The sequence below is a fragment of the Mytilus edulis genome, chromosome 3 (genome assembly GCF_963676685.1).
Source record: "Mytilus edulis chromosome 3, xbMytEdul2.2, whole genome shotgun sequence".
NCBI lineage: Eukaryota > Metazoa > Mollusca > Bivalvia > Mytilida > Mytilidae > Mytilus > Mytilus edulis.
This window is the reverse complement of record NC_092346.1, coordinates 4,948,517-5,020,605: the sequence shown is the minus strand read 5'-3', so window position 1 is coordinate 5,020,605 and position 72,089 is coordinate 4,948,517. Positions and strand designations below refer to the sequence as shown.

The 72,089-nt window shown below is 32.6% G+C and overlaps 5 protein-coding genes and 1 long non-coding RNA gene across 6 annotated transcripts in view; all 6 read left to right on the top strand.

Annotated features, from left to right (window-relative positions):
• Positions 1–30,017: 30,017 nt before the first annotated feature.
• On the top strand, positions 30,018–34,015 carry LOC139514764 (uncharacterized). Its single transcript, XR_011662690.1, has 3 exons — positions 30,018–30,074; positions 31,626–31,725; positions 33,937–34,015. It is a non-coding gene; the product is annotated as an uncharacterized lncRNA (long non-coding RNA).
• Positions 34,016–41,051: 7,036 nt separating this feature from the next.
• Positions 41,052–41,669, top strand: LOC139514616 (uncharacterized). The gene has a single exon (XM_071304038.1). It carries the CDS (start codon positions 41,052–41,054, stop codon positions 41,667–41,669), a length of 618 nt encoding a protein of 205 aa, XP_071160139.1.
• A 27,337-nt stretch (positions 41,670–69,006) lies between these two features.
• On the top strand, positions 69,007–69,408 carry LOC139514479 (ankyrin repeat family A protein 2-like). Its single transcript, XM_071303786.1, has one exon. It carries the CDS (start codon positions 69,007–69,009, stop codon positions 69,406–69,408), a length of 402 nt encoding a protein of 133 aa, XP_071159887.1.
• Positions 69,409–69,462: 54 nt separating this feature from the next.
• LOC139514477 (serine/threonine-protein phosphatase 6 regulatory ankyrin repeat subunit C-like) lies at positions 69,463–69,912 on the top strand. Its single transcript, XM_071303784.1, has one exon. The coding sequence runs from the start codon at positions 69,463–69,465 to the stop codon at positions 69,910–69,912; it is 450 nt and encodes a 149-aa protein (XP_071159885.1).
• A 143-nt stretch (positions 69,913–70,055) lies between these two features.
• On the top strand, positions 70,056–70,931 carry LOC139514476 (putative ankyrin repeat protein RBE_0220). The gene has a single exon (XM_071303783.1). It carries the CDS (start codon positions 70,056–70,058, stop codon positions 70,929–70,931), a length of 876 nt encoding a protein of 291 aa, XP_071159884.1.
• A 19-nt stretch (positions 70,932–70,950) lies between these two features.
• Positions 70,951–72,089, top strand: part of LOC139514475 (ankycorbin-like) — a 2,500-nt gene continuing 1,361 nt past the window's right edge. Inside the window, exon 1 of the mRNA XM_071303782.1 lies at positions 70,951–71,106. Within this exon, the coding sequence (XP_071159883.1) occupies positions 70,951–71,106 (156 nt within the window). The remainder of the gene's footprint in view (positions 71,107–72,089) is intronic.

Here is a 72,089-nt window from a genome sequence, read left to right as displayed (position 1 = left end):
CTGTAATTACCTAATTCAGTGGGGTCTCCTTTTTTAAATATTAAAGAAATTAGGCTTATTTTTTGTGATTTAGATAACATTCCTTTTTTATATCAATAATTAAAGCTTTGAATTGCATAATTCTTTAATTTGTGCCAAAATTCTCTATAAAACTCTACTGAAAGTCCGTCTAGGCCTGGGGATTTATTTAATTTCATTTGAAAAATTGATTTTGTACATTCTTCTGTTGTGAGAAGTCCATTTAGAGAATTGCTTTCCTCTTTACTTAATGATTGTTTAATATTTGTATCCTTAATATATGTGTTTATAAAATTTTTATCTGGTTTAGTGCTAGTGTAAAGTTTTTCATAATATTTCTTTTCTAAATGTAGTATTTCCGATTGTTTTGTAATTATCTCCCCTTTCTCGTTTTTTAAATTGATTATATTTTTTCTTGTTTGTCTACTTTTCTCTAATCCTAGAAAATTTTTTAAATTCTTTTCTCCTTCTTCTATCCATTTTATCCTTAAACGTATCTGTGCACCTTTTGCTTTATAACTATAAAGAGATTCTATCTCACTTTCTAATAAATTGATTTCATTCTTTTCCACTTCACTTAATTTATTATTATCCTTTCTTTCCTGTAATGTTTGAAGTTTTTTTTTCAAAATTTTGAATTTCATTTTTCCTTTGCCTAGATTTATTTTTGCAAAACTGTATTGTTGATACATAGTTTTTATTTTTAAAAAAACACAAATAAAGTAAGATCTATTAATTAATTGGACTGAATAGACAAAACTAATTATTTAGCATTTTAACTTTATGTAGGAAAATTACTAAATTACCAAATCAGAAACAAAAGGAACATTTACCGGATGAATGTTGTGAAGGACCTTATGTTTCTAGGTCTGTCCGATTAGAAGTTCTGAAACAAGCTGTTTTAAAAGCTAATTGTTTACTTACTGCTTTATAAGGTCTGATCTTTACGACTCTATTTCATGATTACTGACAGATAAAAAACATTAAGTATATATAGCATGAAGTTGTGGGGCATACTATGATTCATTGGTCAGTTATAAATAATGTCTGTATGGGGTTTTGATTGCGTGATTTATTAAATAAGAAATCGTTATTTTAAAAAGTTGGCAAAAAAAGTATAAATTTACCCCTAATTTTATAAAACTATCATTTGGTGTTATTTAGAAGCGCTCTTTTTTTTTATCATAATAATTATATGATGTAATGCCATTAAATCCGTCCGTTTTCATTTCAATTTTGTAACTGTTAATTGTATATATCCGTCTGAGTACTGTTTAACTATCATTCAAGTTGAACATATCTATTTAGACTCGTCCAGTTCAGGGGAATTAGGTTTCTGTAAGTGCTTTTTTGTACTATTTTTGCCGGTTTGTAAGTCAGTAAAAGTTCAATGATTAAGTTAATATTGACATTAAAAGACCTCCTCAAAAAAAGGGCTGTTCAGATCCCCGAGCCCGAACTCGGGGATCTGAACACCCCTTTTTGTTCGGAGGTTTTTTAATATCAATATTAACTTATCATTGAACTTTTACTATTACTCTAAGTTTCACAATGAACGGGTTTTGTATTTGTAATTTACAATGACGACTTTAAGGGGAGATGTTCACACGAGTGATAGACTGTGTAAACGGCAAGTTATGTACCAATTATCCAAATAAATATCAAAATAAAAATCATATACAGGATATATAGATTTTTGTCACACCTAAATTACCATTTTAGCAATTATCACGTGGTCGTTCTTCTTTTTTTTTACAAATAATCACTTAAGGTGGTACCCAACACTTTTACTAAAATAAATTTGGCTCGTTTAATTTTTAAAAAATTTTGTCACTTAAACAAAAATTTAAATTTTTTTGAACCAACCGTTTTGTCAGAAAAATTATACTGGTTATATAGCAATTTGACAAACACCAATTTTGATCATTGAGAAGCTTCATATTCCTTTTACAACACAACGTAATTAAAACGGTAAGCTGATTTTACAGAGTTATCTCCCTGTAGTGTTAGGTACCACCTTAAGCCTACCGGTAATTGTAAAGCCTATATCATATGTTAAAATGAAAATGTGTGCTTCTATTCTGCCAAAATCTGCCATGATATTTTAATTCAAAGGAAGAATGTTTTATATACATAAAACAAATGTGTTGTATTTTAATCGATTTGTACATTTTTATGTAAAAGTCTCTCATAACTCTTTTGAGAGTGGCTCTCGGATGTTTTTAAGGTTGTTTTGTACTTTTGATTAAAACTTGATGTCTATATTGTATTCATGTTTGTATTGTACATATAGAGAGATGAGGCTATAATAAAATATTTGATTTGATTTGATGTTGCAAAAAGACTTTTTATTATATTGGCCTTCTTTAACGTTTTAAGCCCTTTAACATTACCATTTTGGTCAATCGCGCTTTAGCGTAATAAACCATCGTACTTTAGCGAACTAACAGCCATCGCACTTTAGCTTGATAAACCATCATACTTTAGCGTAGACCATCGCACTTTAGCGTGACCATCGCACTTTAGGGTACCATCGCACTTTAGAGTCCTACATATATAAATTGGATATTATCAATACCTAGTTTTTATTTTCAATTTGTGGTTTACTTTAAACATTTTTATTTAAAAAATAAGTACATGAAATATAATATTAATACAGTAAATAAAGGCAACAGTAGTATACCGCTGTTCAAAACTCATAAATCCATGGACAAAAAACAAAATCGGGGTAACAAACTAAAATGAGGGAAACACATTAAATATAAGAGGAGAACAACGTCACAACATTAAAATGTAACACACACAGAAACGGACTAAGCTTTAGACAAAATCCTATGAGAATAACAAATATAACATCAAAACCAAATACATGAGTTTGGGATACATTATTACATTTTTACACATTAGGGATTTGTAAACATGTTTCCCTTATTCTATTACGTGTCTATTAAAGAAAAATAACTGCCATTATAAATATGATTTATTTTTATCCTATCTTTCCTACATGTATGTACCAGCGGCGATGTGTGTTTCTATGACTTTTTCAAGACTGTCGCATCCAAATCGCGATCATAACCATAAAAGACGCTATATATTCGAAATCGCTTAAAATCTACCAAATATTGTTGAATTTGTTTAAACATTACGAAATTTCCCTCTTGACTTGAAATAATGATGCCAAACATAAGTGTTGAAACGGACTTGTTTCTATTATACATTTTCGAACAAGAGAAGTAAATGATCACCACTGCTCTCAATTTTTTCGCGAGTACAGTTTTTACTTTCTAAAAGATTTCTCTGAATAAATTATCATTTATATTACTGCAATCTATACACGTGTAGCATGAAGTATTTGTCCTTTCTTCTCCATAAAAAAAATAATTTGGTATTTTACTTCTATTTTGATTATTGTAACGTTTAAATATAGATGGACTCAATCTAAATAGCATTCCAGGATTGAATATCTGATGGAAGAAAAAATTCTGAAAAATTCCTGTTCTACACTTTATATGTTGAGTGTCATTCGTGTGGCTTGTGTCATAGTTATGAATATTAAACAGTTGTTGAGGGATTTTGAATTCCATGTATTCACGTCATATATACTACTAGTAACTATTCTAGCCAGTTCAAGTTATATATGTTCTGATTTATCGGTTCTTTAGTCTGGAACATTGTCCCAAATAATATCTGTATATTCAAATAATGCTCGGATAAAACGTTGGTGGATACTTTTTTTTCAATTTGAATTTTAAAGCACGAAATAAGTTCAATCTTGTTGATATTTTTTTCAATAAATTTTATGACATGAGAATGCCACCAACCATTCGCCGTCACGTAAATTGGTACAATGATTTTGGTTGAAATTTTTTAAACTAACAACCGAATTCATTCAAAATATCGTTTTTCTATCAGCGGAATTAAATATCATTCAAAAAAATCAACTCCTGTCCTATTTTGTTTTTTGAGTTTACACTGTACAATCGTTATCTTCACCTAATCCAAGATTATTTTGTATGGTGGAATCCGACATTGTTATAACCAGAAGTGTTGCTGTGGAGTTCCACGTGCTGTATATTTTCTCGGGTCTCTCGGAGCTTTTCCGCATCTTTATTGTTCAAATGCAAAAATCGCGGGAAATTGTATCACATCAATGACAATGGTATTACTGGGGAGAAACAAATGTTATGTAAATAAAGGATCCTCATAGAAACCAAGAACGCGGTTTTACAATTGAAATAATCTTGAAAAATGTAAAGGGCAGAATTATACAGTGCTTACACAATAAAAGGAAGGACAGCAGTGGATATGTGGAAAGGATTTTTCTTCCGCTAATGGAAAACATCATCTGGAGGGAATGCGTCTGATATTAAAAATAAAATCTACAAAAGTCAAGGTGTCAATTTAACGTGACGGCGACTATTATGAAAAATTAGACCGAGGGTTTTAGGACTTTCTTTTTCCGAAATAATATCATTCATAGAAAGGGTGGGGATGATTGGGTTTTTTTAATAGGCATGACTTTATCAGATGACAATACTAATACTAAAATAAGGCTTGCGCATAGTTATATACTTTAATTCAGTCACGGACCCGTGATATCACGGGTGTGTTCTAGTAGTTACGATACTGGTGTCAGGTCATTAAAGATTGCATATTTTGGCGTTAATATTGATTCACTTATAGGGTCGTTGCATCGGAACTAAACACATTTATTCAAAAACGAGTTGTTGGCAATACGTGTTATGTTCTTCTCATATACATGTATGTTATGATGGTATGATACTAAACCCTAGCGGGAAGGATTGTGCCTGATATTCATATGATGAAGACATAATCTTTCAATCATTTTAATTGAAGTCTGGAGCTGGCATGTCAATTAACTGCTAGTAGTCTGATGTTATTTATGTTTTAGTGTCATTTTGTTTATTTTCTTTGGTTACATCTTCTGTCATCAGACTTGGACTTCTGTTGAACTGAATGTTAAAGTGCGTTTTGTTATGCGTTTCCTTTTCTACATTGGCTAGAGGTATAGGGGAAGGGTTGAGATCTCATAAACATGTTTAACCCCGCCGCATTTTTGCGCCTGTCCCAAGTCAAGAGCCTCTGATTTTTTTGTTAGTCTTGTATTATTTTTAATCTTAGTTTCTTGTGTACAATTTGGAGTTAAGTATGGCTTTTATTCTCACTGAACTAGTAAATATATTTGTTTGGGGACCAGCTGAAAGAAGCCTGTGGGTGCAGGAACTTCTCGCTGCATTGAAGATCTGTTGGTGACCTTCTGTTGTTGTCTGTTCTATGGTCGGGTTGTTTCTCTTTGACACATTCCCCATTTCCATTCTCAATTTTATGTATAACGTATATAAACGAAAATGTAAATATAGAGAATTATAGAGGGACAAAAGTGCTCCGAAATTAAAATAGTAAAAAGGTTATATGCAATTAAGAGATATATACCTATATTACCACGATTACCAATGACGTTTCGCCCTTAAAATATTGATGGCCAACAATTTATTTATATATTACAATATGAAATGACAGGGAGATTCAACAAAATGGGGTCTTTTATCGACTGCTATTTTATGGTATCAATTTTTATGATTATATATCACCCCGTATAACCGCCATACAAATGAATTATGACGTTGACGCGTTCGAAGCGATAATCAGGACAACATTTGGGATGACAAAAATTTCGAATGCCTCTTTAAAACTTATTTGAGTATATATAAATATGTCAATGTGCATGCTAGTTTATTTATTCAATTATACATTTGTTGTTAGTTTTAGATATTGCATAGAACGTTTGATAAAACTGCTAGATGCAAAACACACAGACATGGTGCAATTTCATACGTTTCATGAGATACACCTTTGCGTATTAATACCTTAAGCAATAATAAATAACTATACGTTGAATTACTACGTGCCTTCAAATGTTCCATAGAACTAAGAATAAACGCAAAATCATAGTAAATAAGTTTTCTCTTACTGTATTGTTCGTTCCACCAAATGTGTCGCGTTCGTTGTGCGTTTTTAAATAATCACTGTACTGTTCATTGACAAAAACCGTCACAAATCACTTTCTTGTCAAGGTATTCGAGATGATGTCGGCGACCCTTTTTTCTGTATTTTATCGTAAATTTTTATCCGTTAAATTAGTCAAAGAAGTTGAACTTAAATCACCAGTCACCCAAAGCAATAATAAAGCATAATTGTAGTGTTTAACCAGCGTGCATCTGATAGGAATGTTTCTATTGAAAATTGGGACTATTGAAACAACTTTGCGCAAGAGACCAGACGACACAAAAACTATAGGTCCCCGTACGGCCTGTATTACTATTGATGACTATAAGTTCATTGTATACACATATTCTCTAGCATTAATGTAACTCTATTGTAATCTATGACCCCCTTGGACCCGCCTCTGAGATTCAGGCCAAAAGCCTATAATCCATTAATTGTTTTTGATTGCTGTCTACATCAAAAAGAAGATGTGGTATTGACACAACTCTTCTCAAGAGACCAGACGACACAAAAATGAACAACTATAGGTCCCCGTACGGCCTTCAACAATGAACAAAGCCCATACCACATAGTTAGCTAAAAAAAACTACACCGAAATGACAAATGTAAAACAATTCATAAGAGAAAACTAACAGCCTAATTTTTGTACAAAATAATGAACACAAAAATATATATAACCACTGATTAAAAGCTCCTGGCTTTAGACAGGCACATACAGAATATGGCGGGATTAAACATGTTAGCGGGCACCTAACCCACCCTAACCGTACAATGACTGTCGTATGGTAAACATTTTCTAAAATGCTATCAAATTAGATATTCGGACGTGTGTATATGTATGCTTAGTCATATTTGCATCTGTCGAGTTAATGTATTTCTACCAATTCAACTTTCGTATACATAAGGATTTGTTTTACATGTACAAAATACCTCCAATAGTGTTTCGACAATACAACGGATATTATGGGTTGCTGTCTGCATGTTATGGTGGTAAATTATTTATTTTTAAACATGCATATTGATTATAATCATATCAAAGCATTATTTCATACACGCAAAATTCATTGACAAACGCAATATTGTGTCAACGAAGCGTACACAACATGAAAATAAAGACACTTTAAAACGTGTATTGTTTTGTTTTTAGACACAATACAAACATACGATCTTTATAAGTTTGTTAATTTTAACTATGAAATTTTCAAAAATGTATGTTATAAAAACTATGAGGTACAAGAAACATTAAGTTTTGAATATTTAAAAATACAATGCACGTTTTATCATTGATATCGTCGTGCGTTATTTGATGTTTGTATATAAAAATTCCACATATTTGAAAAACCTTTTAGTAACTAATGAGTATTATGGCAAAGAATATATTGGAGCAAAATATCCGAAGAATAGATATTAGATTTTCTTTAAAAGTATTAATTTCTTACTGTCTGAACTCAGTGTTACACGGTGTGTTCGATTCGAACGCGTCAACGTCCGGTTTCATCTGTATCGGGGTTATACAGAGTGTATATAATGTTGGCTATTCTAGTATACCTGATTATTCTCATTTCCTGGGATCAAGGTAACTACCTTTTGAAGTACAATGTATATCGAGTATTAAATTAAGTGGTTTTCCCAAAAATCTAAATTCTGTTAATGAATTTATGTAGTTTATCAAGTTATCACTAGAACCAATTGCTACTTATTTTTAAATGCTGTATATAAACTTTAGTTTCTTGTGTATAATTCGAAGTTTAGTATGACGTCCATTATCACTGTACCAGTATACGGGTGCGGGAGTTTCTCGCTACATTGAAGACCCATTGGTGGCCTTCGGCTGTTGTCTGCTCTATGGTCGGGTTGTTGTTGCTTCAACACATTCCCCGTTTCCTTTCTCAATTTTATCATCATAGATACCAGGATTGAAATGTCAGAATAATGTTCGATTTCGATCAAGGAATGAATCCTACAATAACTGCGATCATTTTAAATATGAATTTGAATAAAAAAAATATCATCCTATATTTACAGGCTATTGGTAGATTGGGTTGTCAGCAAATGGAGAAGGAATGTGATCAACTGAGAACCAAACCTCTAGATCAAACAAACAAAGAAATTATGATGGGCATCCAGTATTCTAAAAATGAAATCAAAGAAGTAAAAGAATCATTTGAAAGTATGAAACGCTCACACACTGACATGAAAAAATCTCATAACGAACTACAGGAAAACCACAAAAAAGTAAAGAGATCCCATGAATTATTACAAGAGCAACACATAAAGGCGACAAAGGCTCACGAATTGTTGCAGGAAGACCATAGGAAAGTAACAAAAGAAATTGAAATAATGAAGGCCTCTCAGAAGGATCCCGTTCCACCTAATATTAGAGGTAATCAATTCGATGGGTATATTTACTCTATATTTATTTATCTAAAGGTCATGGTACTTTTGAGTTGGAATGCTAAACAAATGTTAAAGATCATAACCTGTACCCTGTCATGTTAAAGGGGCACTAGCTACGAGATATATATAAAAAAATAATATTTGTTTTTATCATTAATGAAAGTGAAATAGTGAAAAAGTAATTCGTTTATAGCAGCCAGAATGGTTCAATTTTGTCAAAATAAGCTAAGAACAATGATGATGAATTATTCACTTACAAGTCGACCTAATTGAATCCGTATTCATGTGAACTTCAATTTAACCTCTAAGCAAGAGATTGATAACACATAAATCGTGCGTGATCAGTAATTTAAAGGTAAATAATGTCAACATTGAAAGTGATTTGATTGATTGATTCGATAAAAAAAATCTTCCTTCATCAGGTAAAAAGCAATGATTTACGTAGGCTTTTAATCTATAAAAGGAAATTAAATAGACCTAGAAAAATCCAATTGCACGATTTCGCTTAATCTATTTATTCTTTATTTGTGTTTATATCTTTTATATAGCCATCGGAGGTCAACTTGATGGTTATTTATATAACGTCTTTACTAAAACACGAAACAAAGCTACATATTACCAATACAATGCCCTGTGAGTTTTTTTTCTCCCTTTTTATAATTTAGATAATAAAATACAGGCTAATTACTTTTGGTGTGTCAAGAACTCGTTGGAAGTACTTGATAAATTGCATTCTTATATTGGTGATTTTGAATCTGTTCAAAGTTTTGATTTTTCAACCCTGTATACCACATTGCCTCACATTCTCATTAAGAACAAATTCACACACCTAATTAAATGGGCATTCAAAAAATCAGAATGTGAATATATATGTTCAAACTCTTTTAGGTCATTTTTTAGCAGCAATAAACAAAAAAAACTATGTTAATTGGACATGCTTTGATACTATATATGCCCTTGAATTTTTACTAGATAACATTTTTGTTCGCTTTGGGGATTCCGTATATCGTCAGATTAAGTGCACCACTTATTGCGGACCTGTTTTTGTATTGTTATGAATTACAATTTATGACAAAAATAAGCAAAGACCCATAGAAACAACATCTGATAAACAAATTTAATAATACTTTTAGATATTTGGATGATATTTTGGCTCTCAATAATGACGACTTCAGTATGTATATTAATGAAATTTATCCTGTTGAACTTACTTTAAATAAAGCTAATACTAACAATGACCACTGCCCTTTTCTCGATCTTGATATCTATATCACTAATGGAAAGCTGAATACTAAAATTTATGATGAAAGGGATGATTTTTCATTTCCTATCGTTAATTATCCGTTTTTAGATGGTGACGTTCCCTTGTCACCATCTTACGGTGTTTATATATCTCAACTTGTACGATTCGCTCATGTATGTAACAATGTTTTAGATTTTAACGAGAGAAATTTATGTATTACTGAAAAATTATTACACCTGGGTTTTCGATATCACAAACTAGTCAAAACATTTACTAAATTTTATCATCGGTATAAAGACATCATTCGTAAATATAGCTCAACATGCAGACTTCTAATACGTTCAGGTATTTCACATCCATTTTTTTATGGAAATATTCTTTATAAAGCACAAAGGTGTCAGTATTCACCTCAGACACTTACAAAGCCTTTGAATAGACTTATTAAGAAGGGATATAATTACGATACTGTTGTCAAGTCATTAAAGATTGCATATTTTGGCGTTAATCTTGACTCACTGATAAGGTCTTTGCATCGGAACTAAACACATTTATTCTAAAAACAGTTGTTGGCATGACACGGGTTATGTTCTTCTCATATATGTTATGATGGTATGATTCTAAACCCCTAACGGGAAGGATTGTGCCTGATATTCATATGATGAAGACATAATCTTTCAATCATTTTAATTGAAGTCTGGAGCTGGCATGTCAGTTAACTGCTAGTAGTCTGTTGTTATTTATGTATTATTGTCATTTTGTTTATTTTCTTTGGTTACATCTTCTGACATCAGACTCGGACTTCTCTTGAACTGAATTTTAATGTGCGTATTGTTATGCGTTTACTTTTCTACATTGGTTAGAGGTATAGGGGAGGGTTGAGATCGCACAAACATGTTTAACCCCGCAGCATTTTTGCGCCTGTCCCAAGTCAGGAGCCTCTGGCCTTTGTTAGTCTTGTATTATTTTAATTTTAGTTTCTTGTGTACAATTTGGAAATTAGTATGGCGTTCATTATCACTGGACTAGTATATATTTGTTTAGGGGCCAGCTGAAGGACGCCTCCGGGTGCGGGAATTTCTCGCTACATGGAAGACCTGTTGGTGACCCTCTGCTGTTGTTTTTTATTTGGTCGGGTTGTTGTCTCTTTGACACATTCCCCATTTCCATTCTCAATTTTATTTTAAGATCTTGATGTGCTATAATTTTATTCGTAAGTAGGTGAAAGTCAATATTTTAAAGAGTAATTGATATCTAGAAAAGTTTAATGTAATTGAATTGAGGAACAGATTAATGTTGAAACATGCTGAAAAAGTGCCTACATATATCACAGCTAACATTCGGTTGTTACCATAAATTTTAAGAGGTCAAAACTGCAAATTTGAAAGATATTTCTTTATGTTAAGTGACACTGAGATGGCATATTGATATATTGAAATAATTATGTTATCATGTATAGATTGAGTTTGTATGTGTATTTATTAGAAATATGTGCATTGCTGCTTTAGAATCATGCATTCGAAGTTTTAGATATAAGTGACGGCAATTGATATAATTCTTATTAACGAATAACAAAAAAAAGAAAAAGGTTACGTTTTACAACAACAACAAAAAAAACCAGAAGAAACCCAAAACACTTCAGTGTATATCTAACATTATTGCCTTGATAATGATTGTATTTGATTTTTTCAGTTGGAATAAATATTCCTTGAATATCATCGTTGGTATGTGAAATGGTTGCTAAAATTAAAAAGCAGATAAATCACATACTGCAATTACCAATTACGAGGTTAATGACTCAGACTAGAATTTTTACAAATATGTCCAGATATAAAACTATTTTTAAAGTGAATTTGAAACCTCGGTGGCTGTGAACTGAGTAGTTCTTTCGGGCGAATCGCTGTCAATTCTGACGTTGCGAACCTTAACCTTGACAACTCGGATCACGATTGTGTATTGCATGATATCCAGTAGTCTACCGCTGTTCGAAAGTCATTAATTGATTTGAAGAAAACAAATTCGGGTTGCAAACTAAAACTGAAGGAAACAATACACTAAAAACTGTCATTTTCTTGACTTCGTACAGGACATTTTAAGAAAAATCTGGAGGGTTGAACCTTGTATTATGGCAAGATAAACCTCACGCTTATTAGGCAGTGTAAAAATACAGCTAAAGAGACAATTACGTGACAGAAATACAGTTCAGATAAACGCACAAATAAATATATAGTGGTACACTTCAACATTTAAACTGCATAATTAGATCTGAAATCTTCCCTTAACCAGATCACAGGATACAACTTTGATGTACTTTTGTGACGTATAAAAAATCTTTAAATTGATACAATTATATGACACGAGATCCAAACATTTACAATTGTTTTCACTAAACTAGTCCAAATTATTTTCATGATTATGACGGTCTTTAAAGGTTCCTTTAAATCAATTATGTCACGAGGTCAACCGAAATTTGACCTAACACAATACTTTATCCACGGAAAATGGAACTACCTCGACTGCACTAACAAATGAAAATAATGTTAAACGAACCAAATATACAGATCTCAAACCACGAACGATAAGATAAAACAGAGTATTCAACCGAACCCTTTAAAGAAACAAAACTTAATACATGCATGTTGGTGTATAAATACTAGACACATTGTATAGGCACACGATTAAACAGTCATCAACGGGAACAAGTCACGTTCGTTATCTATAATCAGAAGACCGACGACATAATTTTAAACCACAATCTAAGACGTAGTAAAATGTCGTTAGTTAGTTAATACTCGGACATACAGCATAGATCAACCAATACATGATGGTTTGGATAAAAATTACGAAATTTCATTTTTACCTTTCCTACTCATAATCCTGTATATGAAATCCGTACTGTGTGAACATGCACGAGCATAACATATCAATTGAGAATGAAGGAGCAGAGGTTATGTAACTGCTGAAAAATAGGAAACTGATAAATAGGAAGTTGAAATTATAGAATTTAGTGTAATGTCGTCCATCTGTGTCAATTTTGAGGAACATGTCATAGTATCCTTAATTTCAAGTTCACTGGGATATATGAGATACAAGTACTGATATATGGTTTATTTAGTAATGGAGCATCTTCAAAATATCTGAAGTTAAATTAAAGAATTTCGCAAATTACATTTTCTTTTTGTCTTTTACAAGGATCTTGATATCATCTGTAATTATACGAGTACAAAAAACAAATCGACCCGAAGGGGTGATATGGGTTATTATCCTCTCGTATAATTATTATTGCATGATCTTAAACCCATGACTGGATGGTTTATGCTTGATTTTAAAATTAATAATGAAGATTTAGGCCGCGTTCTCATTGACTATCAGTGCATTTCTTTCTAACCACAATTTTGTAAACATTGTGTTGTGTTTGTATTTGTTTTCTAAACGGTAAAAAAGTAGAAACAAATACATCGTTGAATAAGTCTTTACTGATCCTGTTTGAACTTTCATTAATGCATGCAAATGTTGTTGGTAAACATACTTTTTACAAACGTAGAAACAAATACATCGCTTAGTCAGGTTAGAAACAAATGTCGCGTTTGTACTAACAAACGACCAACGGCGAACTGCAGACGCATTTTTAACGTGTGCATAGTCAAAGTTTAGGTTTGCAAACGTATGTTAGAAACAAATAATCAACACATGTGCGCTCGTAGTCGTTTGTAATAGAAGAAATTCACTCCTAACTCGGTGTTGTGTTAGTGTAATTCACACGTAAACTAAACACAATTACGTTCCCATTGATAAAACTCAATGTTTACATGTAGTTTAAATCCTGTTGTGTCTACATCATGTACATGCACTCGATAGTCAATGTAGAACTTGTGTCGTTCAGTGTACCCAAAACAAGGTGTTTAGAAAATACATTTTACCATGTATATTAAAAGAGGAAACTTTTTTTTTTAATAAAATTGATATTTATAACAATTAGTTATGTAGATTGTTTACCGAATTATTTGTCTAAACTCGATATTTTAATTGGTTTGTTATGTAAAACATTCCCCATGTCCTTTCTCAATTTTATTAAGTAGCCTCATCAGGGAGCAACCATTTAACTACATGCTGGAAGGGGATTAAGGTTTTTATGTTTGACACTTTTTTTTCGCGCATACCACGAACATTTTTATTTAGTTTTTCAAAGCTATCAATCAAAAAAATTTGTTCAAAATTTATCACTATAAGTATGGGAAAAATCTCGATTCACAATTTGTTTTCCCTCATTGTACAGAATATTTTTTCATCAATTTTAGAATCAGAATATTTTTGATTGCCCTCCCCCCATTTTTAAGTTGAATAGTCATTCCCTGAACCCGTAATCGGGACTCAAAGCTTCAGCATAGCCAAACACATTATCCATTTGAAAATATCTTCCCAAATTGAATGAACGTACACAGAAATAATTGTCCTTGATCAATCAACGATTCCATCATCAATGCATTACTAAAATGTCATAAACATCTCAATCCTTCTTCTTCGTTTGTAGCCTACGTAAAATGTTGCGTAATAAATGTTGGATTCAGATTGGGGCGGGTTCCGGGGGTAGGAACCCCTTTTTCAGACGAGTAATGTTTGAAACCCATGCATTTTAGAAATGCCTTTATCCGCCTCTGGTAATCGAGATATCTTTAGTATCTTTAAAATATGTGCAAATCATCAAAATGACCGTCATTGTTATCGAATAACCGTTTCACAAATGGTATCTGAAATGTTCCTAACGACGTAACTACAAACCCCTACCCTTTCATGATTGTGACCTACCGAATTAGACTATTAACCGGATATGTTATAAAATAAGCAACACGACAGGTGCCACGTTAGTTGCTATGTCACATATTTGTTTGAAATAAATTATGCCGTTAGTTTTATAGTTTGTAATAATAGCCTTTAATAGCTGACTATACGGTGTGGTCTTTGTTCGTTTTTGAATGCCATACGGTGAACTATAGTTGTTAATGTATGTTTCATTTGGTCTCTTGTGTGGTGTTATCTTATTGGCAATAACACCACATCTTCTTTTTATATATATATATCGTATGGTTTTAAACGTAATATAAGAGAATTATCGTTCATACTGTATACGGACATCACAACTAGAAATGGTCAAGAAATAGAACTTATAAATGATACAAAATACCAAAATCATAAAAATATAACATCCACACAAAGGACCACCGATAATGAAGATACAGTTAAATTCTAAGAAGTGAAGGCATAGTTGGTCTTGATTTACTAGTATATCATATCCTTTAGTATATATTTCAGATAGAACAAATGGTACACTTAAAAATTGGAAGGAGAATGATGATACGATGTTTATAAATACACATGCTGCCCAGTACGTACTTCAATGTATAAAGGAAAACAGTTGTGTAACTATTACTGGTAGTTCTGGAGTAGGGAAGACAGCAACACTCCGACACGTGGCTTTAAAGATGATAAATGAGTATGACGTTCTCATGGTGACAGAACCAAGTCAAATTGTCACTTTTAACAATCCGAATAAAAAGGCATTGTTTGTTTTTGATGATTTGTGTGGAAACTTTTCTGTTGACCAAAGTGATATCAAAAGTTGGGACCCAGTAATGGAGAATATAAAAGAAATTCTTGACAAAAAACAAGCAAAAATACTTGCAGCATGTCGATTCCAAGTGTATCGTGATGAAAAGTTTGAGTCGTTATCAATTTTCAGTTCATGTGTATGTAACCTGTTATCAGATGACATGCGTTTGTCAAAAAAAGAAAAAAAGTCAATAGCGGACTTATATCTGAAATCTAAAGCCTCAGTAATTGTTGACTATTGCAATTTATATGATTGTTTTCCGCTAATTTGTAGACTGTACCATGATAGCCCTAAACTTAATATCACAGATTTCTTTCAGAATCCGTTTTCAGTTTATGAAGCAGAGATGAACAAGCTTCTTAAAAAAGGGCATCACACTAAATACTGTGCTTTGGCTCTATGTGTCATATTTAACAATAAGTTGAAGGAAGAAATGTTCACAGACGAGGTGAATAAAGGAACTATGACTATCATTAAGAACACGTGTGAGGCATGTAGATTAGACAGGGGAACTTCAAGACGTGTATTACTGGATAGCCTCGAATCACTTAAAAATACATTTATAAAGCAAGAACAAAACATATACAAGATTTTACATGATAAAATATTTGACTTTTTGGCATACTACTTTGGACAGAAAATAATTCTGTGCTTGATTACGAACGCAGACAGTGGTTTGATCAAGGAAAGATTTGTATTAGAAAGAAATAATGATATGGACCAATTTATTACTATTATACCATCAGAGTATCATGAAAAGTACACACAGAGAATGATTGATGACTGGTCAAAGGGAAAAGTTCAAGATACATTTAGTAACATTAATATGAAAATACCTCAATTCAGACAGGCATTTCTGTTACATTTAAATAGAAAGGATGCGTTATACCAGAGACAGCTTGCATTAAAAGGACGCCTTCATCTGTGTTCCGATAACCCAGACAATTCTGACAAGAATGACGAAGATGATGATGATGATGATGATGATGATGATGATGATGATGATGATGATGATGATGCCTATGATACTGCTTTATTTCAGTGTTGTTACCATGGATACATTTTCATGTTTCAGTGGTGTTGTGATCAAGGTATTGATGTAAACATGTGTACTTATAGTGGTCAGTCACCTGTAATGATTGCTTGTAAACATGGTAACACAGAAATAGTAAAGATGTTGTTAGATAGAGAAGTAGACTATAGTAATTGTGACAGTAAAAATCAATCACCTTTTATGATGGCTTGCAAACATGGCCATACAGAAATAGTACAGATCTTGTTAGACAGAGGAGTAGACTATAATGAATGTGACGGTAACAAGCAATCCCCTTTTATGATGGCTTGTAAAGCTGGCCATACAGAAATAGTACTGATCTTGTTAGACAGAGGAGTAGACTATAATAAATGTAACGGTAACAAGCAATCCCCTTTTATGATGGCTTGTAAAGCTGGCCATACAGAAATAGTACAGATCTTGTTAGACAGAAACGCAGACTATAATAAATGTGACAGTAAAAATCAATCACCTTTTATGATGGCCTGTGAAAATGGTCACATAGAAATAGTTAAGATTTTATTCGAAACAGGAGCATTTTATGATAAATGTGATAAATATGGTCAGATCAATGTACTTGTAAAAAAGCCTTGTAAACGTGGTCGTACAGAAATACTACAGATGATGTTAGACAGAAGAGCAGACTGTAATAAACATAACGATAACGATGAGTCACCTATAATCACTGCTTGCTGGCATGATCAAACAGAAATAGTAAAAATGTTGTTAGACAAAAGAACAAACTATAATGCATGTAACAAGTATGGTAAGTCACCTTTAATGATTGCTTGTCAACGTGGTAATGCAGAAATAGTCAAGATGTTATTAGACATAGGAGCAGACTATACTAAATGTGATGAGCACCATGTGTCATCTCTAGAGCTGGCTTGTGAAGGTGGTTATACAGAAATTGTAAAAATGTTGTTAGACAAAGGAATAGATTGGTTTAATTGTGACTGGTACGGTTTTACACCTTTAATGGAGGCTAGTCGTAATGGTCAAACAGAAATAGTGACGATATTGTTAGACAGGGGATCAGACATGGATAAATGTAGTATATATGGAAACTCAGCATTAAGCTTGGCCTGTGGATGGGGTCATACAGATGTAGTAAAGATATTGTTAGACAGAGGTGTCGACTGTAATAAATGTTATGATTTTGGCAATTCACCTGTAATGACGGCTTGTCAACTTGGTCATACAGAAATACTACAGATGTTGTTAGACAGAGGAGCAGACTGTAATAAATATAATGAGTATGGTGAGACACCTGTAATGCAAGCTTGTGAATTTGGTAAGACACAAATAGTTAAGATTTTGTTAGACAAGAAAGTAGACTTTGAGAAATGTAATAGATATGGTCAGACAGCTGTAATGAAGGCTTGTAAACATGGTCATACAGAAATATTGAAGATATTGTTAGACAGAGGAGCAGACTATGATAAATGTGATAGATATGGTCAGTCAGCTCTTATGAAGGCTTGTAAACATGGACAAACAGAAATATTGAAGATATTGTTAGACAATGGATTACACTGTAGTAATGTTGACATATATGGTCAGTCGGCTTTAATGATTGCGTGTGAACGTGGTCATGTAGATATAGTAAAGATGCTAATAGACAGAGGGGTGGGCTATACTCAGATCTATGATCGAGTTATTAAAGATCAAGCGTCTGTTATGGAGACTTGTGATCATGGATATAAAGACATAGTGCAGATATTGCTAGATAAAGGCGCAGACTATAATAAGTATGATAACGATCGTCAGTCACCTGTAATAAACATTTCTGAACAAAGTGAAAAAGAAATAGAAAAGTTATTGTTAGACAGAAATATTGATATTAATTATTGTTCCGGACAGGATATGTCACCTGTAATGAAGCCTTGTAAACATTGTCATACAGAAATCGTAAAGATGTTGTTAAACAGAGGAGTAGAAGAAGCAAAATGTGACTGGTGGAGTCCGTCATCTCTCATGGAAGCTTGTGAAGGAGGTCATACAGACATAGTAAAGATGTTGTTAGAAAGAGGAGTAGAGTGTAATAAAGGTGACATGTGGGAAAATACACCTGTAATGAAAGCCTGTGAATTTGGTCATAAAGATATAGTAAATTTGTTGATAGACAGAGGAGCAGATTACGACAACTATGGTTTTACTTCTGCTTCAGCTATAATGATTGCTTGCAAACATGGTCAAACAGAAATAGTAAAGATTTTGTTAGACAGGGGAGCAGACTACAATAAATGTGAAGAAAACAATCAGTCTTATGTCATGGAGGCTTGTGATTATGGTAATACAGAAATAGTAAAAATGTTGATTGACAGAGGAGCAGACTGTAATAACTGTGACGCTTGGGGTCAGACACCTGTAATGAAGGCTTGTAATGAAGGTTATACAGAAATAGTAAAAATGCTGTTAGACAGGGGAGTAGATTGTAATACGTGGGACTGGTGGGGTAAAACACCTGTAATAAAGGCTGCTGAAGATGGTCATACAGAAATAGTTAAGATGTTGTTAGACAGAGGAGTTGACTGTACTAAATGTGATAGGAGTGGTCAGTCGCCCATAATGGCGGCGTGTAAACACGGTCATACAGAAATAGTACAGATGCTGCAAGACAGAGTAAACGATAATTACTGTGACGAGAGTAGCCAATCACCTGTCTTTTCAGAAATAATCACCATTGAAAATCAACATTCCAATAATGTTGAAATATTGTACTCCAGACGCGCTTTTTTACATTAGACTCTTAAAAGACGCTAGAAGGTGTGAATCCAAAGATCAAACAATGAATCTATTGTAAAGATATATTTTAAATGGTAAGCATTGTTACTTCTGTAAAAGCTAAACGATAATGATATGCGTATTAAAGAAGTATTCTAACATTTTAAAGTTGGATGTTTTAGTGTAAAAATGCATTTATAATTTGGCTGGAGTTCTTGAAATATGTTATGTTGATGAAAAACATCCCTAAACTTGTGTTGTTGAAAGCTGTATGTTTTTTTAGAACAGTACTTTTGTCGTTAAATGTGTGCTGTTTTGTAGAAATATGTTAAATTAAAACAATATGTGTAACAAAATGTGTTATTGTTTTCACAGATATATTCTCGATATTGAAAGATTGTCTTATGGTGTTGAAAGAAGCGGGAATGTTGTTAAACGATGTGATGCTGTTTTTTCTAAATATTTGATATAGTGGTTGAAAAAATGTGTTGTTTTGATGAGGAATGTACCCTTGTGTTTTTAGTATGCCCCCCCCTTTTTTTTGATATATATGAGTGTGATGCAAGATATACTATTGTTTCTAACAGACGGGTTCTCGTTAAATCGTGTGTTAACAGATATGATGTTGTTGTTCAAAGATGTGGTGTTTTTTATTAGTGATGTACCATTGTAAGTACATCCTTTTTTGATACACAATTTCAAAATTGTAAACTTGTGAAGAGTGTTGTGAAGGGTATAAGAATCTGCAAAATGATTATAAATAAACAATGTTGTTTTGAAATTTAAAAGAATATTGTCTGCACAGAACTATTTATTGTCAAATTTGCAGTTGGTTTCTTAAAAAAGCTAAATTTTATATAATCCTATTGTATATAATATTATCATCTATATCTTTTCAAATGTACAAACCATAATTTACTTATATCTGAAATCGATTGTATACATTACTGTATTATTTATACCAATAGATGTTCTACAACCTGTTTGCAATTAATAAAGATATATCGAGTCTTTTTTTGAATTACTAGTTGTCATTTTTCATGTTAAACTTCATTCCAGTAATCTTCACTTAAAGGTTATGGTACCTAAAATAAAAATTAAGATGTAGAAACTAAATCCGATGAATTCTAATGCTAGTTTCATTTTATTTGCTATGTCTTTGTTTCGGACCAGACGAGTATTTTGACCATACGCGTATGATCTTGACCATATGAGTAAAATGATACGGTCCGACCGTACGCGTTTGGTCGGACCATCTGAGTATATACTCGTTTGGTTATTTAAGGACTGGAACGTACGAGTTTTTTTACCATATGGTATATTTTTCAAGTATGCATTTGTGAGAGTGTTTTTAACTCAAAGTAATGAAAAAGGAGGATATTTTGATTTTTTGTCTAACCTGCATCTGTTGTCGCAGAAAGCTTGGCATATGGAAAGTTGTCCGGTGGCGGCGGGGTCGTTCGCTTACTTCTTAAAAGCTTTCTATTTTAGAAGGTGGAAGACCTGTATGCTTCACACTTTGTATGTAGATGCCTTATGTTACGCAGTTTCTATTTGGCATATGAAAAAAACACATAAAAAGCAAAGATTTTTTGTAATGTTTATTTCTATGTTATTATGAGTAACAGGATAACAATATTTGATATGTGCGTAGCTTGCTTTCCAATTGTGAACTTTCCATTACTAAGTAGCAACATTCCAGCAGCACCTGCATACGGAGTATATATCTTCCAATTGATACGATATTCCAGTGTTTGCATATCCTATCATGATTTTCTTGATAGAGGGTTGCTGCTCACAAGGAAGCTATTAAACCAACAGTTCCAAATGATGAAGTTGAAATCATCCCTTCGTAAGTTTAACGGACGCCATCACGAGTTGGTTGACCGTTATGGAATAACCGTTTCACAAATGACAACACGCCGGGTGCCACATGTGGAGCAGGATCTGCTTACCATTCCGGAGCACCTAAGATCACCCCTAGTTTTTGGTGGGGTTCTTGTTGCTTATTCTTTAGTTTTCTATAGCTATGTTGTGTCATGTGTACTATTGTTTGTCTGTTTGTCTTTTTAATTTTTAGCCATGGCGTTGTCAGTTTGTTTTCGATTTATGAGTTTTACTGTCCCTTTGGTATCTTTCGTCCCTCTTTTGTAAGGTTCTCGTGCCCGTCAGACAGTTTCAACTCGAACTTGACCTCATTTCAAGTATCAGTTACCAAGGTTTAGTTTTGGTGGTTAAGTCCATATCTCTGATACTATAAGCAATAGGTTTATTGACTTTGGTGTACATGTCCAACTGGCAGGTTTATCTGACCTTGACCTCATTTTCATGGTGAAGTGGTTATAGTTAAGGTTTGGTGTTGTGGTCTGTTTTTCTAATACTGTATGCAATAGGTCTACTATATTTGGTGTATGCAAATATCTTATGATATACACATCAGTCTCGCAAGTTTTTATTTGCCCTTGACCTCAATTTCATGGTTTATTGCTCAGTGTTATTTTCTTTTGGTGATTTGGTCTATTGTTAGTTAGATTTAAGCAATAGATTAACTATGTGTTGTATGGAGGAATTGTAAGCTGTAAAATTCTGTCTGGCAGGTATCATCTGACCTTGACCTCATTTTGGTGGTTCATTGGTCAATGTTAAGTTTTCATGGTTAAGTTTGTTTCTCAGTAATTTTAATCAATTGGTCAACTATATTTCATGCATATATTGATTGAAAGCTGTATATGTCAGTCTGACATGGTTCATCTGACCTTGACCTCATTTTCATGGCGCATTTGTCAATTTTTAGTTTTCTTTTTTAATATAGAAAAGAAGATGTGGTATGATTGCAAATCATACAACTGTACACAAGACACCAAAATGACACAGACATTAACAACTATAGGTCACCGAACAACCTTCAACAATAAGCAAAGCCCATACCGCATAATCAGCTATAAAAGGCCCGGATATGACAATGTAAAACAATTCAAACGAGAAAACTAACGACCTTATTTATATTTAAAAAAATAAGTCTTTCTAAGAAACTATCATCAATAAGTCAACTATCTTTAGTGTATTGAATGATTGTAAGGTGTTCATGTATTTCTGACCTTATTCTCATTTTCTTGGATCATGTGATAGTTGAAGTAAAGCTTTTAATTTAGGACTATCAATATTATACAAATGGTTAGTAAAGAAGCCGAGACATTTCAGCGGGTGCACTCTTGATTTTAAAGAAGTGTATAATATTGAATGTTGCAGTGCAACAGATAACACACGAAATACCCAATAGCTAATAACTGTATGTTTTAACCTAGTTAAACCCAGTCGTATGCGCCTGTCACAAATATTCATTCAAGTCATTGGTTATCATACATTATATTATTTTTTTTGTAATTTGATGGAAGGTTTATTCACCACGTAATACGACACTTTAACGATGCATAAACCAAACATACAGACATAATAGGTAAAAATGTCATAAAAGCGATACAGGAATCCACGTTGTGTTATTATCTTAAATACTATAAAGGCAAACAGATATAAAAACAAACATTTACCCTGACACATTAACGAGACAAATAAGTACAGAGCCACGTCACATGCAAAAAGGCTCACAGACAATGAAAATTATCAAAAACAAAACACAAGAATTCATAATTATCATAGAACAGTAACACAATGACGGATGTTTTTAGTACAAATTCACGTCATATGTAACCAAGAAACACACACATAAAAAAAATACAGTAAAAACATATTAGCAAAAATGAAAGATACGATTATAAAACTTATCATAGAACAATGAAGGGATGTATAAGTACATAGCCACGTCAGACGTCATTAAGACAAATAAAAGAACACCATACTTGCAGTTAGTTTTAAAAAATTGAAACTCCATCGGCAGCTCGTGAGCGTCCATGGTATTGCGTCATAGTAGGGTTACACTAATGACTGGACCGAATGACAGGACCAAATGAAAAATGCTAATAACTTTTTCATTTCTCAAAAGATTGATCTCAAATTTGAAATATAATAAGATTTCATCATTTGATAAATAGATCCTGGTCCTGTCATTAATTGTCGAGGATTGGCTTGTCATTGACAACGTTAACCAGGTCACATTTCAGCAAGCTTTTTATACCTTTTTCTTATATTTATATATAAAATGGTATAACCTTCACATATTTTAAATTTCAGAGAAATATTCTGAGAAATAAAAGAGTAATTAGCAATTTCATCTGGTCCTATCATTGTCTAGGTTGGTCATGTCACGTTTTTGAAAGTTTTTGAAAATAAATCTATATTTTTTATAACATTTATGTTTCAAAATCTGACATATCATTTTATATTTCAAATCTGAGATAATTCCTTTGAAAAATAAAAAAGTTATTAGCATTTTTATTTGGTCCTGTCATTCTCGATGTTGGTCCTGTCATTATCAGAGTTGGTCATGTCACGTTTTCTAAAGTTTCTTACAAATTTTTTTCTTTTTTTTTTCTTAAATCTATTTATCAAATGATGAAATCTTATTATATTTCAAATTTGAGATCAATCTTTTGAGAAATGAAAAAGTTATTAGCATTTTTCATTTGGTCCTGTCATTCGGTCCAGTCATTAGTGTAACCCTACTATGACGCAATACCATGGACGCTCACGAGCTGCCGATGGAGTTTCAATTTTTAAAAGTTAACTGCAAGTATGGAAACAGTCAGAGATATATGGTATAAACAACTCTGGTTGTTCAAACTGATGGTCAAACCGATGAACAAATAAATGGAAATAGATAACTTGTAGATTAACTGGAAGAAACCGGGGAACGATTGAAATGAAAGTCAACGCAACGAAAGTGTTTTTGTTTTGATGCGTGACTTGGAAAGCACCAAGGAAAGGTAAAAATAAATTTATCATTCACATTTTTTAAATGGATAAGCAGAAACATGTAAGCATTGAATTATCTCCGTGTCGGCCATATACCGCCACACCATGCACATTGTCAATTAGTCCGAGATTACTCTGATGTCCAACGGCACCAGCTTGTCTGGCAAATCAGCTGTTGGACGGCCCCAGCTTGTCTGGCAAAACAGCCGTTGGACGTCAGAGTAATCTCGGACTCATCGTCCATAATCTGTAAAGACATCTTCCATACTTCATGTACTTCAAGTTTTAGTTATATTTAGCATGTTCAGTTTATATCATAAAATATAATAATACAACACTATCCGACATATGAATGGTATGTTTGTATCTGGGAAAAGGGTGTTACTAACTAAATTTTTATAGTACAAATGTGCCAAAAATAGGGTCGCTTTTTCATGCCCTGCTGGTTAGAACAGGGTCCATTTTCATGTCCTGCTTTTAAGAACAGGGTCGCCTTTTCATGACCTTCTGGTGAGAACAGGGTCTTTTTTAAACAAAGTATTTGTCTTCTAGGGGGGAGGAGGGTTGGAGTGGTCCTGATTTGGAAATCCCGAGCATAAAATTAAAAACATGAAATCCAAAGGGGTGTGTCTTTTCAACACCAAAAACACCACCAAACACCCTGAAAACCATTGACCACTAAGAAAAACTGTGATATACAATAAAACAATAAAACAAATTAAATTACTTATAATTTAATCAACTTTTAGATTTTTATGTTAAAATCAATAGTTAATATTAAACAGATACATATGCATGTATATCATGTTAAGGAGGGGTGTTTGTGAAAAATACCAGTCGAGAGAATGTTTAATTTCATGAGCCATAAGGGAGCTACCATTTGATTTTTATGGGGGGCTAGGATGAAAAATTTTGTCCTGCATTTTTTTTTAGCTGTAATCTCTGTCCTGCCTTTTTATTTTTCACTCTGTTCGGTCCTGCCTTTTTTTTTTTTTTTAGTTTATCCTGACTTTTTTTCCCTAAATTGTCGTCCTGACTTTTTTTTTTTGCAAGTGTCTCATCCTGCCTTTTTTTTTACTCAAAACTCCTGTCCTGCATATTTTTTTTCAAATTTCATCCTAGCCCCCCCCCCCTAAAAATCAAATGGTAGCTCCCTAAGGCGAGGGAAATTCATTCTCAAGACTGGTATTTTTCGCAAATACCCCTCGTTTTATTCAATAATGATAAAGTTTTTGAAAGTCGCCAGAACCTGCTATAGCATTTTACTCAGAAGGAATGGTTTTTATACGACCGCAAAATTTGAAAAAATTTTCGTCGTATATTGCTATCACGTTGGCGTCGTCGTCGTCGTCGTCGTCGTCCGAATACTTTTAGTTTTCGCACTCTAACTTTAGTAAAAGTGAATGGAAATCTATGAAATTTTAACACAAGGTTTATGACCACAAAAGGAAGGTTGGTATTGATTTTGGGAGTTTTGGTCCCAACATTTTAGGAATTAGGGGCCAAAAAGGGCCCAAATAAGCATTTTCTTGGTTTTCGCACTATAACTTTAGTTTAAGTTAATAGAAATCTATGAAATTTTGACACAAGGTTTATGACCACAAAAGAACGGTTGGGATTGATTTTGGGAGTTTTGGTTTCAACAGTTTAGGAATTAAGGGCCAAAAAAGGGCCCAAATAACCATTATTCTTGGTTTTCACACAATAACTTTAGTTTAAGTAAATAGAAATCAATGAAATTTAAACACAATGTTAATGACTACAAAAGGAAGGTTGGTATTGATTTTGGGAGTGTAGGTCCCAACAGTTTAGGAATTAGGGGCCAAAAAGGGACCCAAATAAGCATTTTTCTTGGTTTTCGCACCATAACGTTAGTATAAGTAAATAGAAATCTATGAAATTTAAACACAAGGTTTATGACCATAAAAGGAAGGTTGGTATTGATTTTGGGAGTTTTGGTCCCAACAGAATAAGGGGCCCAAAGGGTCCAAAATTAAACTTTGTTTGATTTCATCAAAACTGAATAATTGGGGTTCTTTGATATGCCGAATCTAACTGTCATGACTGTTTATGTAGATTCTTAACTTTTGGTCCCGTTTTCAAATTGGTCTACATTAAGGTCCAAAGGGTCCAAAATTAAACTTAGTTTGATTTTGACAAAAAATGAATCAGTTAAGTTCTTTGATATGCTGAATCAAAAAATGTACTTAGATTCTTGATTATTGGCCCAGTTTTCAAGTTGGTCCAAATCGGGGTCCAAAATTAAACTTTGTTTGATTTCATCAAGAATTGAATAAATGGGGTTCTTTGATATACCAAATCTAACTGTGTATGTAGATTCTTCATTTTTGGTCCTGTTTTCAAATTGGTCTCTACTAAAGTCCCAAGGGTCCAAAATTTTAACAAAAATTGAAATCTTGGGGTTCTTTGATATGCTGAATCCAAAAATGTACTTAGATTTTTTATTATGGGCCCAGTTTTCAAGTTGGTCCAAATCAGGATCTAAAATTATTATATTAAGTATTGTGCAATAGCAAGTCTTTTCAATTGCACAGTATTGCGCAATGGCAAGAAATATGTAATTGCACAATATTGTGAAATAGCAAATTTTGTTTTAATTAGAGTTATCTTTCTTTGTCCAGAATAGTAAGCAAGAAATATCTAATTGCGAAATATTGTGCAATAGCAAGATTTTTTTTTAATTGGAGTTATCTTTCTTTGTCCAGAATCAACTTAAATCTTTGATATATACAATATACAATGTATATTCACTTTTTACTACTAACTGATAAATTAAAATAATCTTTACCATTCAGTGATAACAAGCAGTTTTTTTACATCTTAATATTTCATGATGTATTTAAATGAGTAGTTATTGTTGCAAACTCCATTAGAAATTTTAATTGAGATTAGTTTTGGAATAAGGGAAAAGGGGGATGTGATTAAAAAAATTGGGTTCAATTTTTCTCATTTGAAATTTCATAAATAAAAAAGAAAATTTCTTCAAACATTTTTTTGAGAGGATTAATATTCAACAGCATAGTGAATTGCTCTAAGAGAAAACAAAAATTTTAAGTTCATTAGAACACATCCATTCTGTGTCAGAAACCTATGCTGTGTCAACTATTTAATCACAATCCAAATTTAGAGCTGAATACAGCTTGAATGTTATGTCCATACTTGCCCCAACCGTTCAGGGTTCAACCTCTGCGGTCGTATAAAGCTACGCCCTGCGGAGCATCTGGTTTATATAATTGATTATGCTGTATTTTAATGATATTCATAAGCAAATATATATTATATATAATGGGGTGTTGTCCAATTTGGAAATGAACTGACATTTTATGAGCTACTTCCATCATTTCTACAATATTACCACTAGAAACTTCTATGAGGACCACTACACAGACGTGCAAGAATAGCAGATAACCACATCGTTAATAACTTTATTGACTAACTTTCTCTTTTAACTAGACTAGATTCTTATTTTACTTTCACTTTCACTTTCACTTTCTATTTATATCTATAACGTCGTCATAACAACCTCTATTGTTCGGCGAACCACACAACCGCAAAATTTGTACTTCACTGTTTGATTTCATGTATAATATTGTCCTGAAGACGCCACGCTTGTTGGCGAAACATGTCGACCACAATAAATTAATCACCATGCGGTAATTGATGGGTGTTGTTGTCTTTAATGTCGTTTATTATATATAATGTGTACAATATCTTATTGTTTTTTAGTAGTATTGATTATACAGTCTCTTTGTTTAGGGGCCAGCTGAAGGACACCTCCGGGTGCGGGAATTTCTCGTTACATTGAAGACCTGTTGGTGACCTTCTGCTGTTGTTTTTTCTATGGTCGGGTTTATATTGTCTCTTTGATACATTCCCCATTTCCATTCTCAATTTTATCTCATAAATTTTTTAAGATTGGCACATACAATGTGAATTGTTGTTATACATGTATGTTTTATGTACCTGTATGAATATTTTATTGTGTAATGAATGTAATTGTACAAAATGTATGTGGTGAGACTTAAATAAAATATTGAATATTGAAAGCAAGAATTTTTACGGTGTAGGAAATAAATATATACAAGTCACTTTATAAAGGGGGGATGCTATGTTATTATACTATTTTTTTTCATGTCATTTTCATTTTGGAAAGGCAGAGCATTAATCGTGTGGCTGTAATTCTAAAGAAATTAAAAATTTGGGCATTTGATTGTTTGATAGACATGATAGAGTAAAATCATTTAATGTATAGATATTCCCCATTTCCATTTTCAATTTTAGTATCTATAGGTGTAATAAAGTCAGAACTGACACGAATACAGCACAAAATCGTGATACATACACTACAAAAGTCAAAAAGTCTGAAAAGACCAGTTTTTGTCTGAATTTGCATGAATTTGTACTCGACATTCTTGATTTGTCTAAATAATTTTTAAAAAATCTTGACATTGTATGAATTTGTCTCATACGGTTCTTGATTTTTTCTTGACAAGTGTCTTGACAGTATGAACATTGTCTTAAAATTTCTGGACACTTCCTGTATCATCTGATAAGAGTCTCGATTAGTCTCGACCAATTCTTGACTGTCTTAAATTTGTCTCGATCTGTCTTGACATATTCTTGACATTCTTAATAATGTCTCGATCTGTCTTGACACGTTCTTGACATTCTAAATAATGTCTGAATATGTCTCGACACATTCTTGACAGTCTTAAATATGTCTTGACTCTATCTCAACAGTATAAATTTTGCCTAAAAATGTGAACAGACTTATTCTGCACTGTTTGTGACATTATTTTGCTGTTATATACTTATTACATGTATGGCTAAACTAAACTTTAAAGAGGATTAATTTTGTGTAGTAAGATACCCTTTTGGTGCAACTTAGTTGGAATACCCTGAATAATCCCCTATGTAGTTTGATTTTGATTAATTTTATTAAACGTTTATTTAATTGTTTTCACTTGGAATATAAGTTGAAGTTGCTGACAAACAGCATTTAGATTTTTGCCATTCGCAAAACTGCCAGTGAAATTTGCTTTACTTAAATAGGTGTCTATAAGGCAGTTTTAAAATGTGACCATGCGTCTCTTTTGGACCCCAAAATTCATCTTTTGGGGATTGTGTGGCTGAAATAAGAGGGGGTGGGCTTTCGTGAAGGTCGAAGAATTAGTTCCCATCTTGATTCAAAAACCTTGTTAATTTTTTAGGACAACCCAAAAAACATTTTTTATTCCAATTTGAGTGTTGAATTTTATAAATTTTTAACAAAAATAAATATTTTTGATAACTGACCTTCCGGGAAAGAAAAAAATGTTAAGATCTATATTAAGAATGTCTGTTTGAGATCCATTTCATAAGACCAATGATTGCTATAGAAAATGGATCCATTATAAATACATTTTTTTATTATTCCTGGGGTAGATAATACTTTTCTTTTAATCTTTGGGAAATATTCAATTTTCAATTCATTTTTTTCATCAAAATGATGATTTTCATTTTCGTCTATGAACAAACTTTTAAATTGTAGTGGCATGGTCGGTCAATTGATAAGTTGTATGGCTTATTACAGGTAAAGCAGTAATTTCGATTTGACAGATGCGTATACTCTGGGGGTGTGGAATACGTTAATTTTATGTGGAACATCCTGTCCATGTGTAATACTTAATATATATTCCAACAGATGACATTACACAATTTTTTTTCTGTTAAATGAATGATTTGTATATCATCATAATTTGCTATTGATATATTAACCACATTTTGGTACAATAATTTTTCACCATATAAACATTTAATATTATGAATGTAGAATAAAATATGTCTACAGTATGATTGGTTTTAATCATTTAATTTATACGATTTAGGAATCAAAATTTGTAATTATTTAAAAGCTCAATTTTAAATTGTTTTATATCAACACATCCAAATTTAAAATATTTTTAACATTAGATATAAACTCAGAACTGTCAAGTAAATTTAAGACACAATTCAAAATGCTTTCTATATTTATATATAGACTAGTAGTGGATTTGAAAAGTGCTGTATTGATTCTCATTCATGTGCAAATGAGGAGCAGCGGCCAATGAAACATTGCAATTGTGTGATGAGAGGTATGTCACGAAAGTTATGCCTTTGTTTAAATATTTTTTTGTTTTCAGACTTACATGTACAATGTACAAGTAAATGTTGAGGTCATAGAGGTGACAATTTTTATTCTTGGGTTACTTTGAAAATTTTAGTTTGAAAATTAACCATTTTAGCAGTGACAAACTATTTATTTTAATTGGTCAATTTTATATAAAATTGCATTGGAAGCTCTCTTTACTCTACTTTACTGGTTCTTTTTAGCTAAACTAGCCAAAAGGGCCAAATTGCCTTTTCTTTTTACTTGGTGTCTTTTTATTATTTTCTACGAAAATCTTCTCTGAAACTACTACAATGTACATGATGTAATAAGCCATATTCAACTAAACTTGGTCACAATCATCATTAGGGTATCTTTGCTTTCCTCCATAATGACACCTTTTGACGCAACCCCCTTTACTCCATAATGACGCCTTTAGATGCCTGTGCCTCAGTTGAAACGCATTGCCTACGAAAAAACTTTATCACACTTTAAAAAAATTGCATGTTATATAAAAAGGATATTCATGAAAATGTCTCACTGGAATTTTATTGATGAAATATTTCTTTTGGCAATGCATTAATACATGTAATACTTTAAACCTGATAATTTTTTTTTAATGAAAAAATCCTATGCAATCAAGTATGTAAAATAAAAATCCATGGAGAAAAGGGTGAAAAAAAATTGTCTAATGACCCCACTTGCCAACCAAAGTCACATGACTGACATGCATAAAAATAGAACATTAGTGAGAAATGCAAGATTTGTTAATTATTTTAAAAACCTTTATAGCAAAGAAAATCTGATAGAGGCAGAACTGTCAGACAACTTCTAATAGGATTTGTAGCCCTGAAATGACAAATTTGACCTTTGTTTTGGTTTTTGTCTATTACACATGCATGTATCTGTATTTAAAAAAACTTTAAAACAGTATAGATTGAGAGAAATTTTAAATTGCAAAAAATTGAAAAATGATCAGCAAGTTCTAAAAATAATAAAATTGGGTTCGGAAATAGGGAATGTGTCAAAGAGGCAACAACTCAAACGTGTTGAAGTTAAGTTTATGTGACAGTTTTTAATAAAGTTTTATACTTAGGACTATCAACATAATATCAATGATTAGTAAAGAATGCGAGACATTTCAGCGTGTGCACTCTTGTTGACATATGATAGGAGAAATTTTTTAAGATTTGTTAAAATTCATGATTATAATTAGTGTAAAAGAAACCAAGAAATAACTTACCATAAACTTGTCAATAATACTTGTTATTGGTTGAAGTAAGACAGTAAGATATATGTACTTCTCATTTCCATGGAGATTATATATTAACCAAGAGAAGCACATAAACTTTGGCCTTGTCCACAGTCAATATATTTCTCTTGATATAACTTTTTGTGTAGTTTTAAAAGTTGACTATGAAATAATCACTTAAAATGACGGGTGATTTTTTACTAATCATAGGGACATAAGATGGGTACATAATCCTTAAATCAGTAAATTATAATAAAATCAATGTTTTAATTGTTTTAATTTCAGAGGTCATTTCTCCACAAAAACATACATAATATTGATAAAGAAAAGGGGAAAATATTACAGAGACAGTACATGGACACCAGCATGAGCAAGTAAAGATAAGGTATTATGTTATAATATATTTATAAATGTTTTATTAAGTTGTGACCTCAACCAATCAAATTATATCACCACTAAATGGTCCAAGGACACAGTTATCGTCCTTTGGTTTTCGTTGTTTACGAATATACATGTAGTCCCTAGTGTAAACAGTGTACAACTTGCATGTTTTATTTGATACACTTTCCCAATTTATTTCTTGATATTAAATGCATGAAATATTAAGTAGGGGGATGTAATATCATGTTAAAAAAATTTGGATGCTGAATCTTGGGTGATTTGTTCCAGTTCAAAAACGTCAAATTTTATCACGTCTGAACCTGTCAATCTGAATTTTACACTACTCAACACAGAATTGTCAATATTTTGAGTTTGAGCTGGTAGAAGTTTCTATAATTTTGATATTATTTGTCTCACTGGTAGTACACTACACTGTAAAAATCTTTTTGAGAAAGAGCAGGTGCGATTTTTTAAATTTGAATTTATTGTCTAAAAGAAATGCACTACGAAATAACTGTGTTCTTTGGCCAAATAAAGTGGGTGGTAAACAGGATTTTCCTTGACCATATTGACATGTAAACATTAAAAAATAACATAGAAAATATGATAAACAAATCCATCAATTCAACATTACCACCATAGCAATTCAGTAAAGCTATCAATAAGAAAGTGTCACAATGCCAGCTTAATCAAAATTTGCACTACTGCGTTAACTCATTGCACATCAGCATGAAATTTGCGGTTCAGAATCCTACATGTGATTACTTTTGAATTTCTTTGTCCTCAACAACAAAAAAATAATAAAATTTAAAACATAATTATTTTGTAATTTGGATTATGAGGGAGTTTATATTAGTTAGACAAAACACATTAACATGTGTACCTATTTGCTTTAAAAATGACATGTATAGTATATCAAACAATTAAAACTAAAGAAAGGTGACAGTTGAGGATGCAAACAAAATTGTTTCCTTTATTAGTTATAATGAGTTATTTGAGAAGGAAAAAGATATCTGTTTAAATATGTATTCTGATATTAAGTTATTTTCAAAGGTTTTTAGTTCCCTTCCTATGGTCTGTCCATCAAGTTTTCCACACTTTTTTATACCCCATTTATCGGCATTTTGTTTTTCGGTTTGTTCGTCGGTTTCTCTGTTTGTCTTTCTTCAGGTTAAAATTTTTGGTCAAGGTAGTTTTTGATGAAGTTGAAGACCAATGATATTATCTGTCTAAATTTAATGCCAAATAAGAGTTTTGTTCCCAATTTCATGGTCCACTGAACATAGAAAATGATAGTGCGAGGGGCATCCATGAACTAGTCTATGGACACATTCTTGTTTCTTCACCCTTGAAGATATTGATATGATATTGTTTAATCATGACAAGTTACAGATCCAGTTTAAATTTTGTTATGGTCTGATGATTTTGAGCATTAATAATAGTCCTTGGTCTTACAAAATTCACTTACATAATTAATTTTCTACACTTTTTTATGCCCCACCTACGATAGTAGAGGAGCATTATGTTTTCTGGCCTGTGCGTCCGTTCGTCCGTTTGTCCCGCTTTAGGTTAAAGTTTTTGGTCAAGGTAGTTTTTGATTAAGCTAAGTCCAATCAACTTGAAACTTAGTACACATGTTCATTATGATATGATCTCTCTTATTGTAAAGTCAAATTAGGCTTTTGACCCCAATTTCACGGTCCACTGAACATAGAAAATGAAAGTGTCAGTTTCAGGTTAAAGTTTTGGGTTAAGGTAGTTTTTAATGAAGTTGAAGTCCAATCAACATGAAACTTAGTACACATGTTACCATATGGAATGATCTTTCTAATTTTAAGCCAAATTAGATTTTTTTTCAATTTCACAGTCCATTGAACATGGGAAATGATAGTGGGAGTGGGTCATCCGTGTACTTTGGACACATTCTTGTTTAATCATGCTTGAAGATATTGATTTGATATTTGTTATATAGTTTACACCATGACAAGTTATAGATAAAGTTAGAAATTTGTTCCAATACAATGAAATTTAACTGGTAGGGGACTATATTGCAATGCAATACTGACAGAATGCTTGTAAATATACAGATGTTCATGTATCACTGTAAGTAATAATAATATTAACCATAACTTGATTATTTTGCTTGTTTTAAAATCAAGATAAATTGATAGTTAGTTGTTTGTTATAATAAACTTTGCATCTTGCTTTATTTCAGAATCTGCCATGGAAAGAAACTGTTTAAAGAAGAAGAAAAAAAGATGAAGAAATAGACTTAAACTTGTGTTACATTTTATAAAACAATGAACTTATCTGCATACCGAGGGAAACATAAGTTTAAAAAATATATTCTTTTACCAAAGATGAGAATTTATTATCAATCATGCCATTTGAAGGAAAAGTGCATGTATCAAAATTGGTTTAATCTTAAGCTGATGGGATGGTTAAGGGGTTCTCATCTCAATGATACAATTTGTAAGCGCTCTTAAAAATTCTAAAAAAAAACCATGTCAAAGTGCAAACTGTATAGCTGTAGATTCTTTATTGATTGAAACATCTGCATTCAGACGAAATGCCCATATGATGCAACATATAATTGATACCATGAAAGTTTTATTTCAAAAGCATAATTCACATCATGATAAAAATGAGAATGAAATTGGGGATTGTGTCAAAGTGACAACCATCCGACCATAGAAAAAACAACAGCAGAATGTCACCAACAGGTCTTCAATGTAGCGAAAAATTCCCGCACCCGGAGGCGTCCTTCAGCGGGCCCCAAAACAATACTAGTTCAGTGATAATCATGACATGTTTTGTTCACATATCCTACATGTTATTAGAACACCTCAGTTAGTCTGAAAGTGCTTGCCTTGAGTGCAGGAGGTTATTAAAGGTTAAAACAGGGACCGAGTCAATGCAAAGACTTGAAAACTGGTATAAGCTGCTTTGCTAGGCAAAAAGCATTAAGAAACAAAGACTGAATCAACACATAGTCAGAATTTTGTGTCCAGGTAGTGTGACATATCTTCCTGCAAACTGTTACTTTGTGAGTTAGGGTGTCAGTCTTATACAAATCAGGGTTAGATCTCATTTCTGATTATCATGATCTCATAGCCTAAATATGCATCTGACCTGCAACTGGAAGTAAAGCAACCATCATCCAAACATATGTTTACCATATGGTTTATGAATATCTGTTTACCATATGTTTTCAAACATACGGTTACCATGAACATGCGTTTACCATGTGTCTTCAAACGCATGTTTCACATATAAACATGCGTTAACCATGTGTTTTCAAACGCATGTTTCCCATAAACGCATGTAAACAATACGTTCTCCAAACATGCGTTTAACGTATGGTGCTCCAAACATGCGTTTCTGACATGTTAAGAAACGTACGGTAAATTCCTGGTAAACATGCGTTTACATGCGTTGCAATTTTGCCTGTGTATTGAAAACTATAAAAGATAGACACGTAAATAACAAAAAAAGATAAGCAAAAACAAATTTACAAATAGGTAAAATGATTGCCAAAATCATTCGTTTACTCTTCAGGATTTTGGCAAAAACTCAAGAAGATACAGAGAAACTTTAAACAGAAAAAAAATATCACCAATGAAAAAAGTAAAAATCACAAAAATACTGAACTTAGAGGAAAATCAATTCGAAAAGTCCATAATGACATGACAAAATTAAAATACAAAACGCATCAAAAACGAATGGACAAGAACTGTCATATTCCTGACTTGGTACAGGCATTTTCAAATGTAGAAAATAGTGGATTAAACCTGGTTCTATAGCGCTAACCCTCTCATTTTGATGACAGTCTCATAAAATTCCGTTATATTTACATTGATGGCGTTAAATAAGCAGACACAATTATTTTTGTCATGAATAATATAGACCTAGGTAAACAACACAGGCTCCTTTATTAGAGCCTCTAGTTATTAATATTAAATCTGAGCGTAAGGAATAACTTGTCGATGTTTTAATATCAGCTGCTTAGCTTAGATCTCTCTTCAATGATATTAATCAGAGGTAAGTGAATTTGTTGACATGAATGAGAACGGTGTTTTTTTTGCTAATTTATGTGCTGTTAACAGTCGAGTAATAGGTAATACACTTTTCTTCCATAAAAACTGTCACAAAGTTTCTAACTTGGGTTTCGCCAATTGGAGTGGAAGAAAATCAAATTGACCATATTGTTGTGTCGCAAAGATGGAGGTCATCTCTACAAGATGTGTAAAAGAAAGAGAGGGACTGATATAGCATCAGGTCACCATCTACCCATTGCAAAGATACAACTAAAACTACTTTCAACAAATAAAACAAATAAAACAAATAAGTTTAGAAGAAATAGTTGTAATGTAGATTTCTTTAAAGACCCTAGAGTTGTTCAAATTCTGTTGTAAAACCAATTAAGTGTTCACGAAAACCTACATGATGACGAATCTACCATCAACACAGCATGGGAAATTATCAGATATTCTATTGTTCAATCATGTAAAGAAACTGTCGGTTATCTCCAACAAAACTGCAAGCAATGGATGTCAGAAAATAAATGATAAATAGTCAACGAAGGACGACAAGTAAAAAAAAAACGTTCTGCCTGCTATAGCTAGACAGTAGAAAAAGCAGACACACGAACAGTATAGCGATAAAGATACAGAGGGCTGTTGTTTGCTCTTTGGTCGGGTTGTTGTCTCTTTGACACATTCACCATTTCCATTCTCAACTTTAAACAAAATGAAAGGAACTGAAGCAAGGGAGACATCAAAACCCTATACAACATTACACAGCAATAATGTGGTAAACCACTATCCTCAAGTCACCAATCAAAGATAAAGACAATAAGACACTCACTTAACTGGAAGACCAACTTGAAAGGTTGAAAGAGCATTTCGAGCAGGTTTGTAACCGACTGCCAAATACAGATCTACCTAAACTACAAAATTGTCCTACTTTGAACATCAAAACCTACAAAAGCTGAAGTAACCAAAGCTATCAAAAGTCTAAAAAAAAATTAGGGAAAGCAGGTAGCATTGATGGTATATCACCAGAAACTATCCAAGTCTTGGATGATACCTTTGTACTAAGTCTGTTACAACTACAAATAAGATCTGGCAAGAAGAAGAAATACCAGATGATTGGAGTAAAGGACTTTTTGTTAAAACCCCCCATAAAGGTAACAAGTCCTTTTGCAACAACTGGAGAGGTATCATTTTTTAAATTGCTCTGTAGCAACATCCTTAGCAGATTGAAAAATGAAGTCGATAAGATATTATGAGATGAATTAGCTTCAGACAAGAAAGAACATGTGTAGACCAAATAGCCACCTTGAGAATTGTTATCGAACAAACAAAAAAATCGCAGACGACACTCTACCTAAATTTTGTGGATTTCCAGCGAGCTTTTGATAGCATTGAACATAAGATCTTCTGGAACTTTCGTGGACACTATGGAATTCAACAAAAGATCACGAAATGATAAAACTGTTATACGACCAATTTTACAGTCAAGTTATGCACTGTGTAACTATGACCCAAACCATTCCACGTTAACCATTCCACGTTACAACAGGGGTACTTATGTATTCTCTCTCCGTCCCTTTTCCTAATGGGTTGGTAAATTAGCCTACACAGATCAAAAAGGCAATTGATGGAGTCTTATTACACGTCTTAAAGACCGATAATTTGCTGATGACATTTTTATACTATCCTATCGCTTCCAAGACGCACAACATCAGACCAAAAGTCGTGAAACAGTAGCAAAACAAACAGGTTACACATGAACCAATAGAAAACTAAATCAAGGCGGCTAAATACCAACCAGCAAGATTGTCTTAAGATCGTACATCAGGAGACACAGACGAAGACATATCAGCGAGGAGGATGGGAAGCACAACAGGTATTTTCCATGCTTTAACCTGTTTGGAGGAGTGATGCTTTAAGAACTAGCACAGATTTAATGATATTTACCACCATAACAAAGTAAGAAGGCTGAAAAAAACAAGTTGACAAAAATCAAGAAATAATAGAATGATTTGCAATACAAAAAATTTCATAGGATCACAATAATATCTTGATTTTCATCTACATGATCAGAACAGAGATTAATTTGTACATCTGCAATTATAATTTGATTATTATTCAATAGGAATTATAACAGCCATGATAGTTATCAAAGGTACCAGGATTTTAATTTAGTACGCCAGACGCGCGTTTCGTCTACATAAGACCCATCAGTGACGCTCATATCAAAATATTTATAAAGCCAAACTAGTACAAAGTTGAAGGATCCAAAATTCCAAAAAGTTGTGCCACATACGGCTAAGGTAATCTATGCCTGGGATAAGAAAATCCTTAGTTTTTAAAAATTTCAAAGTTTGATGTCAGACCAGCAAGACATGTGTTTTACCTGTTGTTTTTATAACACCCAAGTACTACTTTTTTTCATTGTATCAATTAATGGTTTAATCCAATTCCAAGACTCATGTCGTATAAACCCATCACCAGGTCATCTGTATTGTAATAAACGAATAAAACTCGATACTTTGCGTTGTGTTACTTTTATGTTCAAAATCTATATCGAAGCCGCCCATACAAAGGTACAAAGTAACTCCATAAACATATGACGTAAATACGGGAAACATAACGTTAACATTTGCATTATATTCTCAACATTAACAAATATCGTAAACAATGTCAGGGATAAATTGTCCCCTTGTTTTAACCCGTTTCGCAACAGAACCAGTCAGTAAGTTTACCGTTCCATCTCAAACATGATTCAGAACTCTGGTAAAAGTTTTTTTTATGGAGTTATACCACTTTTCCATTAATATTATATCGTAGTAGTTTGTACAACATTATCTCCCTGTCAATGAAAAACAAAACATTTTCAAGTCGATAAAAACAACGAATATTTCTTAATCATTTCGGACTATACTATGATGGGTGCAAATATGGTCTTTACATGAACGGTTCCGTCTTAATCCGTTAAGCATGTCGTTCTGGTATCTTTCGCCTCTTTTCTTTTACTATAACATTCAAAAATATCACATGTATCTTATGTTTGTTTCTCGACAGAATGTCTGATACAATCTATAGATTAATTATACAGTTTGTTAGTCATTAACTTTATATTAGTCTCATTCACAAAACTATATCGAAAAAAACTTAAACTAAAAAGAAATATGTATTTGACAAAAAAAAAATATGATATTTCTGTTTTGATTTGAAATGATGCCAATAATTTAGTGAATATATTTAACTTTACATAGAAAAACAGAGATATAAAGAATATATAATAAAATAAGCTCCTTTGTTTCGAAAAAAAAACCCGACTTTTATTGTACTGACGGGTTATTTGTGTTGAGGTTCGTTAAAGCTCGCGTTAAAGGGGCACTAGCTACGAAATATATGAAAAACCTAATATATTCTTTTTTTGGCTCAATCAGTAATGAAATACAAAAAGTGAAATAATAATTCCTTTTTAGTAGCCAATAAGGTTCAATTGTGTACAAATAAGCAAAAACACATTGATTATGAATTATTCACTTGCAACTTGAATCCGTATTCATGTGAACTTTATCTTAACCCCTTAGCTTGAGATGGATAACATGTGAATTGTATGTGTAAAGTTATTTAATGTCAACATTGAAAGTGAAACAAAGGTAAATAATTTGTTTGACTCATTCGATCCAAAAATAATACAGTTAAATCGAAGATAAACATTTATTTTTTATCTGTAATATGAAATTAAATAGACACAGAATAATTCAACAGCACGTGTTTGCTTAATCTATTTATATCTATATTTAGGTTTACAGCGCTTACATGGTTATCGAATGACTACAGGGGTCAACTCGATAAATAATTAGAAGGCGTCTAGACTCAAATACACACGAAACGAAACTACGTATTTTCATGCCTGTGCCTGTGCCTTGTTTATTGTTTTATTTAGACTTTTAATAGTTTAGATAAATGTTTTACATTGTTATAAATCAAATATAAGAATTTGATTTGAATCGAAGAACATGAATTTGACAGCTAGTGCCCCTTTAAAAGCAGAGAATTTTAAACGACTGTTATGAGTTAATCTTCGTGAATAATGTTTTGAGTTTTAATGCCATGCGTAGTTGTATCAATTAACAACAAAATTTCATATCTTGCAACTAAAAACAATTGTTTATGTTTCATTTTATGATTTAATAATCCCAATTACATGTAGCTCCATTGCATTTCTTAAAATTACAAAAGTAATGAAGTTAAATCAATATTAACCTATATCACCCCTTCGCCATTAATAACATCTAAAATCACGTACAATCAATTGTGTTTGAAGAGTGTCAAGCGCTATATACCTGTTCAAACCCCAAATCAACAAAAATCCCAAAAATGAAAGATGCATTTTATGAAGAAGTGTATACATTTAGCTAAAAGGTACATCGGTATTTTTTATTTTATTTGAGTGTGTTAGGATTTACAGTTTTGAATTGATTTTCGAAAATCGCAAATACTAGATGAAAAACAATTAAAAATTTATTAAGACAATCATTCATAATAAGAAGTTATCCGAATATTTTGCAACAATTTATACAAACAGAAAAAGAACGCTTTAACGCGATAAAATCACATTTAAAGCGATAACTACAGTTATAACGCGTAAAGACATCAATATATTTAACGCGTAAAACTTTGCAATTATCAAATTTGGGATTTAACCGGTATTTGAAAAAATACGTTTATCGCGATAATTACTCGTCGCACTGGCCACATGTGTCATAATAAATCACATTAACGCGTTAAACACATCTACGTTGCTACGATACATTACTTTAACGCGTTTAAACATCGTTTAACGCGAATAAACATAGTTTCACGCGTTAAAACATCGTTAAACTATACCTAAATTTTGTGGGTTTCCAGAGAGCTTTTGATAGCCTTGACCATCAGGTTCTCTGGGACATTCTGGCACACTATTAATTTCCGCAAAAGATCATCAAAATGATAAAACTGCTTTAAGACCAATTTTCTTGTCAAGTTATACATGGTGGAACTATGACCGAATCATTCCCTGTTACGACTGGGGTACGTCAAGGTTATCTTTTCTCTCCTCTCCATAGTAGTTGACTGGGTTGGTAAATCAGCCTACAAAGATCCAAAAGGCATCGGATGGACCCTCACAACACGACGTGCAGATCTTGAATTTGCTGATGACATTCGTGCACTATCCCATCGCTTTTAAGATGCACAACATCAGACCAAAAGTCTTGAAACAGTAGCAAAACAAACAGGCCCATACAACAACGCACAGAAAACTAAATCAATGAGGCTAAATACAAACCAGCAAGATTTTCTTAAGATCGACGACTCTACTGTTGAAGATGTACAACACTTCACCTATCTTGGAAGTATTGTCACTATATCAGGAGGCACAGACAAAGACATATCGACAAGAAAAAAGAAAGCACAACAGGTATTTTCCATGCTTAAACCTGTTTTGAGGAGTAATGCTTTAAGAACTAGCACAACGTTAAGGATATTTACCATCAATGTCAAATCTGTACTCTTATACGGATCAGAAACCTGGAGAGAAACAGCTGCATCCATCAAATCTATCCAGACTTTTGTCAATAAATGTTTGAGAAACATCCTGAACATTAGATGGCAAAACAAAATATCAAACAATGAGTTATGGAGAAGAACCAAACAACAGCCAGCAACCCAGACAATAAAAGCAAGAAAGTGGAAGTGGATCAGGCATACCCTCAGAAAAAAAGACACACACATTACCAAACAAGCCCTAGAATGGAACCCCCAAGGACATCGAAAAAGGGGAAGGTCAAAAAACACCTGGAAAGAAACAAAACAAATAGCCATGGACAGGAAGAAATGGAGAGAAAATGTTGTCGTCCTATGTCCTCATAGGGACGAAGTGGATTAAGTCAAGTAAGTCAGTATGATACTTTGTCAGTTTATGAACATACGGATACAGTATGTGATGAATATTTGTCAGTATGTAATAATACGTTGTCAATATATAATCATACTTGGTCAGTTTGTAATAAAATTATTTCAGTAGATTATCATACTTTGTCAGTAAATGATGATAATTTGTCAATATATGATCATATTTTATCAGTATGTGATAGTACTTTGTCCGTATATGATTATCATTTGTCAATGTATATTCATACTTTGTCAGTATGTGATGATTCTTTCTTAGTATATAATCATAATTTGTCATTATGCGATAATACTATGTCAGTATGTGATGAGAATTTATCAGTATGATATGAAAATTTGTCAATTTATGATTACATTTTGTCAGTATGTGATGATACTTTGTCCGAATATGATCATACTTTGTCTGTATATGGTGAGATTTTCTTAGTATATTATCATACTTTGTCAGTATGATATGAAATTTTCTTAATAATTGATCACACTTTGTCATTTTGTGATGACTTTTTGTCGGTGTGATATGAAACTTTGTCAATATACGATAATACTTTGTCAATATATAATCATACTTTGTCAGTATGTGACGACATTTTCTTAGTATATAGTCATACTTTGTCAGTATGATATGAAATTATTTTAGTATATGATCACACTTTGTCAGTATGTGAAGACTTTTTGTCAGTGTGATATGAAACTTTGTCCATATATGATAATACTTTGTCAATATATGATCATACTTTGTCCATATATGATAATACTTTGTCAATATATGATCATACTTTGTCAGTAAGTGATGATTCGTTGTCAGTATACATATATACATTTGTCAGTATGTGATGATACGGTGTCAATATATAATCATACTTTGTCAGTATGTGATGATACTTTCTTAGTATATAATCATACTTTGTCTGGATGTGATGATACTTTCTTAGTATATATTCATGCTTTGTCAGTATATGATGATTCGTTGTCAGAATATAATCATACTTTGTCAGTAAGTGGTGATACTTTGTCAGTATATTATCACAATTTTTCAGTATGTGCACATACTGTATATATATATGTATGCTATCATATTTTGTCAGTATGTCATGATACTGTGTCAGTATATAATAATAAATGGTCAGTATGTGATGATACTTTATCAGTAGACATACATACTTTGTCTGTATGTGATGATACTTTTTCGATATATAATCATAATTCTCATATGATTTGCATATTAGGAAAAACGTTGATATGATAGGTCGAGACAACTTCCGGTTGTTGATCTTGACGTTGGATATTTTTCGATATATAATCATAATTCTCATATGATTTGCATACTAGGAAAAACGTTGATATGATAGGTCGAGAGAACTTCCGGTTGTTGATCTTGACGTTGGTTATTTTTGATAGACGACGTTGACCGAACTTCTTTTCGTAATTAATGTTAACAAGATGGCGGCGATAATAACACCGACGTCAACATAATTTATTTTCACTGCACGTTAATCGTTAAATAAAATAATACACAAAAACATTCGTTTGAATGATAAGAGTTTCTGCAGTTAACTTTTTATAAGATAGCAAATTTAATAGAGTACATATCTTTGCTTTAACCACCAATATAAAAAAGAAGATGTGGTATGATTGCCAATGAGACAACTATCCGTAAAAGACCAAAATGACACAGACATTAACAACTATAAGTCACCGTACGGCCTTCAACAATGAGCAAAGTCCATACCGCATAGTCAGCTATAATAGGCCCCGATAAGATAATGTAAAATAATTCAAACGAGAAAACTGACGGCCTTATTTATGTAAAAAAATGAACGAAAAACAAATATGTAACACATAAACAAACGACAACCACTGAATAACAGGCTCCTGAAGTATATTCATGCGCCAGGCTTATTCAATGACATAAATATTCAATTTAGGTGTGGTAGAGGTACGAGTGTGGAAAAATATATTCCTTATCTCCAATTTTAAAAAATTATAAGGATTAAACGCCTTTTTGAGAGAATCTATTGGTGTATAAACTGAACCAAGTCACTCACAAACATATCATAAAAGTCCTTTGAACTTTTAATTGCTTGTGAGTGAATTGGTCGAGTAAATACACCAATAAATTCCTTTGAAAAGGCGTTTAATCCTATAATACTTTGTCAGTATGTGATGATACTTTCTTAGTATATAATCATACTTTGTCAGTATGTGATGATACTATGCAGTTTGTCATAATGCTTTCTTAGTATATAATCACACTTTGTCAGTATGTGGTGATTCTTTCTTAGTATACAATCATACTTTGTCAGACTGTATGTGTGATACTATGTCAGTATGTGATGACACTTTGTCAGAATGATATGAAACTTTGCCAATATATGATCATACTACGTCAGTAGATGATGATACCATATCATTACATGATGGTACTCTGTCAGTATATAATGATACTTTGTCATTACTTCGGAATGGTTTGTCAGTATATGATTATACTTCGTCAAAACTGTCTTGTAATGCCCATTTTCATTTAATGATGTGCATTTACCTTTATATGATGTGCACTTGTTACTAAATAATGTGCAAACACCTTCATATTATATGCAAAAACCCTCATATGATGTACAAACATGATTATATGATGTTCAAACATGATTATATGATGTTCAAACATGATTATATGATGTTCAAACATGATTATATGATGTTCAAACATACTTATCTTATGTGCATATATACTTATATAATGTGTATTTATACATATATGATGTGCACATATACTGATATGATGTGCAAATATACTTATATTAGGTGCAAATATTCTTATATGATGTGCAAATAAACTTATATGATGTGCAAATATCCTTATCCTAGAGTCCCTAAAAAAACAATAAGTTAATAAGTTTTTGGCAGTATTTGGCCACAGCTTTATCTTGAATAAAATATAACATACATGATATATAATATGTTTTTAAATTGGCAATCTTGCTTGGAAATATATTCATCAATCTCTGTAATTAATATAAATGTAAATTGTAATGTGGCTACCGCAAATTATGGCAAACCACTAATAATATACCGAAGTATTACTAGTAATAATATTTAAGTAATATGTTTTGTACGAGAACTTGAATGATGCGCAAGAGGCTATCGTTACTGTTCACTAAATATATGAACGTTAACTCCAGCGCAGCGAAATGTGCCAGTCTGTCCAACTTTTACATCTACATTATGTTTACACTTGTCTCCTACTCTCCAACTCGATACCATTACCAGAAATAAGATGAAATATAAGCTTAAAATCAGTATATTATTTCAATTCAGAACAAATATATATTTAACACAAAATTAAAAAATATTGGGAGGGTGGTGTGTTTTTTTAAATTATTTTTCTCGCCAAATTTTTCGTCCTCTGCAATCTTGTTCTATTTCTAAAAAGACCAAAGCGAGGTTCCGATTAAACAAATTATACCATAAACAGTGAAAAAACACTTACCCAAATTAAGATATTCAAGTGCGTACCCACCGGATAACGGGCTGTGAAATTGAAGAATTTGAATCCTTTTATCCCAGAGTCCCAAACAAATAGATATTAAGATTTTGGCAGTATTTGGCCACGGCCTTATCTTGAATTAAATTTATTATTTATGTATTAAATTTAATTTATAGTATCCTTTACAATAGATAATTCAGCTGATCTGTAACAATTCCATCTGCATGCCTTACTTATCATGTACTGTGTTACGACGCTAGATTGAAACTGACGAGGAAAGGTAACCCAAGGCCACCGAAAACTCTTTTGATAAGAGCCTAGGTGGTCGAGTGGTCTAGCGCGTTGGTCACAGTGCAATGCGATTTGATGCCACGATATCCAAGTAGCTTGAGTTTGAATCCCGGTGAGAAAAGAACAAAAAAATTGCTATTGTTAATTTACAGATCTAATATTTTTGGGCTGATGTTTAGACGAGTTATATATATTAAAATGTTAACATAACAATTGTATCTAATTACAGTCGGGGAAAGTCAAATTCATGCCAAGATTTCTTATTTTCATTTCAAATCATCCCTTGAGATTATTAAAAAAAAATGTAATTTCCCTTAGATGTCAAATGCACTTCATCTTTCTTTAAGCATGATTCATTACCCTACCAGGGTAACGGATGTAACAACCATCTGTGTTTTGTTAAGAATAATGCTTAAGAGGTGTTAACCCTCTTTCTACATTTATCCATGGCATTTAAATTGTCAGAATATGGCCAACTTGATATAAGGATAATTTGGGAACTGTGTTCATCATCAGTTGACGCATCCAACAGAACTGTTTCCTTATTAACTCACAAACAGTTTTATTTCCCTAAATAATTGCCTCCAATATGTAATACTGGATCCGTGGCGGATCTTCATATTTCAGCATGGTTCTACTCTGCTTTTTCCCGTCCTGCACTTTACCTCCACATTGTCCCTGCCAACAAATATTTACTCCCATCCTGTGCAGCCATAAATTTACCCCTCCTGGTCTTCCACAAAGGTTTAAAAATGGAGGATCCAATGATTCAAACTGTAGTATGTCCCGCAATTCTAAGAAGGCCATTATTACTTTCTGATATTGATGCAGGACATTTCACTATTTATTACATAGTACAATACTTATTCAAATGCCATTTCAAGATACCCCCATAGATCTCGAACAAATGGCAGCACAACAGCTAGCCAGACGAAGCTATTTAAAGTCTGACATGCCAAAATTTAGTACAAGGCACATTTTCTGATTTAAAAAAAGCAAACACATCAGTACAGGAATTATCTGTAAAGATGTCCAATGTTCATTTTAATTCTTGTTCAGAAATTAAAATTGATTTTTATCTTTTTTGCAGTAATTAATATATCAGATATCATACTGGTTTTCTTTATTAGAGGGACAACAACTAAGATTTATACCAGCTTAATGCCCTGAATGTTGCCAATAAACTGATAAAAGGTTTTGACCGTTTCAAAAATAATATCATCCTGTCTATAATTAGCAAAGGAACACAGATGACGTCACAAATGACGTCTCTTTCTGTAGAAGAAGAAAACTATGTTCGGATGAGTTTTTTTTTATTAACAGTAGTTTCTCCACGTGCAGCTAGAACATTCTTTAATAGTGAATTTGCTCCAGCATGTTTAGATGCGACATTAAAAGAGAGTATAACATTTTGTTTGACTTGAAAAAGAAACATTGAATCAACCGATCACAGTGGAACCCTCCTGGTAAGTGAAGAGATAATTACAAATCTCCTCTTTTAAGATCCCATGTAAAAACTTCGTATTGTATTTGGCCAGTTAAATTGATTTTGTTATTCCACTGTTATCATTGGGTCTTTTGTAGACGAAACGCTTGTCTGGCGCAAATACAAAATTTCCATCCTGGTACTTATGATGAGTTTATTTTCTTATTAAAACCATTGATTTAAGTCAGATATGCGAATTTGTTTTTTGCAGTGTTTGTTATTTCAACAATCGTATTTTCACCCAAAAATTCAAAAATCGATATAAGAACTTAAAACATTAAACTTAAACATATTCTGCTTAAAATCTTGAATGCCTTTTTAGACCAAACATATGGACATGCTTTGGTGACAGTAGTATTCTCAGTAATTTGTGAATCAATTTTATATATTTGTTTTGTATATGGTTAATCTTTGATTTGTTTTTATATATTATCTAATGTATCAAGTTATATCCTTTATTTTAACAACAAATTAACAGAACATTATCCATATACACTATTTTTCATGTTTATATTCATAGTTGAAACTGTTTGTTTTGCTTTAATACTTCAGAAATTAATTACCGTAGCTGTATTTGGCAAAAGTTTTTGGAATCTTTGGTCATCAACTGCGTACTTAATTGTTTTATTTTACCTTTTTGATTCGAGCGTCACTGATTAGTGTTTTGAAGACTTAACGCTCATCAAGTGCAAATACAACATTTAAATCCTACTGTCTATGATAAATTTATAAGCGATGTTTTTGATATTTTATTCAGGCGTGTAGGTTCATCCGATAAAATAGAAAAATATGGTCTGGCGAAAGTTATGCATCCGGTAAAGTTCTGAGGCATAACATGAACTAGAACATTAAATTTCAAATCCGTTTTATGTTCCAGAAAGAAAGAAAAACGAGCATGATTTTGAGATTTCACTTTTGTTTTGTTTCCACAGGATTGTCAAAATAAACAAACACATATTCTGTCCATTCCTTATGACAGTCTAAATCACCTTTTGTTCTTAATGTATCTTTTGTAAATCTAATGTCTAGTATCTAGTGTTTTTTACAAATGTTTCAAATTCTAAAACCATGATTTGACTTTTAGTATCTGATGTATTTTCCAAATGTTCCAGATTCGAAAACTAGGATGTGACTTTTAGCATCTGATGTATTATTCAAATGTTTCAGATTCAAAAACTAGGATGTGACTTTTAGTTTCTGATGTATTTCTAGATGTTTCAGATTCTTTAACTTTTTAATTTTACTTTTAGTATCAGACATATTTCCATGATTTTCCATATTCTAAATTTTTGAATTGTTAGAGTCTGATATACTCCTAGATTTTTCAGATTCTTAAACTTTTGATGCGACTTAAAATATCTTATGTATATCTATGTATTTGACAGATGTTTAAGGCTGCATGTTTGTTAATATATGCAATACATTTTCTGTTGGGAACTCCCTTTATGGCTAAATCTGTGCCACGTTTATTATGAAGTTTCGTAAAAAAATATATGATAGAACGGAAAACTGATATACACTTCTTTTAATCAAAGATCAAAACATAGGGCTGTGTGACATATTTTTAACAATTATATGCCCCGAATGTCTAAGAATTTAAAATATACAAAAAACACCTTCCTTCACTTTGTGTTTTCTTTAAAGTTCAATTTCAGCAGCTACAAGGTTGTAATTGTACTGCTAACATTCCCAAGTTACGTCTCTTTTTTTTAGATGAAACATACAGATCATATGTGGGAACCCATAAGTAAACCAAATAAAATATCTTTGAATATTATATATATATCCCCAAAAGAAGCTGTTTTTACAAAGAGTAGCATCCAGAGACTTAACGTTTGATGTAACTCTTAGCTATTTATTTATTTTCTTTATGTTCAAAATTCTAAAACTTTTGATTTGAACTTTTATGTCTGACCTTTAATATCTTTTTTTTCTCTAGTTCTCTTGATTTATTTTTCAAATGTGGTAGATTGTAAGCATTTGAAATGACCTATAGTATCTTTTTTCTGCAGTTGTTTCAGATTCTAAACTTATCTTCGGATTTCAAATGTTTGGCTTTGAGCGTTGCTGATGAAGGTAAATCCAGAAAAGCGCTTCGGACGCAATAAATTAAACGTGTTGTTTTATATTTTTACATCACTGGGTCGATACCTCTGCTGGTGGACTATCAGTCCCCGAGGGTATCATCAGCTCAGTAGTCAGTGCTTCGGTACTGACATGATTCTACAAACTTTACTAAAATTGTCCGTTTATAAATTTATAAATTATTATGAAACTAAGGTTTCAACTCCCTCAGGCAAAGTTGGCTTTAGATGAATTTGGTTATTTATTTTAGGTATTTTTAACATATAGCTTTTCAACGATTTTCGGTACTTATACATCTTCGGATTTCAAATGTTTGGCTTTGAGCGTTCCTGATGAAGGTAAATCCAGAAAAGCGCTTCGGACGCAATAAATTAAACGTGTTGTTTTATATTTTTTGATAAGCCTTTTAATATTTTTATGTTTTCGATATTCCAGATTCTAAATTTTTTGAAGTGGCTTTGTCTATATGCGTCTTTGTGTTTGTTTGGTACACATGACAGGGCTCTGTACTTATACATCCTGTCATTGTGTTTGTGTGCTATTGCATGTTGATAACGTAAGTGTGTCACTGTTTGTGATGTCCTGTGGTGTCTGTCCTTGATGGAAGATGTTCGTTGTTATTCTGAGGTTTGCATGTTGTGTCGACTATTGTATTATTTGTTTGTTTGTTTCTCTGTGCTGGGTGTTCTTTCTTGTGTTTGTGCTGTACTCCTGTCACGTAGTGTTGTCATTATAGCGATATTGTTTGTTAACACCGTTATATAAGCAGGAGGTTTGGATAGTCATAAAACCAGGTTCAACCCACATTTTTTCTTGAAATATCCTGTTCTGAGTCAGGAATATGGCAGTTGTTGCACTTCAGTGTTCCTGCTGCTCTTTTGTTTACCTCTTATAGTTGATGTTTTCCCCTCGGTTTTAGTTTGTGAACTTGATTTGTTTTCTCTCAATCGGTTTATGCCTTTGAACACCGGTTCCGAAAGTATCCAATTAATTTTCAAATTCCATAATTTGTGTTATTACTTTTATTATATGATTTTATCTGGGCAAAATTGCTGATTCTCAAACGTTTGATGTGACTTCAGTATTTTGATTTCTTTGCAGATGTTCTAAATTTTAAACGTTTTATTTTTGATTGTTGATGGTACTTTTGATATTATTTACCAAGTTGTCACATATAATTAAACTATTGGCGTGACTTTAAATAACTAATATATTTTTGAAAAATTCTAAAACATTTCATGTTATTTTCAGTTTCTGATTTATTTTTAAGATCATCCAGTTTCCAAATCTTTCGATTTAACATTGATGATTACATTACTGAGGAACTTGATTCAAATGAACCCTCCTCTAGCTGGATTTGACAGTTTACCTTCTGCGATGGAAACCACACCAGCTGCAGATTTAGCAAGGATCAAACACTACAGTAATTACCTGTCTCATCTGGATAAAGGCAAAATAGACATTACTAACATGAACACAGCATGGACTGATATAACTGGGGTGTGTATATAACAATTTTCCTTTAAATGAATATACGTCACCTGTAAGGGACGACATTTCAAAATAATAACTACACACTTAAGGTAGCAATAAACAGTTAGCATATGAAGCTGAAATTGGGTCTCTAAGTGCACATTGACAGGCATTTTGAGATGGATATTGCCATTTTAACATTAATACCCAAACATGTATACATATTTAGAAGCCTTTTTATTATCAGATTCCAGTTCACTTAAAAAAAAGTTAAAACTAAATTACATAAGTTCAGTGTCTATGAAAAACTCATGGTGTTGGTTTTCTTATTTTATTTCCGTGAGATCCCCCTCCCAAAACAGGTTTTAATATCTTCCAACCAGAATTTCAATGAATATCTCAGACACACATTATTTCAAAACTGATATATAGCCTACCCGAAAAATGGAAACAAAAGGTGTCTTTCATCTCATTTTCCCGTAAATTACCTTTCAAAAATTCGTGCTAATTTCACATTTCTCTAAAACAATCAACAAGTGCTGATATAATATCAGAATCACTACTAGAATGAACATGCATATGAACCCTCGGTTTTAGTTATCCCAGGAATAGATTACCTTAGCCGTATTTGGCACAACTTTTTGGAATTTTGGATCCTCAATGCTCTTCAACTTCGTACTTGTTTGGCTTTATAAATATTTCGATATGAGCGTCACTGATGAGTCTTATGTAGACGAAACGCGCGTCTGGCGTACTAAATTATAATCCTGGTACCTTTGATAACTATTTACACCACTGGGTCGATGCCACTGCTAGTGGACGTTTCGTCCCCGAGGGTATCACCAGCCTAGTAGTCAGCACTTCGGTGTTGACATGAATATCAATTATGTGGTCATTTTTATAAATTTCCTGAATATAAAACTTTAAATATTTGTAAAACCTAAGGATTTTCTTATCCCAGGAATAGATTACCTTAGCCGTATTTGGCACAACTTTTTGGAATTTTGGATCCTCAATGCTCTTCAACTTCGTACTTGTTTTGCTTTATAAATATTTCGATATGAGCGTCACTGATGAGTCTTATGTAGACGAAACGCGCGTCTGGCGTACTAAATTATAATCCTGGTACCTTTGATAACTATTTACACCACTGGGTCGATGCCACTGCTAGTGGACGTTTCGTCCCCGAGGGTATCACCAGCCTAGTAGTCAGCACTTCGGTGTTGACATGAATATCAATTATGTGGTCATTTTTATAAATTTCCTGAATATAAAACTTTAAATATTTGTAAAACCTAAGGATTTTCTTATCCCAGGAATAGATTACCTTAGCCGTATTTGGCACAACTTTTTGGAATTTTGGATCCTCAATGCTCTTCAACTTCGTACTTGTTTGGCTTTATAAATATTTCGATATGAGCGTCACTGATGAGTCTTATGTAGACGAAACGCGCGTCTGGCGTACTAAATTATAATCCTGGTACCTTTGATAACTATTTACACCACTGGGTCGATGCCACTGCTGGTGGACGTTTCGTCCCCGAGGGTATCACCAGCCCAGTAGTCAGCACTTCGGTGTTGACATGAATATCAATTATGTGGTCATTTTTATAAATTTCCTGAATATAAAACTTTAAATATTTGTAAAACCTAAGGATTTTCTTATCCCAGGAATAGATTACCTTAGCCGTATTTGGCACAACTTTTTGGAATTTTGGATCCTCAATGCTCTTCAACTTCGTACTTGTTTTGCTTTATAAATATTTCGATATGAGCGTCACTGATGAGTCTTATGTAGACGAAACGCGCGTCTGGCGTACTAAATTATAATCCTGGTACCTTTGATAACTATTTACACCACTGGGTCGATGCCACTGCTAGTGGACGTTTCGTCCCCGAGGGTATCACCAGCCTAGTAGTCAGCACTTCGGTGTTGACATGAATATCAATTATGTGGTCATTTTTATAAATTTCCTGAATATAAAACTTTAAATATTTGTAAAACCTAAGGATTTTCTTATCCCAGGAATAGATTACCTTAGCCGTATTTGGCACAACTTTTTGGAATTTTGGATCCTCAATGCTCTTCAACTTCGTACTTGTTTGGCTTTATAAATATTTCGATATGAGCGTCACTGATGAGTCTTATGTAGACGAAACGCGCGTCTGGCGTACTAAATTATAATCCTGGTACCTTTGATAACTATTTACACCACTGGGTCGATGCCACTGCTGGTGGACGTTTCGTCCCCGAGGGTATCACCAGCCCAGTAGTCAGCACTTCGGTGTTGACATGAATATCAATTATGTGGTCATTTTTATAAATTTCCTGAATATAAAACTTTAAATATTTGTAAAACCTAAGGATTTTCTTATCCCAGGAATAGATTACCTTAGCCGTATTTGGCACAACTTTTTGGAATTTTGGATCCTCAATGCTCTTCAACTTCGTACTTGTTTTGCTTTATAAATATTTCGATATGAGCGTCACTGATGAGTCTTATGTAGACGAAACGCGCGTCTGGCGTACTAAATTATAATCCTGGTACCTTTGATAACTAATTAGTTTGTTACCCCGATTTTGTTTTTCGTCCATGGATTTATGAGTTTTGAACAGCGGTATACTACTGTTGCCTTTATTTATATTTCCTAAGAACAAAAAATGGTCCAATCTCTTCTCTTGAATCAAAGCTTTCCATTAAAATCCTTGCATAGCAACAATTTTCAATATTCATAATTTTTATATACATTCAACTTGGTTTTGCCTTTTATTTTTATTTTTTAATGAATTTTCTTTATTGTAACAAATAGACTAACACAACATGTATGAACAAATGTATATAGGATGGCATTTTCACACAAAGGAAGTATTAAGTAATAAAACAACAATTGAACATATATGATTGTGCAATAATAGGTTAAAAATAAATAAATATCTTATAACATTGAAATCTTATGTGTTCTTGCAATATACATAAGTGGTGTTTCAATCAAATTTTTACATTTATTACTTATTCTATGATAGGGGCCCAGGGACTCCAGTATTTGTTATATTCCTCTACAGAGAGGTTTTTAAATGAAATGTTTTTTTTCTAAGTTCAAGTGTTCCTTTAAATAGTTTTTTTTAAAGCATTTAAATTTGGCAAAACTTCTTGTAGTTTTGTTCGATAAATACAGTATTTTGAAGGAAGAATAATCTTATTTTGAACAAAATTTAATTTAATATTTTCGTAGATACCAATTAAAATAATCCTAACATTCAAAGGCACTTCAATATTTGTCATTGCAAAAATCCAGACGTTTTGTACATGCCAGAGACTGGCAACCATCGGACAACTCCAAAATAAATGTTCTATGGTCTCTGGTACTTCTTTACAAAATGTACATATGTTGTTACTATTTATATTCATCTTGCAAAGTAGTGAATTAGTTCCCAAAACTCTATGGATAATTCTATATTGGAACCAGCAAAGATTAGTGCTTTTAGTATATTTTGTACACGAAATGTAAAATTGAGAATGGAAATGGGGAATGTGTCAAAGAGACAACAACCCGACCAAATAAAAAACAACACCAGAAGGTCACCAACAGGTCTTCAATATAGCGAGAAATTCCCGCACCCGGAGGCGTCCTTCAGCTGGCCCCTAAACAAATATATACTAGTCCAGTGATAATGAACGCCATACTAATTTCCAAATTGTACACAAGAAACTAAAATTAAAATAGTACAAGACTAACAAAGGCCAGAGGCTCCTGACTTGGGACAGGCGCAAAAATGCGGCGGGGTTAAACATGTTTGTGAGATCTCAACCCTCCCCCTATACCTCTAACCAAAGTAGAAAAGTAAACGCATAACAATACGCACATTAAAATTCAGTTCAAGAGAAGTCCGAGTCTGATGTCAGAAGATGTAACCAAAGAAAATAAACAAAATTAAAAACCAATTGTTCAGAGAACAATTGAAGGTCTTTCCACCAAAACAATGTATTTTAATATGAAAGGTGTAAAAATAGGTTTAAAATGTCATTTCAATCGTCAAATGATAGCTTATTGTACGCTGATTCCAAAAATATATGGTTTCTAAACAACATTTTTTTAGATAAGGGAGATAATTTCTTACTTCCGGTTTGAAAAACTCTATTTCCGATAATATTTGACTATTTACTTGACACTGATTCCAAAAATATCTTGTTTTTTATACTTTTATGTAATAAAGTACAATAAATATCTACTTCCGGATTACACAAGGTCACTTCCGGTTGTTTTTTTAAGTTTAAATGGTTTGATACCGTTTGTCAAAAAGTCTCATGACTTTATTATGTATACAGCTGGGGTAAAAGCAAAGGTCAAAATCTGGAACGTCAAATTAAGCTATGACCTTGTGATCAATTTCAAGGTCATTAACCAAGAACCTCAAATCAAAAGACCATAGGTCTTAATTATGTTTAGTTAATGAGTTATATCACCATACGCGTATTTTTAAATACCAAAGGGGAGAAATCTCCCTTTCACATTCAACGTACCCTTGCAATCAAAATTTACGTGCTACGACATGTCACAACAAACGATTTAGAAAAAATAATTTGTCGATATCTTAAACGTTTTTTGGAAATGAGTGGAAATGAGCCATATTCAAAAATTAGAATATGACCTTGACCTTTGACCTTGACCTAATTTTCATTTTTTTGGACCAAGGACCTCAAATCAAAAGATCCTAGGTCTCTATCAATTATGGTTTACCAGTTAGAAATGCAATTCACTTATATCAAATGAATAAGGGGAAATAACTCTCGTATGGAGCATTCATATCACTTCGGTCAAAATAGGACAAATCATGCAAAGGATATAACGAGCAATTTTGTAAAATAAATTTGTCATAATATTTTACGTTTGCGAAGGAGTTGCGCTCACAAGGAAAACAGTGTTTGGGGAGATTACTCCTACAAAGAAAAGTTTTCGGTTACGCAGGGTAAATTTCAAAAGCGCATCAATTGTTCGATATCATATACCAAATATCTAAGCGACATATTGCAAAACAAATGTTTATCGCAAGAACAAAATTAGGCGGAAGAAAAAGAAAAAAAAAAATTCAGAGAACAATTGAAGGTCTTTCCATCCTTTTTGATATGAAAAGTTGTGAAACTAAGTTTAAAATGTCATTTCAATTGTCAAATGATAGCTCCTAGTAAGCTGATTCCAAAAATATATTGTTTCCATACATTTTTTTTAAATAAGGGAGATAATTTGTTACTTCCGGTTTGAAAAATGTTACTTCCGATTATATTTAAATATTTACTTGAAACCGATTCCAAAAATATCTGGTTCTATATACTTTTATATTAATAAAGTACAAAAAATAGCTACTTCCGGTTTACAAAAGGTCACTTCCGGTTGTTTATTTTCAAGGTTAAATGGCTTGATACCTTTTTCTAAAAGTTGTATATCTTTATCTATTAGTCCCCGAGGGTATCACCAGCCCAGTAGCCAGTACTTCGGTACTGGCATGAAAATACGGATTTTTTGTGTTATTAAAATTTGCTGTTACAAAATATTAGAAATTATTATAAATTAAGGAATGTATCTCCCTCATGCAAAGCTCTGATTCCTTTCACGAATTTGGCTATACTTTTTTGACCTTCTGGATTATAGCTCTTCATCTTTTATATAAGCTTTGGATTTCAAATATTTTGGCCACGAGCATCACTGAAGAGACATATATTGTCGAAATGCGCATCTGGTGCAACAAAATTGGTACCGTTGATTTTATTACTACCACTGGGTCGATGCCTCTGCTGGTGGACTATTAGTCCCCGAGGGTATCACCAGCCCAGTAGCCAGTACTTCGGTACTGGCATGAAAATACGGATTTTTTGTGTTATTAAAATTTGCTGTTACAAAATATTAGAAATTATTATAAATTAAGGAATGTATCTCCCTCATGCAAAGCTCTGATTCCTTTCACGAATTTGGCTATACTTTTTTGACCTTCTGGATTATAGCTCTTCATCTTTTATATAGGCTTTGGATTTCAAATATTTTGGCCACGAGCATCACTGAAGAGACATATATTGTCGAAATGCGCATCTGGTGCAACAAAATTGGTACCGTTGATTTTATTTTTTTATCATGTATACATATAGAATAAAAGCAAAGGTCAAAATATAGAACGTCAAATTAAGCTATGACCTTGAGATCAATTTCAAGGTCATAAACCAAGGACCTCAAATCAAAAGACCATAGGTCTTAATTATATTTAGTTAATGAGTTATATCACCAAACGCGTATTTTTTAATACAAGTGGGGAGAAAACTCCCTTTCACATTCAACGTACGCTTGCAATCAAAATTTACATCTTACGACATGTCGCAACTAACAATTTAGTAAAAATAATTTGTTGATATCTTATACAGTCTTTGGATATAAGTGAAAATAAGCCAAATTCAAATATTAAAATATGACCTTGACCTTTGACCTTGACCTAATTTTCATTTTTTCGGACCAAGGACCTCAAATCAAAAGATCCTAGGTCTCTATCACTTATGGTTTATAAGATAGAAATTCATATCACTTATATCAGATGCATAAGGGGAAATAACTCTAATATGGAGCGGTCATATCGCTTCGGTCAAAATAGGACAAATCATGCGAAGGATATAACGAGCAATTTTGTAAAATAAATTTGTCATAATCTTTTACGGTTGCGAAGGAGATGCGCTAACAAGGAAAACAGTGTTTGGGGAGATAACTCCTACAAAGAAAAGTATTTGTTTACGCAGGGTAAATTTCAAAAGCGCATAAACTGTTCGATATCATATACAAAATATCTAAGCGACATATTGCGAAACAAATGTTTATCGCAAGAACAAAATTAGGCGGAAGAAAAAAAAAAAAAATTAAAAACCAATTGTTCAAAGAACAATTGAGGGTCTTTCCACCAATAAGTATCTTTTTTGATATGAAAATATTAAAATTCAGTTGAAAATGTCAGTTCCTATGGCTTAATGATGTATAAATATGAATTTCAAGCAAAGGTCAAAATCTAGAACGTCCAATTAACCTATGACCTTGACCTCAATTTTAAGGTCATAAACCAAGGATTTCATATCAAAAGACCAGAGGATGTATTATGTATGGTTCATGAGTAATATCCCTTTACGCATAATTCTAAATATAAAAGGGGCAAAAACTCCCATTTATTGTCTACGCACCCTTCCAATCAAAATTTTTAAGTTACGACATGTCGCAACTAACAATTTAGTAAAAATAATTTGTCGAAATCTTATAAAAATAATGAAAAAGAGTGAAAATAAGCCAAAATCAAAATTTAGAATTTGACCTTGACCTTTGACCTTGACCTAATTTTCATTTTTTTGGACCAAGGACCTTAAATCTAAAGATTCTAGGTCTCTAGCACTTATGGTTTACAAGATAGAAATGCATATCACTTATAACAAATGCATAAGGGGAAATAACTCTCATATGGAGCGTTCATATCGCTTCGGTCAAAATAGGACAAATCATGCGAAGGATATAACGAGCAATTTTGTAAAATAAATTTGTCATAATATTTTACGGTTGCGAAGGAGATGCGCTAACAAGGAAAACAGTGTTTGGGGAGATAACTCCTACAAAGAAAAGTATTCGTTTACGCAGGGTAAATTTCAAAAGCGCATAAACTGTTCGATATCATATACCAAATATCTAAGCGACATATTGCGAAACAAATGTTTATCGCAAGAACAAAATTAGGCGGAAGAAAAAAAAAAAAAAAATTAAAAACCAATTGTTCAGAGAACAATTGAAGGTCTTTCCACTGAAAACAATGTATCTTAATATGAAAGTTGTAAAATTAAGTTTAAAATGTCATTTCAATCGTCAACTGATAGGTTATTGTACGCTGATTCCAGAAATATATGGTTTCTATACAATATTTTTTAAATAAGGGAGATAATTTGTTACTTTCGGTTTGAAAAATGTTACTTCCGATAATATTTGAATATTTAATTGACACTGATTCCAAAAAGATCTGGTTCTATATACTTTTTTATTAATAAAGTACAAAAATAGCTACTTCCGGTTTACACAAGGTCACTTCCGGTTGTTTTTTTCAAGGTTAAATGGTTTGATACCTTTCGCCAAAAGTCTCATGGATATATCATGTATAAATATGAGCTGAAAGCAAAGGTCAAAAACTAGAACGTCAAATTAATCTATGACCTTGAGATCAATTTCAAGGTCATAAACCAAGGACCTCAAATCAAAAGACCATAGGACTTAATTATATTTGGTTAATCAGTTATATCACCATACACGTATTTTTAAATACAAGAGGGGAGAAAACTCACTTTTACGTTCAACGTACCCTTGCAATCAAAATTTACGTGTTACGACATGTCGCAACTAACAATTTAGAAAAAATAATTTGTCGATATCTTATACAGTTTCTGGAAATTAGTGGAAATAAGCCAAATTCAAAAATTGGAATATGACCTTGACCTTTGACCTTGACCTAATTTTTATTTTTTTGGACCAAGGACCTCAAATCAAAAGATCCTTGGTCTTTAGCACTTATGGTTTACAAGATAGAAATGCATATCACTTATATCAAATGCATAAGGGGAAATAACTCTCATATGGAGCGTTCATATTACTTCGGTCAAAATATGACAAATCATGCGAAGGATATAAAGAGCAATTTTGTAAAATAAATTTGTCATAATATTTTACGGTTGCGAAGGAGATGCGCTAACAAGGAAAACAGTGTTTAGGGAGATAACTCCTACAAAGAAAAGTATTCGTTTACGCAGGGTAAATTTCAAAAGCGCATAAACTGTTCGATATCATATACCAAATATCTAAGCGACATATTGCGAAACAAATGTTTATCGCAAGAACAAAATTAGGCGGAAGAAAAAAAAAAAAAAAAATAATCAGAAGAAAAACAATAGGTCTTTCCACAGAAAAGTGGAAAGACCTAATAATCAGAAGAAAAACAATAGGTCTTTCCACAGAAAAGTGGAAAGACCTAATAATCAGAAGAAAAACAATAGGTCTTTCCACAGAAAAGTGGAAAGACCTAATAATCAGAAGAAAAACAATAGGTCTTTCCACAGAAAAGTGGAAAGACCTAATGACAATAATACATAAATAACAACAGACTACTAGCAGTTAACTGACATGCCAGCTCCAGACCTCAATTAAACTGACTGAAAGATTATGATTTCATCATATGAACATCAGGCACAATCCTTCCTGTTAGGGGTTTAGTATCATACCATCATAACATATATGAGAAGAACATAACCCGTGTCATTCCAACAACTGTTTTTAGAATATTTTGTATTTGTTTCCGGTTAATACCAGTCATATTAAGATGGATCTCCCGATTTTCCTTACTTTACTTCAAAATTGATCGTGTTTAACCACTCATTTAGCGAGTGCGGTTTTCCAAAATAATATAACGTGTTTGGCTTATGAACTATATGTTCGTATCCGTTTTCACAGAATCTGAGATACTCCAATATCAATCTTTTAATTAACTCAAAAACCTAACTACAACTTAAAACTTAAAAACTACAAGGCCAACTTTTAAACTTGAAACTTAATAAAGAAATAACACTATTTACACAAATAACTTTGTATCAAAAAGAAGTCTGAAAACTATAACATCAATTTATCCTTGATCCTTTTACTGACTCCGAGGTCCCTACTGATTTGACAAACAATTATATTACAACCATTCAACCACTATTAAATAAGAACAAGCTTCAAAAATCCTAGGTTCCTGAAACACCTAGTTCTGAGACAGCCAGTCTCTGAGACACCTAGTCCTGAAACGACTAGTCTCTGAAGCACCTAGTTCCTGAGACAACTACTTTTGAAGCACCTAGTCTCCGGAGCACCTAAGTTACAAGATTATTACAAGCTATCTGTTCGAGGGACTGCGACCATTCCCAAGGGAAATCACAGTTTTGGAACAACCCGGTAGCTTGTAATAATTGTAAACACATAGTCTCCGAAGCACCAAAGTCACCAGACTTTTACAAACCACCTGTTCGAGGGACTGCGACCATTCCCGAGGGAAATTACAGTATCGGAACAACCCGGTAGCTTGCAACAATCGTTAAGACTTTAAAAAGAGCGTGCCTCAAAACCACAAGCTTTCAACTCAAACTAGGTTTACAAACTTTCCTTTTAAACTTCTTTAATTGCTGGTATTCACATTCACTTTCCGATGTTTATCCGTCGACGGCCAATTAATAAATGAGCAACCTCGCACTATGAATCAGTGTCTTTATATAAGAAGAGCGCGGACCTCGAAGAGAGCACCCTAGCAACAATTAACGCGTCTCATAACAACCAAGGATAAAAGAATGATTTTATATGCATTTATCATTAACGCATTGATCAAACGGGTAATTTATTATAGATAACAATTCAACAATAAACTATAAATATTGTCTCATGCCTAAACTGCATTTGTGTCACAATAATGGTTTTGCCTTTTATAAAAAAAAATCCACCGAGGCCAACATGCGAAACTAACAATCCTAACTGTATTGCTGCCTAATTAATAAAACAAATATCAACTAGACATGATCTACAAATAATTAGTCAACATGCATTGAAAATGTTGTGATCGATTAAATTTGTTGTCCTATTATTTTGAAGACTACAATAGAAACTTCAGACAATTAGAATGATTAGAAAAACAAGATATGAAAAGTTTTGCATCGCCAGTTTCGTCGAGCTATTCTTTATTTGAATTATTGCCCTAAAATGATGGGTTTTATTGTAATGTTTATTTGACTATTATTGGAATATCTTGTAAAGTTTATCTGATCGAGAGAAACTTTATAAAACAACGATGATAAGCTCTTAGCTACTGCTTCAGTACTTACAAGCACTTTAATTTAAGAAAAGTAATAAAAAAAGAATGGGTCACTAGCTTATTTCAAGCTACAGGTTGTGCAAAATTATTAGATTTTGTACAGATTATGCATGGAAAATCAAATTATCTGCCATAATACGCAAACTATACCATAGAATTTGAGATAAAATATGAGAAAATAGCTCTAATACTATGCTTTTAGATAAGAAAAAGAAAAACTGGAGTCACGGGATCCGTTTTCTTGCTACATAATAAAATAGGTAATTTCCTAACACATTCTTTTGTAAAGAGGAGCGAAAGATACCAAAGGGACAATCAAACTCAAAAATCGAAAATAAACTGACAACACCATGACTTAAAAGAAATAGGACAAACAGACAATTAATACCGCACAAGACACAACATAGAAAACTAAAGACTTAGGAACACGAATCCCACCATATTCTCAGGGTAATCACAGGGGCTTCGGAAGGGTAAGCAGATAACTTCAGAAGGCCACCAATGGGTCTTCAATGCAACGACAAACTCCCGCATCCGGAGTCCTTCAGCTGGCCCCTAAAAAATATGTTACTATGTACTTCCTATCCGATTTTTTCAAAAACAAAGGATTTTCTTATCCCAGGAATAGATTACCTGAGCCGTATTTGGCACAACTTTTTGGAATTTCGGGTCGTCAATGCTCTTCAACTTTGTACTTGTTTTGCTATATAACTTTTTTGATCTGAGCGTCACTGATTGAGTCTTATTTAGACAAAACGCGTGTCTTGCGTATTAAATAATAATCCTGATACCTTTGATAACAATTTACTAGTTAAGTGATAATGGACGTTATACTAAACTCTGAATTATACAAAAAATTAAATTAAAAATATACAAGACTAACAAAGGCCAGTTGCTCCTGACTTGGAACAGGCGCAAAAATGCAGAGGGGTTAAACATGTTTCAACCCTCCCCCTATACATCTAGCCAATGTAGAAAAAACAAACCCACAACAATATGCATAGTAAAACTAAGTTTAAGAGAAGTTCGAGTCCAATGTCAAAATAAGTAACATATAAAATGTGTTTATGATCTTCAGGGCGATCAATTTTGGGAAACAGTTTAGAATAACAATATGCCATCATAATTTGAACGATTTGATACTTAGGACTGCAATATGGAATTGTGTTGCAATCCTCCAAAATGTTATTCAATTTATTTACAGGTAAAGAACAGAGCTTGATTAAAAGATAATGTCTGCCGTTATATTTTAAATAAAAATTAGGTCCGAAATATTTTTGTACGGTTGGTCCGAAATTTTCTTTAATTGCGGTTTTTTTCTTCGCCCATGAGAACGGTTTTTAGGAATAGTTTAAGAAACTTTATCCGAAATGTTGATATAATTAATTGCAACAAAATCTTCTTGTCCTACGAAGTGTAACGAAACAACATATATTACTACTGTAAAAGTGACTTCGTTTATATGTACAATATGGCTTGTGATTTAGGATATTTGCTGTGTTGAAACAAAAAAATGCAACAGTATAAAAAATTCTGTCATACAAAGATGCACCGAAGGGTCATAACCGTAACTAATTCCATCAAATTCATTAATTAAAATTGCATAAAAATATCGATACTACTGTTCGAACTCCGCAAAGTTGAAATTTGTATTAAAGTTTTACCCAGTATTATTTTATGTTGCAATTTTAATTTTATATTGAATAAGTTAGTGTGTAAACGCACACATACACACACACGCACACACAACGTTTACTTAACGAGCCTGCCTTAAAAAAACCTGTACTCACGTACTAATAAATCTATATATATATGTATGTATAAAGATTTATTATATATATATATTTATATTAATATATCTTGTAATTCTACAGCAAAGACAAAATAATTCTAAACATAAATAAGCAATTCATGTATACAAATGTAATATTTTTTCATTTATTCCTTTTCTTTTTCTTTGTAAAACCACGTGGCTGCCAGTTGAATTCAGAGAAATAAAGTAATCTAAATATTTATCACAAATAGAAACAAAACAGTTTTATTGACCTTATTTCAAGCTGAAATGTTTATTCTCTGAAACTAAATTCATACTATGCATATTTTTATTTTATTCTAGAGCTTGTCAGAATACGCATTTGATAATTCAATAAACAAATTAAATATTACTTACTGTGGATTCATTTATTTTCGTAGATTAAGGAAAACTTACATATTTTCGTGGTTCTGGAGCAGTCTGCATACAAGCCTACAGATTATATGTGATGCGGAATGTTAGACATGATGTTATCACTTGAACCTTGAAATGTTAAAGGTTTTATTGTTCTAACCGTCTAGAATATATAGTATGTTCATGCCGAGCAAGGATTTTATGTTTTAACATATTTATATTTCCTTTTAAGGAATAGGCTTGATAAACATAGCTTAAACATTACATGAAAATAAGATTTTGCATGTATGTATTGTATCGAGTAAATCGGAATTTTCTCGCTGTGTTGAAGACCCATTGGTGAACTTCGGCCGTTTTTCTGCTCTTTGGTCGGGTTGGTGTCTCTTTGACAAATTCCTTTATTTCCATTCTCAATTTTAGCTGACATATATAATGTTGCTGTTGCTTTGTTTTGAGTGGTCTGGTTGTCACTTGTACGAATGGGATCGGATCCACTATACAAGATTTAATTGATATGTGAACAACTAAAAATCCTCTGACAAAAATCATTGACACATTCCAATGATGAGGTCTTTATTACTTTTAATAGTATTTTTGGTCGGATAAGACGTAATTCAAAACTGGCTTATAGTTGTTGGGTGGATTGGACAAAGACTAGAGGCTCTTAAGAGCCTGTGTCGCTCACCTTGGTCTATTTGCATATTAAACAAAGGACACAGATAGATTAATGAAAAAATTGTGTTTTGGTGAATGTGATGTGTTTGTAGGTCTTACTTTACAGACCATTCTTGTTACTTACAATTATCTCTATCTATAATCAACTTGGCCCATAAGTTACAGAGGAAAATATTTTGTTAAAATTTAAAAAAAATTATAAAATATATGAAAATTGTTAAGAATTGACTATAATGAGCTTATAACTCCTTAAAAGTTCAACTGATTTTTATTATGTTGGCTTATTTGTAGATCTTACTTTGCTGAACATTATTGCTGTTTACTGCATGTTTATCTCTATTCATAAAAATATTCAAGATAATAACCAAAAACAGCAAAATTTCCTTACAAATTACCAATTCAGGGGCAGCAACCCAACAATCAGTTGTCCGATTCATCTGAAATTTCAGGGCAGATAGATCTTGATTTGATTAACAATTAAATCCCATGTCAGATTTGCTCTGAATGCTTACGTTTCAGAGTGATAAGCAAAAATCTACATTTTACTCCTATGTTCTATTTTTAGCCATGGCAGCGATCTTGGTTGGTTGGCCGGGTCACCGGACACGCGTTTTAAACTAGATACACCAATGACGATTGTGGTCAAGTTTGGTTAAATTTGGCCCAGTAGTTTTAGACGAGATTTTTGTAAAAGTTAACGACGACAAACGACGACGACGACGGACGGCGGACACCGAGTGATGAGAAAAGCTCACTTGGTCCTATGGGCCAAGGTGAGCTAAAAACAGCTTATGGTATGGTGATGTCGGATTGGTCGACGCAGGGGGAAAGTGGGTACTAAAGTGTGATCACTTTTTAAGACAGACCAAAGATTGTACACATGTTGAGGTTATGCACTTGTTAGTAGTATGTAATTATTTTTCTGGACTAATGAACTTTGTTATTTTCCAAAACAAATACCAAATATTATTTGTCATTACTTTTCGGAATTTTGGATCCTCAATGCTCTCCAAATTTGTACTTGTCTGCCTTTATCACTTTTTGATGTGAGCGTAACTGATGTGTTCTATGTAGACGAAACGCACGTATGGCATACTAAATTATAATCCTGGTACCTTTGATAACTATTTACACCACTGGGTCGATGCCACTGCTTGTGGACGTTTCGTCACCGAGGGTATCACCAGTCCAGTAGTCAGCACTTCGGTGTTGACATGAATATCAATTTTGGGGTCGTTTTAATACGACCGCAAAAAAAATTTGCGTTCATATATTGGTATCAAGTCGTCGACTCTTGGTCGTCAGTGTCGTCCGAAGACACTTAGTTTCGGGACCATTACTTTAGTTTAAGTGAATGGATATCTATGACATTTAAACACAATTTTGAAACCAAAGACGGAAGGTTGGGATTGATTTTGGGGGTTATGGTTCTAACAGTTTAAGAACAAGGGGCCCAAAAAGGGGTCAAAATAAGTATTTTTCTAGTTTCCAGACAATGACGTTGTGTTAGTGTTTGGATCTTTCTGAAATTGTATTACAAGATTCCATTCCAAAAAAAAGGTTTGGATTGATTTCGGGGGTTATGGCCAAAACTGATTAAGAATTAGGGGCCAAAACAATACTTTTCTAATACTTTGTGTAAATTGCTTATTTCTAGACCAATTTCAATGGGGTTTTATTCTTGAATTCCTGGGGTTTTTAAATATGCTGAATCTAACCGTGTATTAAGATTTAGAACTGGTCCCCGTTTTTAAATTGGTCCACATGAGGTCAAAAGTGTCCAAATTCAACTTTGTTTGATTTCATCCAAAAATTAATTATTGAGGTTCTTTGATATGCCGAATCCAACCGTGTTTTTTTTAATTTTGAGTCCGTTTTCACATTGGTCTACATTATGGTCCAAAGGGTCCAAAATAAAACTTAGTTTGATTTTAACAAAAAAGATTATGGGTCCAGTTTTCAAGTTCAAAAAAAGGTCTAAAAATAAAACGTTGTTTGCTTCCATCAAAAATCAAATTATTGTATTTTTAGATTTTAAGTTTTTGATCCCGTTTTTAAATTGGTCTACATTCAGGTCAAAAGGGCCAAAATTTTATTTTGTTTGATTTTTACAAAAATTGAATTCTTGGGTTTCTTTGATATGCTGAATTTCAAATTTAAACATGTATCTCGATAAGGCCCAGTTGGTCCAAATAAGGGTCCAAAATTTAATTTTGTTCGATTTCAAAAAAAAATATATGTATGGGACTCTTTGAGATGCTAAATCACACCATGTATAAAGATTTTTGATTTTTGTGGCCTTGTTATCAAATTAGTCCACATTTAGGTCAAAAGGGTCCAAAATTAAACTTTGTTTGATTTCATCAAAAATTGAATTCTTTGGATTCTTTGATATGCTGAATCAATCCATGGCCATGTATTTGATTTTGGATATAGGACGATAAGAGGTAAATTCAATTTTTTTTAAGTTCATTAGACCACATTCATTCAATGCTGTATTATCTATTTAATCACAATCAAAATTCAGAGCTGTGTCAAGCTTGAATGTTGTGTCCATACTTTCCTCAACTGTTCAGTGTTCGACCTCTGCGATCGTATAAAGGTGTGCCCTGCGGAGCATCTGGTTATAAATTTCCTGTTTATAATTATTTCGAAAAACTAAGGATTTTCTTATCCCAGGCATAGATTTCCTTAGACGTATTTGGTACAACTTTTTGGAATTTCGGATCCTCAATGCTCTTCAAATTTGTACTTGATTGACTTTATAACTATTTTGATATGAGCGTCACTGGTGAGTCTTATGTAGACGAAACGCATGTCCGGTGTTCTAAATTATAATTCGGGTACCTTTGATAACTATAAGGTGATTGATATTAAAGATGGAGGTAAAATATTAAAGGGATAATAACAAAAAGAGGACTTTAGCAAAACAATCTTTAACAATATTAATGTATCTTGAAATGAAATGAGATAAATAAATATGTTGTTCATCATCAGATATACAAAATATACAAATCATGCTCAAAAGCTATTGGTTGTTTGTTGTTAGAAGAATTTTCTCATACTCTTTGCAGACTCTAAACATTTAAAAAAAAGTTGTAAAGAAATAGGGGCAATTAATGACAAAATGCATAGAATGTAAATAGAAATTCAAATTAAAAAAAAATGGACAATTTATAATAAAGATACAGATACATTCACATAAGTGTAGACAGAAATTGGTATGGTGTGTCAAATTATCATGTATTTCATGAATGATTAAATAGATGTTTACTTTTACATATATTTTATTTATATTCCTTAATTCATATTTCAGCAAGAAATGAGGAAGCACTCAAAACCTGGAAGGACAATGATGACAAGATGTTTATCAAGAATAGAGCTGCTGAGTATGTTTTCAAATGTATAAAGGAAAACAGTTGTGTAACTATTACTGCTATTTCTGGTGTAGGAAAGACAGCAACTCTCCGACATGTAGCTTTACAGGTGATAAACGAAGAGTATGATGTTCTCATGTTAACAGAACCAGGTGACATAGTGAACTATAACAATCCGAATAAGAAGACATTGTTTGTTTTTGATGATCTGTTTGGAAACTTTTCTGTACATCAAAGTGATTATATAAAAAATTGGGACCGCGTCATTGAAAATATAAAAGAAATTCTTGAGAAAAAAAAATACTTGCTGTATGCCGGTTACAAGTGTATCTAGATGAATAGTCTTAATCGTTTTCAATTTTTAACTAATGGTATGTAATTTGTTATCAGAGACTATATGTTTGTCAAAAACTGAAAAACAATCAATAGCAGAATTATATCTGAAAACTAAAGCATCAGAAATTACTGACTATTGCAATTTTTATGACTGTTATCCGTTATTATATAAACTGTACCATGATAGCCCAAAACGTAATATTATAGATTTCTTTCAGAATCCGTTTTCTGTTTTTGAAGCAGAAATCATTAATCTTAAAAAAAAAGGGCATCCCACTAAATACTGTGCTTTGGCTTTACGTGTCATGTTTAACAACAAGTCAAAGAAAGAAATATTCACACAAGTGGTTAATGAAGAAACTAAGACAATTATCGAATACACATGTGAGGCCTGTAGATTAGACAGGGGAACACCACGACTTGTGTTACAGGAAAGTCTTGAATCACTAAAAGATACGTTCATAAAACAAGAACAAAACATGTACAATATTTTACATGATAAAATATTCGACTTTTTAGCATACTTCTTATGACAGGATATTATTCTTTACTTATTAAAGAATGAAGACAGTCGTTTGATCAAGGAAAGATTTTTATTAGAAAGAAACGACACGGGTCAATTTATTACTATTATCTCACCAGCGTATCATCACAATTACATACAGAGAATGATAGATGACTGGTCAAAGGGGGAGGTTCAAGAAGTATTTAGTAATATCAATATGAAGAGACCTCAGTTCAGGAAGAGATTTTTGTTTCATTTGGAAACGCTTGATATATCTTACCAGAGGCAGCTGGCACATATCTTTGATCAACATAACACAAACAAAAGATCTTCTGTTTAAACGTATTCCAATAGTAAAATGTATTATGATGGAGATCTTGATTATGACTCCTATGATACTGCTTTATTTCAGTGTAGTTATATAGGAGATATTCCCTTAGTGTTGTGATGTTGTAAGCAAGGTGTTGATATCAACATTTGTACACATAGAGGACTATCGCCTGTTATGATTGCTTGTAAATATGGTCATACTGAAATGGTGAAAATGTGGTTAGATAAAAGAGTAGACTTTACTAAATTTGAATTGTCGGATAAGTCACCTTTGATGATGGCGTGTAGATATAATCAAAAAGAAATAGTGAATATGTTGCTTGACAGAGGGGCAGACTTTTATATATGTGACAGTTGGGGTCGGTCATCTGTAACTACAGTTTGTATAGATGGTAATACTGAAATAGTGAAGATGATGTTAGACAAAGGAGTAGACTTTAATAAATGGGACAATAGAGGGCAGTCATCTGTAATAGAAGCGTGTGAACATGGTCGTACAGAAATAGTGAAGATGTTGTTAGACATAGGAACAGACTGTAATCAATGTGACAGGTTGGGTCAGACACCTGTGATGATGGCTTGTAAAACAGGTCATAAAGAAATAGTAGAGATGTAATTAGATAGACAAGCAGACAGTAATGAATGTGATGAAAATGGTCAGTCATTTCTAATGATAACTTGTCAATATGGTTATACAGAAATAGTAAAGATCTTGTTAGACAGAGGAGCAGACTGGAATATATGTGACAAGTATAGTCAGCCACCTGTAATGAAGGCTTATGAAAATGGTCGTACAGAAAGAGTAAAGATGTTGTTAGACAGAGGAGCAGACTGTTATATTTGCGACTGGAAAGGTCATTCATCTGTGATAAAAGTTTGTGCAAATTGTTATACAGAAATAGTTAAGATGTTGTTAAATAGAGGAGCAGACTATAATAAATGTGATATGTGGGGTAAGTCGTCTATAATGATGGCTTGTGAATATGGTTATACAAATATAGTTAAGATGTTATTAGAGAGTGGCGCAAACTGTAATGACAGTAATATATATGGTCAGTTATATGATTGCACGTTTCAAGTGGGTGGTCATAAAGATAAAATAAGGACAATTTCATACTGAGAAGCAGACTGTAGTAAAAATGAAAAAGATGGTCAGACACCTGTAATGATCGCTTGTAAAAAAGGTCATACAGAAATTGTGAAGATGTTGTTAGATGAAGGAGCAGACTATAAAAATGTGATTGGTTGGGTAAGTCACCTCTAATGAAGGCTTGTGAACATGGTCGTACAGAAATAGTGAAGATGTTGTTAAACAGAGGAGCAGACTATAATGAATGTGACAAGAATAGTAATTCACCATTAATGATGGCTTGTACAAATGGTCGTACATTGTATGACTGGCGTGTTCCATCTGTATTGAAATCTCAAAACTATGGTTATATAGTAAAAATGTTGTTGGGCAGAGGAACAGACTATAATGAATGTGACAAGAATAGTAATTCTCCTGTAATGATGGCTTGTACAAATGGTTGTACAGACAGTGGAAAAGACTATGGTTATATCGTAAAAATGTTGTTAGACAGAGGAGCAGACTATGATAAATGTAATAAGGATGGTCAGTCACCTATAATGATGGCTTGTAGACAAGGTCAAACAGAAATAGTAAAGATTTTGTTAAATAAAGGAGTAGATTGTAATATATGTGACTGGTATGGTCAGTTATCTGTAATGAACGATTATGCAAATAATTATAATTTAATAATTAAGATGTTTTTAGACAGAGGAGCAGACTATAATACATATGATAGAGATGGCCAGTCCCCAATAATGATGGCTTGTGAACATGGTCATATAAATATAGTTAAGATGTTTCTAGACCGGGGCGCAAACTATAATAACTGCAATATAAATGGTCAGTTATCCGGACCACCGAAGGAAAGTTATAATTTAAATGATAAAACAAGGATAATGTCAAACAGAAGAGCAGACTGTAATATAAATGAAAATTATGGTCAGTCACCTGTAATGATCGCTTGTAAAAACGGTCATACAGAAATTGTGAAGATGTTGTTAGATAAAGGAGCAGACTGTTATATATGTGACTGGTATGGTCAGTTACCTGCAATGAAGGGTTATTGACTACACTGAAATAATTAAGATGTTGTTAGATAGAGGGGTAGACTGTAATGAATGTTACAAGAATGGTAATTCATCTGTAATGATGGCTTCTAAAAACGGTCATACGGAAATTGTGGAGATGTTATTAGACAGAGGAGCACACTGTGATACATATGATAAAGATGGTCAGTCACCTGTAATATATGCATGTGAACATGGTCATAAAAAATAGTAAAAATGTTGCTAGAAAGAAGAGTAGACTATAATAGATGTGACTGGTTATGTTATTCACCACTAATGATGGCTTGTGAAAATTGTCATACAAAAATAGTGAAGATGTTGTTAGACAAACGAGCAGACTGTAATACATGTGACTGGAGGTATCAGACACATGTAATGGCAGCTTGTGAACATGGTCATACAGAAATTGTGAAGATGTTGTTAGACAGACGAGTAGACTGTAATAAAGATAACTTGAGAGGTCGGTCACCTCTAATGATAGCTTGTAAACATTTACTCCAGGCGCGCTTTTTTACATTAGATCCTAAAATGACACTATAAGCTATAAATAAAAGGTCAAACAATGAATCTATTGTATAGAAATTGAAGCATTATGTTACTTCTGTATTAGCAAAACGCTACTATTGAGTATTAAAGATGTATTTTGACTTTATAAAGGAGGATGTTATTACTGTGAACGTCGTTTTAAATTTGCTGGTGTTGTGATATGATATGGTAAGGAAAAACGTCCGTACCTTTTGTATTAAGATTGTCTTGTTGGTTTTGATAGTTGAGTTTTTGAAAGATGACCTTTTGTTGTTTTATAAAAAAAAAAGCTGTACATTATTGCTTTTGTAGTTTAAATCCGTGCTGATTTTGTAGAATTATATTGTTTATGTGTAAAAATATGCTATTATTTCATACAGATGCGTTATCGTTATTGAAATATTTGCTATTTTTGTTAAAAATGTGCTGTTTTATTAAGATGTATTATTGGGTTTTTTTTATACATGCATTTGTTGTTGTGTTACAAGATATGCTCTTGTCTGCTTTATGGTCGGGTTGTTATTTTGTGTTATTAACATTTGCTGTTACAAAACGTTATAGATTATTATAAATCAAGGAATGTATCTCCCTCATGAAAAGCTCTGATTCCTTTCACGGATTTGGCTATTCTTT

Bases quoted from the DNA above. Each gene is read 5' to 3' on its own strand.
- LOC139514616 (XM_071304038.1), top strand. From the start codon at position 41,052: ATGAGGCTAAATACAAACCAGCAAGATTTTCTTAAGATCGACGACTCT.
- LOC139514479 (XM_071303786.1), top strand. From the start codon at position 69,007: ATGTGGTTAGATAAAAGAGTAGACTTTACTAAATTTGAATTGTCGGAT.
- LOC139514477 (XM_071303784.1), top strand. From the start codon at position 69,463: ATGATAACTTGTCAATATGGTTATACAGAAATAGTAAAGATCTTGTTA.
- LOC139514476 (XM_071303783.1), top strand. From the start codon at position 70,056: ATGAAGGCTTGTGAACATGGTCGTACAGAAATAGTGAAGATGTTGTTA.